At 40.2% G+C, this 60,948-nt stretch overlaps 1 protein-coding gene across 1 annotated transcript; it reads left to right on the top strand.

Moving 5' to 3' along the window:
• Positions 1–327: 327 nt before the first annotated feature.
• htra1b (HtrA serine peptidase 1b) lies at positions 328–50,510 on the top strand. Its single transcript, XM_060842037.1, has 9 exons — positions 328–975; positions 20,473–20,572; positions 22,858–23,062; positions 35,684–35,878; positions 35,985–36,017; positions 36,302–36,416; positions 41,019–41,076; positions 43,853–43,948; positions 47,639–50,510. The coding sequence occupies exons 1-9, from the start codon at positions 537–539 to the stop codon at positions 47,805–47,807; spliced, it is 1,410 nt and encodes a 469-aa protein (XP_060698020.1). The 5' UTR covers positions 328–536; the 3' UTR covers positions 47,808–50,510.
• Positions 50,511–60,948: the final 10,438 nt, after the last annotated feature.

The following is a 60,948-nucleotide window of genomic DNA, read 5'->3' as shown; positions in this document are numbered from 1 at the left end:
TGCTCTCTGTTATTGTTTCCGAACGTGCCGAATTTAAGAAAAATGGTGCTTTTTTAAAAAAAACCCATGATGTTATCCTCTTTGTAAAAGAGTGAGGGTTCCATTACTTTGGAGTGATTCGGATATTAGAGGCAGTCGAAAAGGGGATAGGCAACGAAGAGGTGAGCAGCAGAACCGAGCAACATTGTGCAGCATCTGGGTCTGGAAGAGGCGGTGATACAGGGGCGGGGGGGTTGGTGGTGGTAGGACTCATCGTTCAGAGCAGACCAATGAATGCGGCTGGATCTGCTTTGATTCATCGGGCTTTTTATAAAGGAGCCACTTCACTGTTATGAAATTGGAAGTTCGGATAAAGAGGACGGTGCTTTGTTTTGGGTCGGAAATAACTTTATTTGTATTGTTTACGAAACTTTAGAACTTATAGAAACTTTTTTCTGCCCTCCACATGGTGTGTTTTTGAGCAGTTGTTGATTTAGAAGGGATTAATAAGGAGCTGGTGTATTTTTTTGTATGACTTTTTGCAGTATTACTGGAAGATGCTGCTGTTCGTGTGTGCAGTGCTGGGGAGCAGTTGCTTCCTGCTGGGAGACAGTAGGATCACCAGGCGCTCCCCGAGCTGCCCCCAGTTCTGTGATGTCTCCAGCTGCCCGGAGGTGCCCTCTGACTGCTGGGCAGGGCTGGTGCTGGATGATTGCGGCTGCTGCCAGCTGTGCGGCGCCGCCGAGGGCGAGTCATGCGGCGGCCGCAGGGACGAGGCGAGGTGCGGGGAAGGGCTGCGCTGCTCGGTGCCGGTCGCGGCCAACCAGGCCAAGCGGCGGATCAAAGGCGTGTGTGTCTGCGACAACCGTGAGCCGGTGTGCGGCAGCGACGGCAGCACCTACCGGAATGTGTGTGAGCTGAAGGCGGTGAGCCGGAGGGCACAGGCACTAAACCAACCACCCGTCATCTTCATCCAGAGAGGAGCCTGCGGATTGGGTAAGAGTGCCTCTGAGATATGTACAATTGTGTTTCAAGTTGCTTCATCAGCACTTCTGAAAATTCCCAATGACTGCACTTATAGGCCGATAAATATATGCCCCCCTTGCGCTGTAGTCCATATCTTCAAGCATTAGTGACTATTATTGAAAGCATGAACTTTTCTTTCTTCACTTTTTTTGTTTATAATTAAGTTAGTGACTATGCATTTGGCTATAATTCCAGGAACCGGCGTAGGTCATATCAATATTCTTTTGTAATTTAATGCTATTATCTACATTTCTAAAATGCTGTCTAACTTGGTGTCACCAGCAAATTTGGATGTATGATTTACTGTGCTATTAGCTAAGTCATGAATAAATAATGTGAATAATTGATCTGTGTGGTTCACAAAAATAACTCCACAAAGAACTACAGATGTTGGCAATCCGAAACCAAAACAGAAATGATTGGAGAAACTCATGGGTCTGGCAGCTTCTGTGGACAGAAAGCTAAGTTCATGTTTCAGATTCGTCATGCATCAAGGTTTTTGTCCTTGTAGGATACCGCTGGTTATGTTCTGTCATCAGGAATCCTGATGAAAGGCTTTTTCCCAAAACATCAATTCTCCTGCTCCTTGGATGCTGCCTCACTGGCTGTGCTTTTCCAGCAGCACACACTTCAACTCTGATCTCCAGCATCTGCAGTCCTCACTTTCTCCACTGGTTGCATCCTGCCAATTTGAATATCTACACATTTTTGCTACTTTTTTAAATGCCTGCCACTCGACCAGTTTAGAGGCTTAGAATCATACAGCACGGAGTCCAACTAGCCCACACCGACCTTGTTCCCAAACTAAGCTCGTCCCATCTTAATATGTTTGGCCCATATTCCTGATTATATTATAGGGTATCCACATTGTTACTGTACCTGCATCCAACAATTCCTCTGGCAGTTCATTCCACCCACTAACCACTTGTCTCTTTTTTTTTAAAAGAAAAGTTGCCGCTCGTGTCCTCAAACTTTTCTCCTTTCACATTAAAGATATACCCCCAGTTTTGCATGCCCCCACCTTAGGGGAAAAAGAGCCTTGATTTTCACCTTATCTATACCCCCATGATTTTCTGAACCTCTCAAGTCACCTATCAACTTTCTACACTCCAGTGGAAAAAAAAGTCCCAGCCTGTTTTTCTAACTCGAATTTTCCATTCCCAGAAACATTCCGGTAAATCTTTTCTGAACCCTTGCCAGTTTAGTAATATCTTTCCTATAACAGGGCGACCAGAATGGTACACAGTACTTGAGAAGAGACCTCACTAATGTCCTGTACAACATGACATCCCAACTTCTATACTCAAAGGCTTGTGTAATGAAGCGATGTGTGCTAACCACCCTGACTAGTTGTGACTTAAATGCTGAAGAATTATGTACCTGAACCCCTGGCTGCTGCTGTTCTACAAAGCTACATTGGGCCCTACAATAAATTGTGTAAGTCCTGCCCTTGGTTTACTTTACTAAAAAGCAATGCCTTGCATTTATTCAAATTAAACTTCATCTGCTGCTCCTCAACCCATTAGCTCAATTGATCAAATCCTTGTAATCTGAGATAACCTTCTTCACTGTCCATTACATCACCAATTTTGCTGTCATCCACGAACTTACCAACCACATCTTCTAAATTCTCATCTAAATAATTTATATAAAAGACAAACAACAGGGATGGTAGTACCAGCCCCTGTGGAACAACACTGGTCACAGGCCTCCAGTCCAAAAAACAGCCCTCCACCACCACCACCACCTGTCTCCTACCGTAAAGCCAATTTTGTATCCAATTGGCAAGCTCATCCTGAATCCTATGTTTACCAGCCATATTATATACATCTATAAGTCTATATGTTTGTATAGGTGCCAAACCTGATATTTTATACGCTATTTAGACATATTTATTATGCTGTAGTCAATCTTATGTATGTAAATCATTGTACATCAAATCCCAATGTTCAAGTATCAGACTATTCCAAATGTGGAATTCCTTGTGGTCATTCAGTCTTTTTTTTCTTTCTTGAGTAAAGTCAGAATATTCGTTGAGTTAAATTAAATGTGGTAGAATTAAGTTGAATAGCCTGCATGTACGTAGTAGGGGGAGATGGAGGCAGTGATCTTCATTTCTAAGTTATTTAGATATTTTTGTTATACCTCATGATTATAAATCAATGAAGGGTTAGCATTCTTACTAAACTGTCTTCTTCACAAAATAGAATACATAAATGTTTTTCGATGGAAATGGGCCTACTGTTCCCAATGCCAGCCCAGTATAATGCATTAATTGAAGAATAAATGCTCAAATAGAAGTGCACAAATAAGTGCATGGTGAAATGTTAACGGCTTCCATCCAGATGAGTTCTTTGAACAAGAAAGAATCTAGAAAAGATATTAGTTTTTTTAACTGTAGAGAAAAGGTGGGGATCAAGGAGGAGGAGCAAATTGAACACATGGCAAAGATGCCCAATAGCAAAAGGCAAAGTGAATTCTAAATGTAATAACAAAGAGATATAGATGAAGAATAGGTGTTCATAGCAGAAAAAAATGTCAGCTCTTGAGAGCAAATTCATGCAAAAACACATGGGGCAGGGGAGTGGAATCAAAATGGAGAACAGAGTTCATGGGCTGAAGTTGTCAAACTTAATATTGTCCTATACAATGTATCTGAACAAAAAATGAGATGCAGCACCTCCAGCTTGCATTGGGCTTCACTGGAACATTGTATCAAACCTAGGACAGAATGGTGTAAGAGAGCAAGATCATGTACTTAAATGATGTGATCAGAAGGTCAGAGTCATTCTTGTGTCAGAGCAGATGTGTTTCCCAAACTGATTAATCAATCAGTTTGCATTTGAGCTTCAATATAGAGGTGAGCAGTGAATACAATGAACAAGATTGAAAAAAAGTACAAGTGAAATACTGCTTCACCTGGAAGGTATATTTTGGGCCTTGGACAGTGAGGAGGGAGGTGGTGAAGGGCCGAATGTCACACCTCCTGCAATTGCATGATAAGGTGCCAGTGAGGGGGTTGGCATTGATGGGTCACTGGGCCATAACATTGTGGAGGGTACAACCCCTGTGAAGTGTTGACCAGGTAGAGAAAAGGGTGATATTTTTGGTGGCACCCTGCTGGAGGTCGTGGAAATGGCAAATATTATGTTTCTCTTTGGATTGACTATCCATTGTATGCCCTGCATAAGGGACAAGCTAGTTAGGCATGAGGGAGAAAGAAATAGAAAGATATGCAAATAGTGTGAGATGATGTACAGTGGCAGTAGGCTCCCATTAAGCACAAACATCAGTGTAACACTATTGAACTAAATGGGCTGCTGAAGAAACTCAGCAGTTCCAGCATCCGTGGAAAGAAAAACAGAGTTAACATGTTTTATCCATTATGACTTTTTTTCAAAACTGAAGGGTTCAGTCTCTGAATATATAATACATATACAATCCTTAAATTGTCCAAGTCTTCTAACAGAACAGGCACTTCACTGTTAGCTGTTAGAAGTCCTTTCTAGATTTATTTTCTTTCTTCAAGAAAATCATTCCCATAGTGAATGCTCTTGCCAGTTTAACTTGTTTCTGATCACTATCATTGGGAATAGTGGTCCTTTCGGACTGACTGTCATTGAAGTCCCTTCGTCCTAATCAGCCACTTTGTAGTGAAGGACCAATTTCTCCAGTTGTATGCACATATCTGTAGTCATGGCAATATGTCTGTTCGGATATGTCACCACATACGATCAAGATGTCATAGCACCTTAGCACTGGCATTGTCATCACTATTTGATTGATTCTATTGAAATCTATTTCTTGTGCTGTTTTCCAGCACCACTGTGTGACCTTGGCAGGGAGTTTGCATGAAGGCTCATACCTCTGGTGATAAATTAGGTCCCTCACAATTGCAGCAGATTCTGATTGTGATTTGTGATGGCTCTTTCTCTTGTATCTTTTCATCCATAATTTATCAGATCATCCATAATAGCTTCCATTCCAAGAAGTACAATGACTCACTTTTGCTGTCTGAGTTGATATCCTTCTGGCCCAGAGGAAATGCCAAACAGCATACACAGCCATTTGTGTCTTCCAAATGGCATCCACAATGTAGTTTTACAAATTGCTGCTCTCCTCTAGCTTCAATTGTCAGTAGCATTCTTCACATTGAGGTAGTGTAGACCTTTGCCTTGCAAGTTGAGGCAATATTTCTTTAGTGGTTTAAAAACTTGTGCATGTATGCATACTCTGGGGCCTTAACTTTCCCAATATTGACTGGGAGTACGATAGTTCAAGTAGCTTAGATGGGTCAGTTTTTCTGCAATGTGTGCAGGAGGGTTTTCTAACACAGTATGTAGACAGACCAACAAGGGGAGATGCCATGTTGGATTTGGTACTGGGGAATGAACCTGGCCAGGTGTTAAATTTGGAGGTAGGTGAGCATTTTGGCAATAATGATCACAATTCAGTTATGTTTACAATAGCAATGGGCAGGGATAGGTATATACCACAGGGAAAGAGGTAGAAGTCTGGGCAAGGCAATTATGATGCAATTGGGCAAGATTTAGAATGCATAGGATGGGGAAGGAAACTGCAGGGGATGGACACACTTGAAATGTGGATCTTATTCAAGGAACAGTTATTGCAGCACCTTGATAAGTATCTACCTATCAGGTAGGGAGGTAGCTGTCGAGAGAGGGAGCCATGGTTTACTAAAGAAGTTGAAGCTCTTGTCAAGAGAAAGAAGACTCATGTGAAGATGAGGCATGAAGGCGCAGTTAGGGGGATTGAGAGTTATAAGTTAGTCAGAAAAGATCTAAAGTGAGGGCTAAGAAGAGCGAGGAGGGGACATGAGAAGTTCTTGGTGGGCAGGATCAAGGAAAACCCTAGAGTAAGATTAGGGCCAATCAAAGACAGTAGTGAAAGTTTTATGTGCGGAATCTGAGGACATAGGGAAGCTCTTAATGAATACTTTTTCATCAGTATTCACATTGTCCTTTTCCAATGTTAGTGAGGATATGGGCTACAAGATTAGATGGGATTGTGGTTACCAAAGAGGAGGTTTTAGCAACTTCGGAAGATCTGAAAATAGATAAGACCCCTGGGTCAGATGGGATTTATCCTTGGATTTTCTCGGAAGCCAGGGAGGAGATTGCAGAGCTTTGGCTTTGATCTTTTATGCCATCATTGTCGATAGGAGTAGTGCCAGAGGACTGGAGGATGGCAAATGTTGTTCTCTTGTTTAAGAAGGGGAGTCAGGACAACCCTGGTAATTATAGGCCATTGAGTCATACTTCGGTTGTGGGTAAGGTATTGGAAAAGGTTATAAGAGAGAGGATTTATAATCATCTGGAAAGGAATAATTTGATTAGGGATAGACAACCCAGTTTGCCTAACTAACCTTATCAAGTTCTTCAAGAAGGTGACCGAACAGGTGGATGAAGGTAAAGCAGATGATATGGTGTTTATGGACTTCAGTAAGGCATTTGGTAAGGTTCCACATAGTAGGCTATTGCACAAAATACGGAGTTTTCGAATTGAAGGTGATTTAATGGTTTGGATCAGAAATTGGCTAGCTGAAAGAAGACAGAGGGTGGTGGTTAATGGGAAATGTTCATCCTGGAGCTCTTAGAGTTACTAGTGGTGTGCCGCAAGGATCTGTTTTGGGGCCACTGCTGTTTGTCATTTTTATAAATGATTTAAATGTGGGTGTAGAAGGCTGGGTTAGCAAATTTGTGGATGATACGAAGGTAGGCAGAGCTGTGGATAGGGCCAAAGGATGTTGTGGGTTACAGAGAGAAATAAATAAGATGCAGAGCTGGGCTGAGAAGTGGCAAATGGAGTTTAATGCAGAAAATTGAGAGGTAGTTAACTTCAGAAGAAGTAACAGGAATGCAGAGTACTGGGCTAATGGTAAAATCTTGGCAGTGTGGATGAATAGAGAAATCTGTGTCCAGATGCATAAATCGCTGAAAGTTGCCACCAAGGTTCATAGGGTTGTTATTGGTGGGGGACTAGGTCAAGCTTCAGCTGGACAAGGCACTGGTAAGGCCGCACCTGGGGTATTGAGGTCAGTTGTGGACACAACATTATAGGAAGAATATAGAAGTTTCGGAAATGGTACAGCAAAGTTTTACTAGGATGTTGCCTGGTATGGAAGGAAGGTTTTATGAGGAAAGGCTGAGGAAATTGAGGCTGTTTTTGTTGGAGAGGAGGAGATTGCGAGGTGACTTAATTGAGACGTATAAGATAATCAGGGTTAGATACTGTGGATAGTGAGAGCCTTTTTCCTTGGATGGTGAAGGTTAACACAAGGGGACGCGGATTTAGGACAGATATCAGGGGTAGCTTCTTTATTAGGGACATGGAATGGCCTGCCTGCAACAGTAGTAGACTTGCTGATGTTAAGGGCATTTATATGGGCAATGGACATATGGATAATAATGGAACAGTGTAGGTTAGATGGGCATCAGATTAATTTCACAGGTTGGTGCAACACAGAGGGCCAAAGGGCCTGTACTGTGCTGTTTGTTCTGTTTTCCTGATTTTTTTTCTTTTTACTGCTGTAGGAGTTGTCTTTTTTTTGATGACTTGTCTCACAGGTTGGACTTGGGAGATGCTGGGTTGGTCTTATGTTTCATCTGTTTCAAGGTTATAATCACCAGGAAGGCAGCCAAGACCTGTAAAAAGCGTGGTAGCCAGCTTCAGAGGTCTGTTCAGCAGTCAACAGCTCAGCAGGCTGCAAAACACTTCAGGTCTCTTCTGGCACATCTAGGGTTGCTAGTTCAAACTTTAGACTTGGTTCAGTTGAGATGAGTGGATTTTGCTTAACATCTTCAATTTGAAATTCTATATCTCCATTCATCTCATTGCATTGGTCTCTCTGATTTATTTTACATCTTGGGATGAATATTATTCCATTGCAGCCTTAACTGTAACCTAAAGGCCTTCATTTCTGAGTCACTATCTGCAGTGACTTTACAAAGTTCAGTGAAACTCCTCATGTTGCATGAAGCATGGCATCTATCTGACACAAAATTCAATTGATGCTCTCCTTTCACAGTCATCATTCTACCAATCACAAACAGTTTATCAAACTTTAGACCTGACTGCATTAATGTGTTGTCAAAATGTGTGGCACTGGAAAAGCACCTGTCAGGCTGCATCCAAAAGGAGCAGGAGAGTCGATGTTTTGGGCATAAGCTCTTCATCAGGAATGTTGATGAAACATCAACTCTCCTGCTCCTCGAATGCTGCCTGACATGCTGCGCTTTTCCAGCACCACACTTTTTTGACTTTGATATTCAGCATCTGCAGGCCTAAATTTCTCCTGTGTCAATCTGTTGCCTGATGTAGAGAGACTAGTCAGGTTCGTCAACTTTCATCTCCCCAGTCGTCCTCTTTATAGGCATTCTTTGCTTCTCCCAAACTAAATACTTGTGTGCAAAGCAATTTGGCTGCTTCTCCTCTGCTGGATATGCATCCTTTTTGTTTTGTATGATGTCCTCCCCAATTTTTACATCCTCCCCTCTGGCTTCAATCTTTCTGCAGGTTTTCCAGCCAACATTTATTTCTTTGTTTTAGTTTGTTCTCATCTAGCCCAGTATATATTTAGATTAGATTACATACAGTGTGGAAACAGGCCCTTCGGCCCAACAAGTCCACCCCGACCCGCCGAAGCACACCCACCCAGACCCATTCCCCTACATTTACCCCGGCACCTAACACTACGGGCAATTTAGCATGGGCCAATTCACCTGTCCCGCACACTTTTGGACTGTGGGAGGAAACTGGAGCACCCGGAGGAAACCCACGCAGACACGGGGAGAATGTACAAACTCCACACAGACAGTCGCCTGAGGCGGGAATTGAACCCAGGTCCCTGGCGCTGTGAGGCAGCAGTGCTAACCACTGTGCATATGCAAAGTTTCATTGTTCTCCCAACAATGCACTGATGATTGACGATCTCTGATATATTTTGAAAGCTTTCTTGAGACTGTTTCTCCTCTCTTAGCAGATGTTCTCTCATAGAAGTTTCTTGGGCATAAGAGGTCCTGCTTATCTCCAAGCTTCTCTTCCATTGGGCCACATTCTCAGCATTCAGTTGGCTGTAGCAGTGTGGTCACATTCTGAGCAGTAGTCTTGTTCTTCCCTTAAGCTACTTTGAACAAAGAATGTTCATATATAACGTTAATATGTAGTTCAAATTGTCTTCAAACTCTGCTGTTTTTTTTCTGCTCCTCAATGAGATATAGGCTGCAAACAACTTGGATTCCTCCTTTCTCCAGCAATGATGACGAGATCATAGTTTTATCACTGAGAGTGGGCAATAAAAATCCTATCTCCTTTCACTTCTATAGCAGCAGGGAGTGCAAAATGCAGAAACTGCTGTTTTGTTTTAAATTACTTTCTTTCAATGACTGTCTTACAACTCTGAAAGTTTAGTGTTTTCAGTAGCCCCACTCTGTGACAGCATGTTCCAAGTGATATGTGTTGAATGGAAGCCAATGGTTCCATACATTATTTACAGTGTAGAGGTTATATTGACTGCAGCAAGCCCACCAGTACATGCAGGATACAATGATATTTCTCCAAATAGTGATTTTTTTTTTCCTTACCAGCTAGCATCATTTCCATTTTTAATGCATGGATCAGAAAGGGATTTTGGCTTTTATGGTCATTTTAAAAACAAAATCACTCATGGGATGTGGGTGTCACTGCAACTATTATTGCCCATCCATAGTTACCTTTGGGAAGGTGATGATGAGCTGCCTTCTTGAACAGTTGCTGTTCATTTGCTATAGGTAGGCCGCAATGACCTTAGAAGGAATTCCACAACACTGAAAGATAAATTTCCAAGTCAGGATGGTGTGTAGAGGGGAACTCACAGGAGATGGGATTCCAATATATCTGTTGATCTTCTGGATGGAAGTAGTCATAGGTTTGGACCCCACAATAATTATTCGAGAAGAATCTTTGGATGGACCTTCAGGGAAACTCAAGTTAATGGCCCTCCTATCCTGAAGGGACATTTGAATAATTTTAATATCTTTAGGTCCATTTCACTGGCATAAAATAAGTCTTAAATCTCATTAATTTCAGAATAGTCCATAGAACAGGGATCTCTTGAGTTTCTTTGGTCAGATGTCACCTGACTGCCTTTGTGATGAAGAAAATAGTTACTTGTTATTTGGTTCCTTTTTTTTAGTCATTTTAAGACAATTGCATAATCTTCTGGTAATTAAACTAGTCTGCTTTGGGGTTGAATTGCCTCTCACTTTCAGTGCGGATTTAGTGTTTACCCCAAAATAATATGCACACAGTGCAATCTTTTAAATTACTTTGACTTCCTCAAAATCAACTTTGGAAGTTCTGGAAATGCATTACAATGTTCTTCAGTACTTAATTTTTCAAGGAAATGAAAAGAAAGAACTCAAATGCAAATTTGTTGCATATCTAAAACGTTTTGCAGTTGTTTGCATAAGACCATAAGACATAGGAGTGGAAGTAAGGCCATTCGGCCCATCAAGTTCACTCCGCCATTTAATCATGGCTGATGGGCATTTCAACTCCATTTACCCGCATTCTCCCCGTAGCCCTTAATTCCTTGTGACATCGAGAATTTATCAATCTCTGCCTTAAAGACACTTAGCGTCCCAGCCTCCACTGCACTCCGCAACAATGAATTCCACAGGCCCACCACACTCTGGCTGAAGGAATGTCTCCGCACTTCTGTTCTGAATTGACTCCCTCTAATTCTAAGTCTGTGCCCACGAGTCCTAGTCTCTTCGCCTAACGGAAACAATTTCTTAACGTCCACCCTTTCCAAGCCATGTATTATCTTGTAAGTTTCTATTAGATCTCCCCTTAACCTTCTAAACTCCAGTGAGTGCAATCCAGGATCCTCAGCCGTTCCTCGTATATTAGACCTACCATTCCAGGGATCATCCGTGTGAATCTCCGCTGGACGCGCTCCAGTTATAGTATGTCCCTCCTGAGGTATGGGGCCCAAAATTGAACACAGTATTCCAAATCGGGCCTAACCAGAGCTTTATAAAGTGTCAGTAGCACATTGCTGCTTTTATATTCCAACCCTCTTGAGATAAATGACAACATTGCATTCGCTTTCTTAATCACAGATTCAACCTGCACGTTTACCTTTAGAGAATCCTCGACTAGCACTCCCAGATCCCTTTGTACTTTGGCTTTATGAATTTTCTCACTGTTTAGAAAGTAGTCCATGCTTGTATTCTTTTTTCCGAAGTGCAAGACCTCGCATTTGCTCACATTGGACTTCATCAACCGTTTCCTGGACCACTCTTCCAAACTGTCTAGATCTTTCTGCAGCCTCCCCACTTCCTCAGTATTACCTGTCTGTCCACCTAACTTCGTATAATCGTCAAACTTCGCTAGAATGCCCCCAGTCCCTTCATCCAGATCATTAATATATAACGTGAACAGCTGCGGCCCCAACACTGAACCCTGTGGGACACCGCTTGTCACCGGCTGCCATTCCGAAAAAGAACCTCTTATCCCAACTCTCTGCCTTCTGTCAGCCTCAATCCATGCCAGTAGCTCACCTCAAACACCATGGGCCCTCACATTACTCAGCAGCCTCCCGAGTGGCACCTTATCAAAGGCCTTTTGGAAGTCTAGATAGACCACATCCACTGGGTTTCCCTGGTCTTACCCACTTGTTACCTCTTCAAAGAATTCTAACAGGTTTGTCAGGCACGACCTCCCCTTACTAAATCCATGTTGACTTGTTGTAATCCGACCCTGCTCTTCCAAGAATTTAGAAACCTCGTCCTTAATGATGGATTCTAAAATTTTACCAACAACCGAGGTTTGCATATTTTGCAAGCAGCTTCATCATGAATTAACTTGGACAAAATACAAATTGAGCTATCATTTAGAAATTTATTTGCAATTTAAGATGGGGTTTTCAAAGAAAACAGAGCCACTGAAATATAAATACTGAACAAACAGGCTGTCTTAATGATCTTGAGGTTTTGGCAACATGTTTTGTGAGAATTTTCCATCTAGGTTGAAGTAGACATTCTAATCATAGAATGGAATTTCTTGCCCTAATTGACTGACTGTGGTGAATTACGCACTGAATCCCAACATTCTGGTCAAGTCCCTATCTTGAATGTTGCTGTTGGAGGCCCAAAATGCTTAATTTTCCCTTCAAATCTCCACCTGCTTGTCCTATGCCCAAAAAGAGGAACATTCCTGTTACCTTCTGACGTACTCTAATACTTTTATCAATATGTGGATGACTCCATCAAATTAGCTACAATCTTACATATGGACAATCCAGAATATTTAGCAAACTGACAACATGGAATTATTGAAACATTCATATATGACATCATTCCTGAGACCTCCAGTCACCATTATCATTCTAATTGACTGTCCATGATCATCATTTTCAATTCAAACCATAGCTGCAGAGATCAGACCTGTTTCACCATCCTTATGAAGCTCTAAGAGACTACACAGCAGATCCCATCCACTGAATATTTTGACCACTCCCCTTAATCTGATACAAACCTTGTGACTACAAGGATGCACTATCATTTTGCTTGTTGCTTAATATACATGTTAAGAAACATCAAAGCTAAGCAAAACCCTTACTGTATGCACCTACATATATACTGTACATATCTGGCAATATATGCAGGCAGCATGGTGGCTCAGTGGTTAGTACTGCTGCCTCACAGCGCCAGGGACCCAGGTTCGATTCCAGCCTCAGGTGACTGTCTGTGTGGAGTATTCACATTCTCCCTGTGTCTGCGTGGATTTCCTCCGGGTGCTCCGGTTTCCTCCCACAATCCAAAGATATGCAGGTCAGGTGAATTGACCATGCTCAATTGTCCATAGTGTTCGATGCATTAGTCGGGGTAAATATAGAGTAGGGGAATGGGTCTGGGTGGGTTACTCTTCAGAGGGTCGGTGTGGACTTGAGCCGAAGGGTCCATTGCCATATTGTAGGGAATCTAATCTAATCTTAACGAAGCATGCAAAGCTATTTAATCAATTAGTAAGCCATTTTTAAAAAATAAATTGTTCTTTAGGAACCTTAGACCTGTTTTGTAATCTTTTGTTGAAGGAATGTATTTTCCAAGGGAATCAAAACTGTTATTTGTGGGGCTTTCCAAAGCCTGCCTTCACACACATCTGATAAGCAGCCATGCAAAAACACAGAAAAAATGCCAATCATTTGGACAAATCAATGATAGCATGTCAATCTATGGGATCACCTCTGCTCATTATGTTCAGTGACATTGTAAGTTTGATCTAAACACATGGCCTATATTGTTGTTGCACCTAGTAGACAGAAAGAACTACTTTCCCAGTTTGAGTTAACTCCACAAAACAACCTGAGCATGCTCAGTGGTTAGCACTACTGTCACACAGCGCCAGGGACCTGGGTTCAGTTCCTGCCTTGAGCAGCTGTATGTGTGGAGTTTGCACGTTCTCCCCGTATCTGCGTGGGTTTCCTCTGTGTCCTCCAGTTTCCTTCCACAATCCAAAGATGTGCAGGTGAGGTGAATTGACCAAGCTAAATTGCCCGTAGTATTAGGTGCAAGGGTAAAAGTAAGGGAATGGGTCTGGGTGGGTTGCTCTATGGAGGGTCGGTGCAGACTTGTTGGGCTGAAGGGCCTGTTTCCACACTGTAGGGAATCTAAGAATCATACACTAAAGTTAAACCAAGAGTTGCAAATATTTGAGACGACCTGAAGAAGGGTCATTGCACTTGAAACATTAACTGTGTTTTCTCTCCACAGATGCTGCCCGACCTGCAGAGTTTCTCCAGCAATTTCTGTTTTTGTGTTTAAGCATGAAACACACTGACAGTTTTGATACATTGGACGATATCAGAACTATTTCAAGACTACAATCTAAGTTTTGGTAACTAGTACAAATTGAAAATGGGATTTCTGAGTGTGACTTAGTAGACTTGTCAAATGCTAAATGAATGAAAAATTTAATTGAGCAGTGTTCAAATTTATAATGACCACTTACTGCTAAGACTTGATAGAAAATGGTGAAGTGGAAAGGCTGTAACAGGCATTAAAAAAAAAACTTGATCCCTTCAATGACTGGCAGAGTGTTACTTGAAACATGTTTTGAAGTTATTAGTTGCTGATCTGTGTCATAGTGCTGTTTACCCAAACCTCATCCTTTCTTTTAAAACCCAACTTTAGGCAATGCTCCAGCACTTTCTCAGTATTTAATCTGAACGGCTACTTTGTTGTTAACGATCATAAGGAACCCTGTTTTACTCAACTCTTTAGGATGTTTAAGTACAATGATTTCAACGAATCACATTTTCAAGATCTTATCAGTACTTAGGCATAGTGAACATCTTGACTCAGCCCACAGATCATGTAGATAATGCAAGTTTGAGTAATGTGACTCAAACCAAATACTGCAAAGTTTAAGTAAATAAAAGTACATTGGCTTGGCTTTTCCTTACACAACAGTGATGAATGATTATTACAATTGAACACACCCATGACTTCACTACTTCAGAATATCTCACAAGCTGAAATCTAGAACTTGTTGGGGCATCTTAATCAGCCCCAAAGAAATCCACAATAAGAATTCTACAGTTCTGATGCTTAGTGGCAAAAACCATTCATCAGTGAATTTTGTCTGTTTGTACACATCTTACACAGATTGAGTCCAAACCGTGGGCATGTAGCAATCAGAGGTAACTATTGGCGAAGCATGACTAAACAGGAAAAAAGTTAATCCTGTTATCCAGAATATTAGTGTTGTTTCTGACATCGTCAGGGCTAAGAAGCTGGAGTGGACATATGGAGAGAGAGGAGGAGAGTGGGCATTTGGAGTAAGAGATGATGGGCTAGGGAGTTGGGACGTAGTAGCAAATGTGAGAGAATGAGTATTTGGTGGAATTTATTGGTATTAATCATGAATAGCAACTAAATAAATCTGCAAAAACAAAATGAATAGTTTATTAGAATGTATCTGTTGTGGGGAGGGGGGAATGTAAGACACTAAGAAATAGGAGTGGAAGTAAGGCCATTCGGCCCATCGAGTCCACTCTACCATTCAATCATGGCTGATGGGCATTTCAATGCCACTTACCCACACTCTCCCCATATCCTTAATTCCTTGCGAGATTAAGAACTTATCAATCTCTGCCTTGAAGATATTTAACGTCCCAGTCTCCATTGCACTCCGTGGCAGTGAATTCCACAGGCTCACCACTCTCTGGCTGAAGAAATGTCTCCTCATTTCCTTTTTAAATTAACCCCCTCTAATTCTAAGGCTGTGCCCACAAGTCCGAGTATCCCTGCCTGACGGAAACAACTTCCCATGCATTATCTTGTAAGTTTCTATTCGATCTCCCCTCAACCTCCTGAACTCTAACGAATACAATCTCAGGATCGTCATATGTTTATCGTATAGTAGGCCTACCATTCCAGGGATCATCTGTGTCAATCTCCGCTGGACATGCTGTAATGCCAGTATGTCTTTCCTGAAGTGAGGTGCCCAAAACTGGACACAGTATTTTAAGTGGGACCTAGCCAGAGCTTTATAAAGTCTCAGTAGCACATCACTGCTTTTACATTCCAACCCTCTTGAAATAAGTGACAACATTACATTTGCTTTCTTAACCATGGACTCAACCTGCAAGCTAACTTTAGAGAATCCTGTACTAGCGCTCCCAAATCCCTTTGTTCTTTAGCTTTATGAATTTTCTCACTGTTTAGAAAATAGCCCATGCCTGTATTTTTTTTTCCAAATTACAAGACCTACTATTTGCTCGCATTGAATTTCATCAGTCATTTCTTGGAACATTCTCCTAAACTGTCTAGGTCTTTCTGCAGCCTCCCACCTTCTCAGAACTACCTGCCTGTCCACGTAACTTTGTATCATCGGCGAACTTCACCAGAAGGTCCCCAGTCTCTTCTTCAAGATCATTAATATATAAAGTGAACAGCTGCGGCCCCAACACTGAACCCTGCAGGACACCACTTGTCACCAGCTGCCATTCTGAAAAAGAGTCTTTTATCTCAACTCTCTGCCTTCTGTCAGACGGCCAATCCTCAATCCATGCCAGTATCTCATCTCGAGCACCATGGACCTTTACCTTACTCAGCAGCCTCCTGTGAGGCACCTTATCAAAGGCCTTTTGGAAATCTAGGTAGATAATATCCACTGAGTTTCCACTGGTGTATCCTACTTGTTACCTCTTCAAAGAATTCTAACAGGTTTGTCAGGAATGACCTTGCTGACTTGTTCTAATTTGACTCTGCACTTCCAAGAATTTAGAAATCTTATTCCCTAACGACAGACTCTAGAATTTTATCTACAACTGAGGTTAGGCTAAATGGCCTATAATTTTCCATCTTTTGGCTTGATCCTTTCTTGAACAAGAGGGTTACAACAGTGACTTTCCAATCATTTGGGACTTGCCCTGACTCCAGTGATTTTTGAAAGATTACAACCAACGCCTCTGCTATTTCTTCAGCCACCTCCCTCAGAATTCTAGGATGTAGTGCATCCGGGCCAGGAGATTTAACAGTTTTTAGACTCTTTAGCTTTTCTAGCACTTTGTTTTGTTATGGCTACCATACTCAACTTAATTGTTGGGATATTACTCATGTCTTCCACTATGAAGACTGACACAAAGTATTTATTAAGTTCTTCAGCTGTTTCCTTGTCTCCCATCACTAACCTTCCTGTATCAATTTGGAATGGCCCAATCTCTACTTTTGCCTTTCGTTTGTTTCTTATGTATTGAAAGAAACACTTACTATCATTTCTAATATTACTGGTTAGTTTACCTTCATATTTGATCCTCTCCTTCCTTCCTTATTTCTCTCGGTTAACCTTGTGGTTTGTGGTTTGATTTGTGGTCTTCCCAATCTTTTGATTTCCCAGTGCTCCTGGCCACTTTATAGGCGCTCTCTTTTTCTGTGATACACTTCCTGAGTTCCTTTGTCAGCCATGGTTGCCGAATTCCACCCTCCCCACGTAATCTTTCTTTTCTTCGGGATGAACCTCTGTACTGTGTCCTCAATTACACCCAGAAACTCCTGTCATTGTTGCTCTACTGTCTTCTCCGCTAGGCTCTGCTTCTAGTTGATTTTCATCAGTTCCTCTCTCATGCCCCTGTAATTACCATTATTTAATTGTAACACCATTACATCTGATTTTGCCTTCTCTCTTTTGAACTGCAGACTGAACTTTACCATATTATGATCACTGCCTCCTAAGAGTTCCCTAACTTTAAGATCTTTCGTAAAGTCTGGCATGTTACATAGCACTAAGTCCAGAATAGCCTGCTCTCTTGTGGGTTTCATCACCCACTGTTTCAAAAAGCCATCCTGTAAGCATTCCATGAATTCCCTTTCTTTGGATCCACCGGTAACATAATTCACCCAGTCCATTTTCATATTGAAGTCTCCCACGATCACCGTGACCTTGCCTTACTAATATGTCCTTTCTATTTCCCAGTACACCTTGCACCCCTGGTTTTGACCACTGCTGGGAGGTCTGTACATAACTCCCATTATGGTTTTTTTGCCTTTATGCTTCCAGAACTCCACCTACAGGGACTCCACCATCTGACTCTATATCATTTAATGCCAGAGAATTAATTTCATTCTGAACTATCAGGGCAACCCCACCCCCTCTGCCCATCTCCCAGTCTTTTCGATAAGTTGCATGTCCTTGGATGTTTAACTGCCAGTCCTGAACCCCCTGCAACCATGTCTCTGTGATGCCAACCACATCATAATCATTTACGATAATTTGTGCTGTTAATTAATCTATTTTGTTTCAAATGCATCGAGCATTCAGGTAAAGCACCTGAATGCTAATTTTCTTATCTTCATGATTTCCATCGCCTCTACCTAAATTATCCTTCCTTTTTGCTTCATTCCTAGTCTGCCTTGAACTTAAATGCTGCACGCATGCTAACCTGCTGCTTTTCTTTCCACTTTACTCCATACTCCCTGTTGCTTTCCCTTTCTCTTTCCCCTCACTCACAAGTTTAAAGTCCTAGTGACCACCCTATTTATCCTTTTTGCCAGAACACTGGATCCAGATTGTCCCAGTTCCAAAACTGATGCCAACGTCCCATGAAATGTAATCCCTCTTTCCTACACCAATCTCTTACCAATGTGTTTACTTCCCTAATTTTCTTCTCACTATTACAATTAGCACGTGGCCGGGCAGTAATCCAGAGATTTGACCCTTGACGACCTATTCTTCAATTTCCTTCCTTCCCAGTGCTTGATACTCACCAAACAGGTCCTCCTTCCTAGCCTTGCCTATATTGTTTGTGTCAGCGTGGACCACAACAATTGGATCCTCCCCCTGCTGCTCAAATATTCTTTCAAACCGTTTGGAGATCTCCTGCACCCTAGCACCAGGCAGGCAACATACCATGCGGGACTCCCAATCTGGCTCGCCAAGGATACTATCTGTCTCCCTAATTATAAAATCCTCTATAACAACTACTTGTCTTTTTGCTCCCCCTCTTGAATGGCCTTCTGCACCATGGTGCTGTGGTCAGCTGGCTCATCCTGTCCACAGCCCTTTTCCTCATCCATTCAGGGAGCAAGAATCTCATACCTGTTGGACAAGGTTGAGGGCTGAGGCTTCTCCACTCCTGAGCTCAGAATCCCCTTGCCTGTCTCACTTACAGTCACACCCTGTTGTTCCTGATCACTGATTGAATTTCAATTACTTAATCTGCCGGGTGTGACTGCCTCCTGAAACAAAACGTCCAGGTAGCTCTCCCCCGTCCTGGATATGCCAGTGTTTGAAGCTCGGATTCCACATCATCAATTCTGATCCGAAGTTCTTCCAGCAACCAACACTTGCTGCAGATGTGGTCACTGCCATTTACAATGGGATCAGCCAGCTCCCACATCATACAGCTGCAGCACAATCACTATCTCTATTTAATTAATTAATTTCTACAATTTTGAATTAAATGATAGTTAGTGCTTCTCTATGGTCTTATTCAACTAAGCAACTAATAGTAAACTTTTAATGTGTTGGTTATAAGTCCACCCAGATGGTGGGATGTTATTGTTTGATTCATTGCGGTATCCCTGTTGCTGAGACTTCCATATATGATTTAAGGTAACAGAACTACACATTACTGAAGGAGTGATGTACTGTGGGAGAGATCCTTTTGTTTGGATGAGATATTCAACTGACACCCTTCTACAATAAATGCAAAACTCTGAATGCTGAGTTCTGATGAAATGTTTTGCCAGACTTCAAATGTTAACTGTATTCCTTATTCCATAGATACTGCTTGACCTGCTAAACTTCTCCAGCAATTTGTGTTTGTAACACTCGTCCATCCTCTTATCACGTAGAGGCACAATTGAAGAAGACTTGTGGACGTTGGTCTCCTTCCCTGATTTATGATTCATTCAGTCTGCTTTGCCTGTACCTGCTCTGTGAAAGAGTCATCTAATTAATCTTGCTCTTCGGCTTTCTCCTAATCCTGAAATGTTCTGCCTTTTTTAATATTTATCCAATTTCTCATTCAAAATTAATCTTGAATCTGCTTGTGCCACCCTTTTCTTGGTCTGCCATTGCAGGTAGTCATACATTATTGCAATAAAAACTTTATTCTCTTACTTTCATTTGCCAACTACCTTAAATCAGTCAGTCTGAACTCAATGTTAAACACCTATATTAAATCTCTTTTGAACCTTCTGTGCTCTAAGGAGAGCAATCCTTTTTTTTGTTTCTCAACATCAGAAGTTGCTCATTGTTAGTACCATTCTAGTGAATACCTCCTGCACCCTCACCAAGTATAGTGCCCAAACTGTCATCATGCCAACCGAGGTCTAACCAGTGCTTCAAAAAAGGGTTAATGCAATTTTTTTCTTCCTTTCTTTTGCTTTATTTTAACATTTTCGTTTTGGTTCTCAAATCCCTCCATGGCCTTGTCCCTCCCAATCTTTGTAATCTCTTGTAGCCTCTTGGCCCTCCCTAATTTTGGCTGTCTTCCAATTCTGTGTTCTTGAGCATCCCCAAATTTAAGTGCTCCACAACTGAGGGATTGCACCTTCAATTGCCAATGCCTAAAATTCTGGACATCCTTCCCATTTCTGTCCACCTTTCCACCTCAATTTCCTCCTTTAGGATACTCCTTAAAACTGACCTCTTTCTCCAGTATTTGGTTATTTGTCCAACTATATCCTCATGGTGTGGGTTTGAATTTTCTTTTATTTGCATGTGAAGCAATTTAGAATGTTATATTACTTTAACCTGTTGTGATGGGTAGGTATGTGGAACATGTCACCAGTCTGCTGCATTTAATTGCTTTAGAGAAATGGGTATTGTCATGTGGGAGTCCTGTTGTCAGTGAGTGAGAAACACTGGCATATTAACATCCAATTACGATGCTGAATGAATTAAAAGTTGCTATGTGTTGTCTAATTTTATTATTTAAATTTTTGCTTGCAGGTCAAAATGACCCAAACAGTCTTCGACATAAATATAATTTTATTGCTGATGTGGTAGACAAAATTGCTCCTGCCGTGGTTCACATTGAACTTTTCCGTAGGTATGTAGGCCCTTCTTTGAGTTGCTTCATGCACATGCTTTGTAAGTCAGTTTGTTGACAACATATGTACAGAAAATGTTAACTAGAGAAAAATATATAATGTCGTCTATTGAGAAAGCTGTCCTACGACTAAGTTGTTTTGAAGCTTGAAGATTTTTTTTCCCCTAAATTATGCTGCAACTATTACAGGTTAAATTGACACAGTTGACATTGTTATAGAGACTGCCAAGGAGGACTGGTGTTGGTTCTCACTACTTAGATGTCCAAACATATTTCTGTGACAAGTCCAATAACCATGCAACCCATATCATCTCTCCCAAAGTTTCTTTTCATTATGAATCTGTTTTTGTCTATACTTACGTTACCACAATCACATATTTCCATCTCTGGACCCAAGGCTATTCCAAATGGTAATCTGATGAAATAAATTGGAGTTATCAATGTAATAAGCAATCTTGATTTGCTATTTTCAATGACACATGCCAAAATCTACTATTTGCATGAAGTTTCAGCTAAACCCTTGTCAACAGTAGACATAGAGAGAATCTTTTCTTGCCCCCACCTTGCTGAGTTGTGCAAGGTCAACATAAATTTGATTAGTTATGTTGGTTTGGATATAGTAACTGTGTGATCAAGCAGCAATCAGTTGGTGTAACAAGGGAAATGGTGCCCTTTCTTGTCATTACTGCATATGCTACTCAACTTGCTTCATTGAGAAATGCAGAATCTTCTTGGCTATGTGGAGAGGTAAGTGTTTTTTAAAAATTGTGTTTGTGGTGTTGTAAAAAGCCTCTAATTATTTAAATCTATGGTTTTTCTTTTCAAATTAGGTCCTTAGCTTCAGCTTTAATTTTCAGAGCAATGCTCCCTGGATTTGTAGTTGCAGTGTTGTTAGCTTAACTGTGGTTCACTATGTGATAACATTGGACATGAGGGTGAGTGTCTCCATGTAAAGTTTGAGATGACCATTGGCATAAATATCAGCTTGACAAGCTGCCAGATTTGTATCATCTATTTCTACTTGTAACACTTTAGGTTTTTCTTTTGTTGTAGACTATTCTACCTTGTTAACTTCTTTGTGTGGCTAGGTGTTTGCTTGCTTTTCTGTAACTGTGACCTCGATGTTTGACTAACGAAACATTTATTTGAACAATGTGGTACCTATGAGGTTTCTTTGCTCCACACTGTCAATAAAGACTTTTTTTCTCTGGTGTCTGACCTACTCACTGTACTTGTTTCCCATGTCTGTGTTTGTTTTGTACCATGAGAATTGAAGCACTTGACTGATGCCTGGGTCACAGTTGATCTCCCCCTCTTAGAATTGTTCTGTATTGTTTCCAGGTTTCAGCTTCACTGATCATCTGAATGGCTTTTTCTAGAATTTTATTTTGGACGGTAACAAATCTGACAAACGCTCAATGTCAATTTTGACAACAATTGTGATCCTTGTGAATTCTGACTTCAAGTTGCAATAGTCTCACTTCATCACACATCCATACAGATCACAAATTAAATAAGAAATACTGTGCTATTTATAACGTTTCTATCTGATCTCACCAGGGATTTTAGATATCATGGAAACTCTGGTTTTTGTCCATTCACCACTGAATTCTGATTGGGAGCCACTCCCACAGATCACCACACAACACTGCCTTTTATTTGCTCTGGAGTTAGAAATTCTCCTGCTGTATTGTGTTTCTGACCAGGTCTGAAACACTCATGATTGAGTGCACAAAGTTATAAAACACAATCATGATTGAGTGGAGTATTCTTCCTCATTGAAGATTTCCATTGTAGAGTTGCTGAAGCTTAAGCTCTTCCCTGCCGCTGACTTTAGTGTGAGCATGCACCTTGAAGCTGAGTTTAAACATCTCGCACTGCTACCTACCAGAAGTGGTGCATGCAATCAGATGAAATCCACACCACTGTCTATCTACCATATTATACGGGCATGCCACTTCTCGATGCCGTATAAACCGCTGGTCATGATGAAGGTTGCTGCCATCATCCTCTAAGTAGAGGAAATTATAGGACCTGCATGGTCTGGTGAGGACCAGGAAGACCTCTTGGAAAAAGAAGAGTCTCTTGTAGTGACCAAGATTTGGTTGTTGCATGTTAGCCACTACTGCCAGGTTGAGAGTGTCACATTTAACACCACTTTTCTTAAGTTCTGTATGTTTACTGACAGTGGGTGTGTGCAGAGACTTGGCTAAGTTTTCAGTCCATGTAAAAGAAAAGATACAGAGCACTTCTAATAGAAGTTCTGTTTAATTCATTTATTTTAGGGCAACTTATTCCAACCGTGAACTGTCTGTTGCAAGTGGCTCTGGCTTCATTGTCTCTGAAGATGGATTGATCGTGACTAATGCACATGTGGTTACAAATAAGCATAGAGTGAAAGTGGAGCTAAAGAGCGGAGCCACATACAATGCCAAAATAAAGGACATAGATGAAAAAGCAGATCTTGCTTTAATTAAAATAGACCCTCCGGTAAGATGTTTTGTTCTATGACACCTTAGTTAACATGCTATGTAATAATAAATATTATTTATTAGCTATTAGAGAAATGTGACCCAAGACCACAACATATCCTAATAGTATCATAGGATCCTTAATATGCACCTGAATAATTGCAATTTAGATGGTAGCTAAATTTAATAACTTATTCAGGAATACACCCTGAACAATGAAACCTCTCCGAATTGCTTTGATTGGAAATGGCTTAAAGTAATTGCACAATTTTCAAAATAATTTAATGATTTAATCTGCTGACTCAACTGTGCCTAATTGACTTGATCTCTTTATTGAGAAATAACAAAATTGGTGTTTCAACATTTTGTGGGTACAGTATTTTGTAAATTTGCAATTTGATCTTGATGACCAGAATTCTGCTTGGATGTATAGATACACTATATAAAGGCCAACTTAAGACATGGTTCATATTTTTCATTTTTTATTCAGTCCTCTTATCATGTATACTTTTAACATACAAGGAAAAGGAACTAACACATGTCCACTAACGTTGGGCTGCTGACTTGGCTGTCTTGGAAGAACCACAATCAGTTTTCCACACAGACTGATGGGTTCTTGCAAGTCCCAAATAGTTGGTTCGTTGATGAAATTCAAACATGTATTTGCTAGCTAATTCATTTAAAACTTTTAAACTGATCTTGTTTACAAATATTAATGGAAATTTATTATGTAACAGGAATGATGAACATTCTCCTGTTGATTGAAATTGTAAAAATGAATTTTCAGGGTAGCACTAAAAGTAGGAATTTAAATATCAGAAATTCATTAATTTGTCATTTTGTAGAATACTAACATTAGTGATGTACATTTGTTTGAAAATGTGATGCCTTGAAATGACTGCTTATTGCTTGCTTGAGCAGAATGTGAGAGTTCTAAAATAGGTTATTTATGAGTCAAAATTGGATTTGAGATTTGGCTTTGTATTATTTGGCTTTCTATTTTCAGGGACAAGAATAATCCTCACATCTTGGTTAACACTGTGTTACTTCATGCTTAAGTATGAAATAAGAATATTGGATAGATTTTTTTCTAAACTTCTGTTTGGTGACCTTAAATTAAAAGTAACGGAGACCATAGTGAAATTGCTTGTCAGCAGAATAAATCAGCAGTACATCTGGAGCTTGACTCAATCCAGCGTTGCACCAACAGCCAGTCTAAAAGTACTTGACAGCTGTTGAAGTAAATTTTGGGGCTGGCCAAAACATTTACTGTTCGGCTACTCCTACTTGTCATTGAACAGAGATTGAGCTGAAACAGGGTGCTGTTTCCCACCTCCAATATGTTTATTGGCGATGTAACCTCACAGATGTTCTTTCATTAAAAACCCCACAATTATACTTTTTCAGAAGTGTGCACTTGTTGAGTAATTATTTCTGCATAATGATGTGGAGACCTATCCTTCCTTCTGTTTTTCTATATCTGTTACCAAGCTGTATTTTAAATCATGTTTGAAATGTCTTTCTGACTTTTAAGATTCGTTTACATTTTAATTTGTACAACAGCTGTGGATTGTAAGCAAGTTGATGAACTGTGTAGGAATCTCTGCTCCCATGTTGAAATGCTGCATTGGCTGATGTTTCTGCATCTTGATGTTAACCTCCTCCTTTCTCCCAACAATTTCCCTAAATTGGTTGAACTTGCTACACTTTTTAATGCTTCCCATACCACTTCTGTAATCATTTGATCTCTTCTCACTCTTCAGTGTCATGATTGATTGTACTTATTGTAGTTTTTTTAACCCATTTGTAAGATGTTGGCATCAGACTGACTGGCATTTATTCCCCATTTCTAATTACCTTTTGAGAAGATGGTGATGAGCTTCCTTCTTAAACCAGTGCAGGACTTTGGGTGTAGATACACCCGCAGTCCTATTAGGAAGGAGTTTTGATCATCTCTGACATTTCCTATTCCCCATCTTAGCCTATTACAGGTCAATGTATGTCACTTCCTACTTGTGCTTCTTTCCTTGTTCCTCCTCAAATATTGTTTGTTTCAAAACTGAGGGATGTTAGAGGAATGCTTTCAAAGGTCATATCATTTGCATTTTGTAATCAAATACTATTTGACCAACTGGTCTCTGTAGCATTTTCTGTTTTTTTTGTGACATCTATGCAGCTTTGGAGAAACTTAATCATTGTAATCTCTTTAACCTTATTTTTTTTCCCCAGTTAGCCCAGCCTTTTGCCGTAAATCAGTTACCAACTTTTATCTGATAAAAATTTATTTTTATGATCCAATTGAATTTAATGTCTCAGTCACTGGTTTTGGTAATGCATTCGGGGTGGGGGGAGGGGAATATGACAAATATAAATAACTACCACAGGTCCCTGTTAGTTTGTGGGCATGTTAACTTGATGCATGCATTTGTTAACTTTTCACTTCTCATTCTTAAGTAGCCACCTGAAGGTTAGAGGCTCAGAGCTGAATTAAGTTGGAACTCAATTATTATTTGGGAACTTTACTGGAAGATTGATTTTAATCATTGAAGAAATGCAACTTAAAAACTGATGACATGCTTAACAGATTATAAACTGTTTAAGGACAGTGAGTTTTTTTGTTTAATGTAATCTCATAATGTAATATACTTTATTCGCAATATAGCCTGGGCTAATGTAGGGTTATTATTTATTACAATTAAAAATATGCATGAGCAATTTCCTCCATTTTCTACAATAAAGATAAAGTCACTGTAGTCCCAGAAGACCACAGGGCTGCACACTCATTAGAAAGAGAGCTGATTAGTGGTGACTTTAACCTCAGGGTCACCAGGCCTCTAGTGAGATGGGGTTGAGAAGGTGGGACCTTCACGGTAACCTCAGTGCAGGAATTGAACCCATGCTGTTGGTGTAGCTGCAGTGCAAACCAGTCAACTAAGTTAACTAACAGTCTTCTCCTACAATAAGCAAAAGGTAATAGCAAAATACTGAAGGTAGGAAATAAAAACTGAGCCCATTGTGAAGCACTCAAGACTGACAGCGTCTGTTGGGAGAAAACCAATATTTCAAATCAATGGCATTAATCAGACCTGAAGTGTAAGGTGATAATACGGTCAGCACTACAACCTTGCAGTAGGCCTTATCTTTCAGGGGAAGTGACTAGCTGTGAAAAATGACAGGATACAGTAAACGCCAAATCAGAAAGTAATTTGGGTCCACCTACGTCTCCCTTAATCACTATTAAATTACAACAGATTTGTCATTGACTTATTTACAAGAAATTTATCTAGAAACTCTGCAAAATAAAACAAGTTTGATCGTGTATGTCTTTTAAGCAAATTGTTTTGCATGAAATCACAAAGCCTGACTCCAACCTCGCATACCACACTCTGATCATGTTCAAGGACAGGTCCAGGCAATTGCAGCCTTTAAGCAGCTAAATAATGACAATGTTGTCACGATAGAGTCTCTGTGTATGAGAGTGAGAAATTTAAGTAGGATGTGAATTCAAAAGTAGTCTTCTCTACTCCAGGAGTCATAGAATACACTCAGCATTTGATTTTCAATAAATGACGATTTTTTTTGGGCGTGGAAACTGTATGTTTAGTGCTCTATGTTTTGTCTGTTAAGTTGATTAAATTGGTACTTTGGAACTTTTCGAATTCACTTCTAGACACCATGGTGACTCAGTGGTTAGCACTGTTGCCTCTCAGCACTAGGGACCCAGGTTTGAATTCAGCCTCAGGTGACTGTCCATGTGGAGTTTGCAAATTCTCCCTGTGTCCCACAATTCAAAGATGTGCAGGTTTGTTGAATTGGCCATGCTAAATTGCCCACAGTGTTCAGGGATGTGTAGGTTAGGTGCATTTAGTCAGGGGTAAATATAGAATAATAGTTTAGGGGAATGGGTTTGGGTAGGTTACTTATTGGAGGGTTGGTGTGGACTTGTTGGGAGGAGGGACCAAAGTGACCAGCCAGTACCACAGCATGGCAGCCACCAGCTGGTTTATGACCAGCACTCGACTCCTGTAAGATATAAATTCTGTGTCTTATGATCCTGCTCTACAGTTACCTGATAAAGGAGCAGCTCTCCAACAGCTAGTGTTTCCAAATAAACCTAATGGACTATAACCCAGTGTTGTATGATTTCCAACTTTGTCCACCCCAGTACCTTCACAAGGCACATCTTTGGACTGAGAGGAAACCCACACAGACACAGAGAGAATGTGCAAACTCCACACAGATGGTCACCCGAGGCTGGAATCGAAGCCAGGTCCCTCACGCTGTGAGGTAGCAGTGCTAACCACTGAGCCACTGTGCCACTGTGCCACCCCTGCAAGGTGCATTTATTAACATGAAGCATTTTAATTGTTCAATGGTTTAATTGATGTGCAGGGACATCACTGGTTTCATGCCTCTACCTGATTTAAGTATGCCATGGGAAGGCTTGGGGGCATCTTGTTACTAATTGAAGTCTGTAAGTGGGCAACTAATACCCAACCAAAGACCTCCCCTCGCCACTGCAGAGCTTCAATAAGCAGCAGACACCATGTGGAAACCCAAAAAGCAAACTGTGTTGTTTGCTTGTGGACTTCTGGCGAGTGTGAGTTTCCTTGCTGTGCTTGATTTGAGAGACCTGATGTTAGAAAGGAGGTGGTTTGTTGAGGATCTGCTAGACCATGACGTGTCTTCAAAGCACCCATGATGTGAGTCTTTTCTGTGGCTACAATGCTGGCAGAGCCACTGCTCCCCCTGGAGGCACTGCCTGCAATGCAGAGCAGCCAAGCTATTGATTGGCTGGAAGCTCCCAGAGAACTGGGTTTTGTGCTCCCTCGTCCCACATCTTGGGGAAGATCCAGTACATGATAGGCAGCCTAGGAATCAGGCTTTCTTCAAAGGACCTGGAGGTGGGAGATGTACTCATTACCTGTATTAAATTATGCACGTAGCCATACAACTGCATTTGATTCATGATGCATTAGATGCATAAATATCTTTATTACTGGCATGTGATACAGGTAGTATCGTCATCACTGCTAGTATTACTTTTGATTATATTTCATTATAAAGCTACGCCTGAGCGAGTCAATTATTTAAATTCACATTTTCAGGGTTGTGCTCAGTTACCCTCCAAACTCAGGAAGAGTTTTGCTACACTCACATATGACTGCATGTGAGAGGAATCTGATCTTTCTATTTTCTCTTGTAATTCTTGAATTAGTGATTTATTTGCTTACTTTGAACAGTCAGATCACCCAATTAAAGTTAAGTTTCTCTTTTTTTTTAACCATTTCAGCATATCCAGTGCTGTCCATATTTTATTCATATCTGAAATGAAGAATTCAGGATACTTTAATGAAGTTACATGCCTGATGACTGGTGATTTTTTTTTAAAAAGCAAAGTTTCTATTTTACTATGACTTTGCATCCTCTAAACAGATGTCCACTTTTGTTCATGGCCAACTAGGGAATACATTTATGTTGCTACATTTGAGCTGGATTCTCCATTTTCTTCATCAGCGAATCTGCAGCAGCATAGGGGAGTTTTGTTTAGTTTGGCTAGCCAGCTGTCTATCAGTTCAAGTTTACGGAGTAATTTACCTGCATTCCAGTTCCCCTGCTGCTCTGTATATTTGCCAGATTTTTCACAAGCGTTGACTAAGAAGTTGTTTCATTGCATAGCCAGTTATCAAGATTCTGATATAAAATAACAGAAAATAAGATTAAATTTAAAGATTATATTATCTTCAGTTTCTCACTTAGCTTGCATGTGCAAAGCCAAAACTGTCGTATTGCCAACTCTTAATGGCCCAGTGAATACAGCTGGGTACAAGTTAATTATACATTGCTGGGGTTTGCTAAGATTGGCTGTAAGTAAAGCTAAATGTTGATAGAATTCATTAATTCTAGGCACCTTTTTTTTAGATTCCCTACAGTGTGGAAACAGGCCCTTCGGCCCAACAAGTCCACACCAACTTCTGAAGAGCAACCCACCCAGACCCATTCCCCCACATTCACCCCTGACTAATACACCTAATACTAGGGGCAATTTAGCATGGCCAATTCATCTAACCTGCACACCTTTGGTATGTGGGAGGAAACCAGAGGACCTGGAGGAAACCCACGCAGACATAGGGAGAATGGGCAAATGTCTGTGTGGAGTTTGCACAAGGCTGGAATCAAACCTGGGTCCCTGGCACTGTGAGGTAGCAGTGCTAACCACTGAGCCATTTGTTAATGAGTTCCAGTTTGCTGCATTTATACATCCCTTCAGCAATGTAAAGGCAGCTTCAAGCTTCTGGCGTGATGGTCAACTAACTATATTCTATTGCCTTGGCTTTACTTAGAGCTCTGCAATCTCTCAACATTGAGAAGATATACTTAATTTCTTATGAAAATATTTTCCCACAATATATTCCAGCTGCCACATCTTCACCAATTTGTTAAACCTATCTTTTTGTACCATCCTTTATTATTTTCTTCACAACCTAATTTTCTATCTATTTCTTTGTCATCCATAAGTTTGGGAATTATTCCTCTATCCCTTCCATATAAGTCATTGACAAATTGTGAACGGTTGAGCTTCCAGGTACTGATTCTTTCTGGCACACCACTTGTTGCATCTTGCCTGAAAATGACTCCTTTTATGTCTACTCTTGGCTTGCTAACTGAAAGCATATGTTCTATTCATGCCGAAATGCTAGTCACTAGAGCATGAGCTTTTATTTTCTTCATATTTCATCTGGCACTTTATCCATTGTTTTCTTGAAATCTTAGTACAATGCATGCACTAGTTACCCATTGTCCACAGCACATGTTGCTTCCTCAACGATTTGATCAGGCAGCATCTGTGGAAAGAAAGCAGAGTGAACATGTTGGGTCCAGTGACCCTCCTTCAGAACAGGATATAATCCTGTCCCATCCATCAGATGTGGTGGCATATTGTTATAGATGAGTAGGGAGCTGCCCGAAGAGTCCTCAACAGTTACCCTGGACCCTGTGAAGTTTCATGGTTTCAGGTCTGCAGCGGATGATGAGGCACATATCTACACTACCTCATCTTCATCAGTCTACCTGCGGCAGATGCATCTGTCCATTCAACAGATCAGATCTAAGCTCAGCAGTCTGCCACATCCAGTTATGAATAGTGATGGCCAACTAAACAACTCACTAGAGGAGAAGTCTCCAAATCCACATCTTTAATGACTAGCTAACACTTCAGTGCAAAAAATAAGGCTGAAGCACGCAACAATCAAGGCTAATTTGGGTACTTTCAGTACCAAGGTAGCGTATTGGTGTGTTTAATAGTTCTGTGCTAATTTCTCAATATCCTCCATGCTGGATTGTTTCCCTGTCACCTCTCCTTACTTTCCTGTTCCTCAGTTGCAGGATGGCATGAGGTACTGAAATAGGAAGTGAATCAAACTGAAAAAAATCTATGTAGTTACACCACTAAATTAGAATAAAATTATCAAGACAAACAGCAAGGACTCGTGAGAGGACACCACTATTGCAATTTTGCAACAGACGATTAGCACAGTTAGAGAAATTTAAACAATTTGTAAAGTTTAAAATGCTATCAAATTAGCAAAGTGATAGTAAAACCCAAAGCTAGTTTTAGGATGGCAGATCATTTGTTTAGCTGTTATTCCTCATTATGGCTATGAAGATAAACCGTAGGTTTCATGATGTTCTAACTTTTTAACTCACTGCGTTTCATTGGAACATACAGACTCGGGGGAATGATTTCACTTCTCCATTTGTTAACTTTAGGAATTTTTTAAAAATCCCTGCATGCAGACGTTGGTAGTTTTATTAAGTCAACTGATGGAAGAATCCTTTCCCCATGATGTTGGATTTGCAAAAATGCACTGAGAGACTTTAGCTGTAGTAGCGAGTTAGATCACTGAGAGCATCATGAAGGACCAATTTGAAGACTAAACTAGGAAAAGCAACAGTACTTTCCTTTAGAAAAGGAGCCTCACCCCAGGCCACAGATTTTTGAATGTATCCATCATTGGTATGCTTTACATTTTGCATTTTTAAAATGCTGTGTCTCAGCTTGTCAGCTCAGTTGATACTTGTATAACCCCAGGTGTCAGTGGTAGGAAATAATTAATTCACTTTTTTTCTGGTGGAAGTTTACCAAATCAGTTTAGTCAGCTGTGGAATCATACCCTTCCTATTCATATACCCAACCAGATGCCTGTTAAATGTTGTAATTATACCCAACTCCTCTGGTAGCTTATTCCATACAAGCACTACCCTCTGTCTTCAATCTTTTGCCCGTCAGCTTAAGCCTATGTTCTCTATTTTTGGATTCCCCAACCCTCAGAGAAAAACCTTGGCTATTCAACCTATCCATGCCCTTCATGATTTTATAAACATCTACAAACTCATCCATCAGTTTCAGATGCAGCAGTGGGAAACCAGCCCCAGCCTATTCAGCCCCTCCATATAGCTCAAACCCTTCAGACCTGGCAACATCCTTGTAAACCTTTTCTGCACCTTTCTCAAGTTTAACAACATCCTTCCTATAGAAGGGCGACCAAAATTGTACACCGTATTCCAAAATTGACCTCACCAATGTCCTGTACAACTGAAATGTGACACCTCAATACCTATAGTCAGTGTCATGACCAATGAAGGCAAGCATGCCAAAGGCTCTCTTCACCATGCGGTTTACCTACGACTCCACTTTCAAGGAACTATGCGCACTCCTAGGTCTTTGTTTGGCAACACTTCTCAAGGCCCTTCCATTAACTGTATAACTCCTGCCCTGGTTACCTTACCAAAATGCAACACCTCACATTTATCTAAATTAAACTTCATCTGCCACTCCTCTGTACATTGATCAAATGGGCTAAAGTCCCGTTGTACTCTGAGATAACTTTCTTCGCTATCCACTGCACCACTTGTTTTGGTGTAATCTGCAAACTTACTAATGATATCTCCTGTATTGACATCCAAATAATTTATACAAATGATGAAAAGCAGTGGACTCAGTACTAATTGTTGGGGCACACCACTGACCACAGGCCTTCAGTTGAAAAACCATCCCTCCACCACCACCATGCTCTGTCTCCAACCTTCAAGTCAATTTTGTATCCAATTGGCTAGTTTCATCCGGATTCCATGTGATCTAACCTTCGTAATCACTCTACTATGTGGAACCTTGTCAAACACCCTAACGAAGTCCATATAGACTGCCTTCATCAATCTTCTTTGTCCCCTCTTTAACAAAACTCAATCATGTTAATGAGATACAATTTCCCATGCACTACCCCTGATCAGTCCTTGCATTCCAAATGCATGTAAATCCTGTCTCTCAGAATCCTTCTAACAACTTACCCACCACTGGCCTATATTTCCCTGGCTTTTACTTACAGCCTTTTCTAAATAATGGCAAAACATTAGTCAAAGTCCAGTCTTCCAGCACCTTGCCTGTAGCTATTAATGATTCAAATATCTCAGCAGGGGGCCCGGTTATGTATTGATCTTTCCAAAATCAAGTGAACAAAATGTAAAACACTTCAATTTGGATGTTTTGTTTGGCCTTGTGGGTATTGTGGTAGTGTCACTGATCTAGTAGTCCAGAGGTCTAGGCTAATGCTTTTGAGGTATGGCAGTTGGTGGAATTTAAATTGAATACCTAAATAGAGTCATAGAGTCCTACGGCACAGAGTCAAGTCCTTCGGACCAAACTGGTCAATGACGACCAAAATGTCATTCCACTCTAACCCTAATTCCCTACACTTGGCCCATGTCCTCCTAAACCTTTTCTATCAGTGTATTTATCCAAATGCCATTTGAATGTTGTTCGTGTACCTGCCTCAACCACTTCTGCTGGCAGCTCATTCTGTATGTATATCACCCGTTTTTTTTAAGAAAGTTACCCCTCAGGTTCCCTTTTAGTCTTTCCCCTCTAACTTTAAATTGATGCCATCTAGTCCTTGACACTCCAACTGTGGGGGAAAAATACTGAGTTTGTTCACCCTATCCATGCCTCTCATGATCTTATACACCTCTATAAGGTTTCCCCCCCCCCCCCCCCCACCCCACCCACAGTCTCCTATGCTCTGAAGAAAAATATCCTAGCATAACCAATGTCTCCCTATAACTCAGACCATTCAGTCCAGACAACATCCTTGTTAGTTTCTTCTGTACTATTTCCAGTTTAAAAACATCCTCACAATAACAAGGTGACCAAAACTGAACACAATACTTCAAGTACGGCCTCACCAACATCCTGTATAACTGCAACATAACTTTCCAACATCTATACTCAGTGCCCTGACTGATGAAGGCCAGTGTGCCTAAAGCCACCTTCACTGTCCTGTCTACCTGTGACTCCACTTTCAGGGAACTATGAACCTGAATTCCAAGATCCCTCTGTTCTACAACACACCTTAAGGCACGACCATTCATCATGAAACTCCTGTCTCGATTTGACTTTCCAAAATGCATGATCTCACACTTAGCTATTTTAAACTCCATTTGCCATTTCTTGGCCCACTTCCCCAGCTGATCAAGGTCTTGCTGCAATTTCTGATAGCCTTCCTCACTGTCCACGATACTGCCTACTTTTGTGTCATCAGCAAACTTGCTAATCATGCCCATTCCGTCAAACTCTTCTCAAGTGACACGCCCACCACAGATGTTCAGCTTACTGGTCTACAGTTCCTCGGCTTTTCTTTGCAGCCCTTAGTGAATAATGGCACAACATTTGCTACCGTCCAGTCTTCCAAGGCTTCACCCATGGCTAACAATGATGCAAAAATATCAGCCTGGCTCTCCCACAATTTCTTCTCTAGACACTCTTGCAGTGTTCTTGGATATATCCAGTCAGGGCCAGAAGATTTATCCACTTCCATACATTCTAATGCATCCAACACCACCTCTACTGTGATTTGGCCCTGAAATATCACCACTAACTTCGCCAGGTTCCCAAGTATTCTGGTCTTTCTCCATGGTAAACACAGAGATATTCATTGAGAACCTTGTCCATCTCATGCGGTTCTACACATACATGTCTGCTTTGGCCCTTGAGGGAGTCCTATTCTCTCTCCAGTTATTCTTTTTCCTAGTGGAACATCGATGACTACAAAAGCATCTGATTTATTAAATGCCCTTGGTCAGTCTGACGTGACTTTAGACCCACAGCAATGTGGTTTATTCTGAACTGTTCTCTGAAATTAGTTTAACAAGCCTACTAGTTTCAAGGGCAATGAAGGAGGGCCAACATATACCAGTTACAGTAATATGCATTTCTCATGAAAGAATACATTTGTAAAAATATTCCCCACCTTAGGCCTACTACCCCTTCACTATTCTTGGGAAAAATGGCAGAGGAAAGAACTGCATTCTACCTTTTGATATTTGTATGCTGAGCATTAATAGTTGAGCAGAGCTTTCAGTTTAAATGATTCATAGAACATAGAAAAGTACAGCACAGAACAGACCCTTTGACCCACGACGTTGTGCCGAGCTAATGTAATATATAATAATCTATGCATCCCTCAACTCACTGCTATCCATGTGCATGTCCAACAGTCACTTAAGTGTCCCTAATGACTCTGCTTCCACCACCACTGCTGGCATCACATTCCATTCACGACTCTCTGCAAAAAGAACCTACCTCTGATGTCTCCTCTATACCTTTCTCCTAATATCTTCAAACTATGACCACTTGTACCAGTCAGTCCTGCCCTGGGGAAAAGTCTCTGGCTATTGACTCTATCTGTTCCCCTCATTATCTTGTATACCTCGATCAGGTCTCCCCTCTTCCTCCTTCTCTCCAGAGAGAAAAGTCTGAGCTTGTTCAACCTTTCTTCATAAGGCAAGCCCTCCAGTCCAGGCAGCATCCTGGTAAATCTTCTTTGCACCCTCTCCAAAGCCTCTGTATCTTTCCTGTAGTAGGGCAATCAGAACTGGACACAATATTCCAAGTGTGATCTCACCAGGGACTTGTAGAGCTGTAGCAAAATCTTGTGGCTCTTAAACTCAATCCCCCTGTTAATGAAAGCCAAAACACCATATGCTTTCTTAACAACCCTATCCACTTGAGTGGCAACTTTGAGGGATTTATGTACTTGCACATTCAGATCCCTCTGGTCCTCCATACTGCCAAGAATCCTGTCTTTAATCCTATATTCAGCATTCGAGTTTGACCTTCCAAAATGCATCACTTCACATTTCTCCAGGTTGAACTCCATCTGCCATTTCTCAGCCCAGCTCTGCATCCAGTCTATGTCGCACTGCAGCCTGCAATAGCCCTCAATACTATCGACAGCACCTCCAACCTTTGTGTCATCTGCAAATTTGCTAACCCACCCCTCAGCCTCCTCATCCAAGTCACTTTTTCACCTCTTAATTTTTCTGCTTAAATTATAGGGCCTCAGCCCTGCCCTGAACATGAAGATAGGAGCATGCATCCCACCAGTCTGTGGTGTGGCACAGAATATTTAGCGAACTTTGTCATCAATTACCCCACCTATTTTGTGGTTTTTGGAGAATGTGAGAGAGATTTAAACATGATTTTTTAATTAGTCATAATTAATCATGTTTCTCTTAATGGCTTACAGTATTTACATCACAGTGTAACCAAGCAACTGCCATAACAGTTTTGCTATCTTGTTGCTAGGGTAAATTGCCAGTGCTGCTGCTAGGTCGCTCTACAGACTTGAGACCTGGTGAATTTGTGGTTGCCATTGGAAGCCCTTTTTCCCTGCAAAATACAGTGACCACAGGAATAGTGAGCACAACGCAGCGAGGAGGAAAGGAACTGGGCCTTCGGAATTCCGATATCGATTACATTCAGACGGATGCAATTATCAATGTATGTTTGACACAGATGCACATTTATGTGGGGGGACAAGAATTAACTCAAACTTTTGCTATAATCCATATCTTAACTTGAAAATTATTTCTCTTCTATTCCATAGTATGGAAACTCGGGGGGGCCATTGGTGAATTTGGTAAGAGTTTTTTTTTCTGATTTGTGTGATGACAGCCTAAGTTTCATTAAGCTTTATTACATTTTCCTCTTTATAGTTGTACATTAATCTTTCAAAGAAGCTTTCAAAATAGTTGTTGGGATTTTAACCTAACCTTGCATTGACACTGAGATAGAAATGTACATGACCACTTCACATTTCTCAATTTCTTTGCACTCTGTGTGGATTTCTGTCTAATGCAAATATGTTTCTATATTCTGACAAAGTAATTGGTTAATTGCATGTCTGTATGTTGTTTCATTTAGGATGGTGAAGTTGTTGGAATTAATACCTTGAAGGTGACTGCTGGAATATCATTTGCAATTCCATCAGACAAAATTCGACAGTTTTTAGTTGAATCTTATGACCGACAAGCGAAAGGTATACTCAGATTTTTTGCTCTTTTTAATAAATTTATTTTAATGTGCTGTGACATTTCAAAATTTTCTCCTGGATTTTTGGAAGTTACAAAATCTGAAATCAATATAGTTAAAGCATCCGTTTGTGGTGAGATCATGTCCTGGCACTCTGTGCTGAGAAGTGTTTGGCAGTTGAGATTTCCCAAAAGGAGAATTCTCCTGAAGCAGAATTGGAAATCAGGATGAGCATGTATTGCTCTTGCCCATCAACTAATTGCAAACTGCCGTTGATAGCATCTGGGACTGCTCACTGCTTATTCAAGAGGACAAAGGAGGGTACCGGTATGGGACAATGAAGAAACCATACCAAAGCTTTGGTGAATGTTAAGGTAGTTCCAGAAAATACAAATCGGTTCTCAAATAGAAAACTTTCTGAATACTCAATCGGTTATCATATTGGTTGGTCCTTCCGTGCAGTCTGAATTCATATCCAGCCTGGATTGATGGGCTTAAAGTAATTTCTTTCTGTCCCTTGGATATTTTGGCTCATGCAGTGGGTCTGGCCAGTCACACACACATTCCTAGCGTGCACAGGACTGCTCATACTTGAGCAGCTGAGATGGAAAAATTTAACCCTTTCTAAAGGAAAATGTGATTACAGTTTGACAAAGAAGAAAATGCAGATAGATGGTCAGATGCCAGGGATGTGGAAATCATTTTGGATTACTCTGTTAAAGAGTTGGTTACAAATGTGTTTCGTTGTAGCGGAGCCCTTATTCCGATACAGCTACAACATTGGCATCTGCCTGACAATATGGGAAATTATACGGTTGTGTCCTGTGCAAAGAGTGGGGCAAATCAACTCAGCCAATTACTGTCCTATCAGCCTTCACTCTATTTTCAGCAAAGTGATAGCACTGTCGATGACCCCAGCTATCAACTGGAAATTTCTCAACAATAACCTGCTCATTGATGCTCACACTGGGCCAGTCACCTTCTGACCTCTTCATAGGTTTGTTTCAAAGATGGACAAAGGAGCAAATCACATTCTGAAAAGGTGGTGGAGGCATAGTACTTGAATACTTTTTAAGGCTGAGGTAGAAAGATTCTTGTTAACTAAGAAGTGAAAGCAGATTTGAGGTTACAATCAGATCAGCCATTATCTTGTTGAATGGCAGACTACCTTGTTTGTTTACATTTATGTGCTACAAATCAGACAAGCTACTGCAAGCAGTTGAGCTTTTGAAGAATTGTTAGCTTGGATTTCCTCTCCTTACATTTTCTCTCTGCCTCTGATATGCACTTATTTCCAGAGGAAGCTATATCTTTCTTCTGAAATACTGTGTCTAACTCTGGTCTCCCAGTTATAAGGAGGGTATTATTAAGTTGGAGAGGGTTCAAGAGATTTATCAGGATGTTGCCGGATATGGAAGATTTGAGTTATAAAGATAGGCTGAGATTTATTTCACTGAAGCGTAGGAGATTGAGTGGTGACCTGATCGAGGTGTATAAGAAAAACGGTATCGATAAAGTTGATGGTAGTTGTCTTTTCTCTAGGATGGGGCATTTCAAGACTTGGAGGATGCTGTTTTTAAGGTGAGAGGAGAGAGATTTAAAAAAGACATGATATGAGAGGAAATTCTTTCCACAGAAGGTGGTTCGCATGTGGAATGAACTTCCTGAGGAAGTGATGAATGTGGATACAATTACAATGTTTAAACGACCCTTGGGTAAGTGCATGAATAGGAAAGAGTTGGAAGGATATGAGCCAGACTAGGCAGGTGGGACGAGTTTAGTTTGGGATTATGTTTGGCATGGACTGATTGGACCAAAGGATCTGTTTCTGTGCTGTGTGATTTTACGTGTTTGTAGAGGTGCAGCAATCGTGGGGAGTTTTCTCCTAGGATTCCATACAGATATTAAAGCTCCTAAATGAAGCTTTCAGTGTGTCCTTGTGGTAATGAGCACTCGCCACAGGCTTGAATACCCAGTACAAGTTTTCTTTTGGTGAGTGAGTGTCAGGCATTCTGACTAACAGGCAGCCCAACTTTGTTGTAATGGTCACAAACTGGTCTGGATTTTTTGGTAGGCCAACTCAGGCGAGTATCTTGTTGCCTGGTATTTTGCCCTGCCATCTGAATTACAGAAACCTCTGAAGGCAGCTCACATAAAGCTATTAGAGCTTCTTGACCTGGCATTCATGCGCAGTCCATGGTCAATATACAAAGAACAAAGTTGGCAGGTTATTGCCGTCTAGGCTCTTGGGTTTGGTCGGTAGATGTACTCTTGTTCCTTCTCTGACCGATGTTGGAAGGTTGCATGTGTCTCATCCACAGAGAGCCCTGAGGCATTGAGCTACTGAGATGAGTGAACTTAGCCACTGTTGATGGGTTCTGGTCATGGATTGAAACCTTGGGTTTGACATAAGGCTTTCTGGAGCAGGCTGGTACGTTAACTTCAGTTCTCCTTGTGCTGATTGTAAAGCTAAAGTATTCGCTTCCATTGGAGAACAAATTTATGCTACATTGCACATCCAGCTCTGAACCAGCAGTTAGTACAGTCATTTTTAATTGAAAATCACCAAGTATGACCTTGAAAACTATGCTGGAATCATCTCAAATTTCTAATACTGTGTTTGTGAAGTGACAGTTGTAACCATTAGTCTGTTTTGTAGGCTTCGAGAATCTGTGACAATTAGGTAGTGGTGTTAATCATGTGAAGGAGGTAAGGACATAAGGTAACAAATGGCAAGGAAGCAATAATAATGGAACAGAAACGGAGACAGCAGTAATGTGAAGGAAACTTGGACAATAATAGTGCAACTTGGAAATGGGAGTTGGAAGTGTGCAATTAGCATTATGTATAGTACATCAATGTGAAAAGGAGCTATCAATTACCATTTCAGAATCCCAATTTACAAAGGTGGCTTACAGCCAAAATCAAGGACTGGGGGTGGGGTTGGTGTGGGGTGCACTAGGTTCTCAAACAAATATGGAGCTCTCATTAAAATCCACAATTGAAAAGAAAAAAAGACAAATGAAGAAGAGAAACTTCATGCACTCTCTGGATCAAAACAGTCTCGTATTTAAAATACTGTCAGGAAAAAGGTGAATCAAAATCTTGACATTTGTGTTTTAGTGGATAATGGAGAATTTTGTAGAAGGGCCCATAAATCCCACTGTACGTTTTCTTTAGATTGTCCCAGTTGTGACTCACTGCACTAAGTGTTGCAAAGATAGTTCACCATTCTTCAGGTTGAATAAGTAGATGGCTTCTAGAATTATAATTACTTTAAGACATTAATATGTACTGATATTATTTATCCCTTGCAAATGCTGACAGGCACTATATTTCTTTTGGTGCAATTGTTTGAAAATTGGATTCATATGAGAGAATACTGTTAATTTCAAGCTAGAGCTTATGTTAATGTCAAGAACCAAAACATGAGCCCACTTTTAATGGCATTATGTTATCCATTGCCAATTTTCAAAAATGTCTTCAATTAAGTTTGATTCCAAATGGCCCAGACTTCTAGCCATTATATAGATGAATTGAAAGAATGGACAAGACTTAAGTGGAGGTTCTGTCTATCTGCAATGATTTGAAGTTACTTTTTGCAAGGTTTGTAGCTCAGGTTGAGGTTTACGGTGTAGGTTTGCTCGCTGAGCTGTAGCTTTGATATCCAGACGTTTAATTACCTGGCTAGGTAACATCATCAGTGGCAACCTTCCAAGTGAAGCGATGCTGTTGTCTCTTACTTTCTATTTCTATGTTTGCTCTGAATGGGATTCCTGGGGTTTGTGGTGATGTCATTTCCTATTCCTTTTCTGAGGGTTTGATAGATGGTATCGAGATCTATGTGTTTGTTTATGGCGTTGTGGTTGGAGTGCCAGGCCTCGAGGAATTCTCTGGCATGTCTTTGCTTAGCCTGTCCAAGGATAGATGTGTTGCCCCAGTCGAATTGGTGGGTTTTTTTATCTGTGTGTAGGGCTATGAGGGAGAGAGGGTAGTGTCTTTTTGTGGCTAGCTGGTGTTCGTGTATCCTGGTGGCTGACTTTCTTTATGTTTGAAGTTACTGCCAGATGTTCATTAATAACATGAACAAATTGCTCTCTTTTTCATAACTGCAATATTGTCACTTAAAACAAGAAATCTGCAAAGCAATCTCTTTGCAATCAATAGCCTGTTAAGAGAGCCCTGTAGTGTAACTCCAAGATGTGTTTTGACTCTCATCTTTTAATTAATGCAGGTCTTAAACAGTACAAAGATATATTTTTTTCCCTGCTAACCTCAAACGTTGGCACCTTTGGGCTGGAACATTTTTGGGAAACAGTTGCACAGTTCCTTTCCCAATTATGCACTAATAATTTTGTGTCAGGATTCTTTCATTTGCTCTATGTAACAACATTATAAGAGTGTTTGAGAATTTCCATTGCTAAATGTCTCTGGTGAAATTATAAGGTTAAAGGAATAAAACTTATTTTTTGATGGCCCAATAATATTCTAATAGATACATTGAAAATCTAGGTAGACAACGATCATGTAAAATGTGTTCATAAATCTAATGTTTACCAGAGGAATATTCCTTTCCATGTAAATTTGTTTTGTTATGTTGTTTTTTCAGGGCAGGTTCCAATAAAAAAGAGGTATCTAGGAGTTAGGATGATTACACTTACCCCTAGGTGAGTAAGCCTGGAAGATTTTTTTGCATGAAGCTAGAGCTGTAAAATAAGCTAGTTTTTAAAGCTTACAATTTGTATTGGAGGTTTGTAATATGAATCCTAAACTATTTTGTCCTGTTTCTGTTTCATTGTAAACAATCACCCTTCTGGAATATGCAGCTGTAAGCCACTTACCCTCTTAACGGTTAATATGATATGAATACTTAGCATTGATTGACTATTATCTGTTGGGTTGGCAAAATTGTAAGCTTGTCACTATTGGGTCAAATAGCCATTCAGCACTCCAGTAGAGACTGACACCGAAGTCTACTACTTTGGTTGAGCATTGATTTTTAGTTGCTTCACCTTGTGCTATAAATAGTTATCATATGTTATGCCTAACGTGACTGCAATTAACCACTAAGCATTAAGATGTGATAAATGCTTGCTGCTGAATGAATATAACTTTAAAAACTATGAAATTGGCTTAACTGTTCATTTGCTCCTAAGCTACATTACTGCAATGTTTTATATTGGAGGCTCAGAAGAAACACAAATCTGGTAATGCAATATAAAATGGATCAAAATTTATAAAGCTGGTCACTTTGGGAATTACCAATAGATCTTGAGTGTACTGGTGACATTGATTTGTTAAGATAGTTTGTCCTCTGAAAAGGATTTTCAGTCATAGCTATACGACGAGATTATATAGGACCATACAAATGTACTTAGCAAATCCTGATTCTTTTAGGATCTAGTCAGTTTATTAAGATCGTGGAAAAAAGAAAATTACTGATTTATCTTAATATAGTTGTATATTTTCATGGATTGTAATGGGTATTTCATATTATGCAGGACTTTTCGTATTTACATGCCGATCCCTGATGGTGATATTTGAGAGGTGGGCTTGCAGCATGATAGAAATGACAAGACAGTGCATGGAAGTAAACAGAAGGATGAGAAGTTTATATTGTACTGGGGACTGACAGTTAATGTAGGACAAACACGGTGGACTAATAGAATTTATTGCAGAATTGGATGTGGAAAACAAGAGTTTTGGATGAAATTTAGGGATGGTGGAGATATCTGATTCAACCGTTGGGAAAACAAAATCAACCCTTGTTTTTAAATTGTTCTGGATTTTCCAATAACGAGAAACGTCCTCTCCATACCTACCCTATCAAGACCTTGTATGTTTCAATTAAGTCACTTCTTACTGACTAAATTCCCAGCAGATAGAAGCCCAATCTGTCTGACCTTTCCTGATAAGACAGTCCACTCAATCAAGGGAATTAGTTTGGCAAACATCTGAACTGCTTCCAATGCGTTCCCTCCCTTAAGTAAGGTGATCAGTACTGTACACAGTACTCCAGATGTGGTGTCACTAATACCCTGTACAACTGGAGCACAACTTGCCTCCTTTTGTATTCACTTCCCCTCACAATAGATAGTAGTATTTTATTGGCTTTTCTAATTACGTTCTGACCCTGCATCCTGGACTTTGATTCATGGGGAACTACGGGAAGAAAGGGCTATGGGGGTGGGAGAGGGGATGAAAAGGTATCTGAAGTGGGGAAGGGGCATCTGGGGATGGGATGGGGGGAGAAGCAACCCAGGGAGGATGGGTGAACAAAGACTACAAGGAGAATGGGGACTCTCAAAGTGGGAGGCTGCGCAAAGGTTGAGGACACAGTGAGGCTGTAGTGGGATGTGGGGGAAGAAGGAAGCTGCAAGAGGGCAAAGGGAGGCTGCAGTTGAGACAATTTTAAAACCTGTATCAAAGGAACTCTCGGCTAACAAGGAGCCAGTGAAATCTGAAATCTCAAGTCGTAAATTTCTTACAAATTAATGTAGAATCTCAAGCTTAATGCATATGCTCAGGAGTTAATTTTATGAAGAAAAATGGGTGCTGTTGTAATGAACACTGTGTTAATTGTTAAATTTAAACCTGAACTTGAGATATGAGATGCATTGAAAGTTGTTGCAACTACTGGTTAAAATCTTCTAGCTTTGCACAGGAGCACTTTATAGCTCAAATGGGGATGTCCACCAGAGATACTAGTAGGGTGGTAGAATTAGGGTGTTTCTTTTTGTGCAAGCTGACCGTATGCTTCCCGACTCAGGCGACTGACTGTGTGGAGTTTGCACGTTCTCCCCGTGTCTGCGTGGGTTTCCTCCGGGTGCTCCGGTTTCCTCCCACAGTCCAAAGATGTGCGGGTCAGATGAATTGGCCATGCTAAATTGCCCGTAGTGTTAGGTAAGAGGTAAATGTAGGGGTATGGGTGGGTTGCGCATCGGCGGGTCGGTGTGGACTTGTTGGGCCGAAGGGCCTGTTTCCACACTGTAAGTAATCTGATCTAATCTAATCTAATCTATGCCTAAAGATGACAGTACCACAGGGAAAAGTGTAGCTGAAGAGCAATGGGGCAAGGATGGATTTGGAAGCATCAGTATGGGAATGAGAAAAATCTTCAATTTAGTTGAATCAAGCGACAAAATTAGAGAAATAAATGTGGCAGACCAATCAAAATTAATGTTAGGTTGATAGCAAGTGCAGAATCATTTGCATGATATTCAATGGTTTTTTTTTACTTAAATTTATGAAACAAATTGACTCAGATTGTTACCACAATAACTTCAAACATAGTAGTGATCCATCTCGGCATCGGGATTCAGTATCCCATCATGGGAAGATAGTCTTGCTTTGACCAAAAAGTAAAATTGCTAAGTTAGAGAGATTTGGTACAGCTTTCGATTTGAATTTGTCTAGTTTTTCAGAGTCTTAGTTGTTTTTCAGCCTTGCAAAGGAACTGAAAGAGCGTCAGAAGGATTTTCCTGATGTTAATGCTGGAGCCTACATCATTGAGGTCCTTCCACGAACACCAGCTTCCAGGTAAGTGAAGGAAATAACTTCCGTTTGTTTTTAAATATGCCTTGTACGTCTAAGCTCTCATCCGAATCCTTCGAGAAAACTATTTGGTATGAAAACCATTGAATTGCATTGACTTTTACTCCATAATGATGGGCATTACATTGAAATGCCCAACGTTCCTTAATTTTAAAAATTAAAGCAAATCCAAGTTTGAAATTATTATTTAAAAATCTAATTTTTATGCCAATGTTATTTGGAGGCTTTAGAACAGAGAGGCTTTCAGATTGAGGTATGATATTCTACATAAGAGGCCAGGAGAAGGATGATACAATGTACATTCCCAGATCTAAAATCCTGCAACTGTTCTTGAAAGACTGAATCCCCCTTAAAGTGAAATTTCAGGGATTTCCAAAGGCTTTAAGCAGTAATAATTAACCTGTGGTAACAGTAAATATTACTCTACTGTATTCTTCCCTGATTGCTGCTGCTGCTTCTGACAAAAACCAGAGCTTCTGGATTTTTTTTTACTCAGTCTCCTGTCCAGTTGTATATCTGATGAATATGCTGTCGGATGGATTCCATCATCCCAATCAATGGTTTGTAAAGGAATTCACCTGTGATAAGTCAAGTTACTTCAAAATGAAGTAGATGGTGCTAAATTTAATGGAACTGTTTAAAACTAGGTAAATATGAACAAAGGTTTTAGTGTTGAAATGCCAACAAATTATCTTGTTGTCTTCTATGAATTGTTGAAACTTAGGCTTCTACTGAAATATATTTCATTTTGTGTGTGAGGGAGTATGTAGGTGTTTGATATTGGTATAATGTCTATTCTGGTGACCCAATCTTATGTATGCCATTATACATTATAATTAAAAATAAGACACAGGAGCAGAAATTAGGCCATTCAGCCCATTGAGTCTGGTCCACCATTCAATCATGGCTTATAAGTTTCTCACCCCCATTCTCCTGCTTTCTCCACATAACCCTTGATCCTGCTGATACTCGGGAACCTGTTTATTTCCATCTTGAAAATACTTAATGACTTGGCCTCCAGAGCCTTCTGGAGCAATTAATTCATCCATAGTTTCACCACTGTCTGGCTAAATAGCAGGTCAGGACTATGCTTTTTTTTTTAAAATTCATGCATGGGATAAGGGCATTACTGGCCAGGCTAACATTTATTGCCTATCCTTAATTGCCTAGAGGGCAGTTAAGATTCAGCCACATTGCTTTGGGTCTGGAGTCATGTATAGGCCAGATCAGGTACAGGCAGCAGTTTCCTTCCCGAAAGGACACGTGAACCAAATGGGTTTATCTGACAATCTACAATGGATTCCATGAGTCACCATTAGACCTATAATTCCAGATTATTTTTAATTGATTTCAAATTCCACCATCCGCTATGGCAAGATTCGAACCTGGGTCCCCAGAGCATTATCTGACTCTCTGAATTGTCAATCCAGCAATAATACCGTTAGGCCTTCACCTTCCCATCTGAACTGTTCTTTGGGGCTACACTATTTAGAACCCTTTTATGAACTGAGGTCACTCAGAATCCAAATTATCACAGTCCACACTCTGCACCCAGAATTTGCCTGCTGCCAAAATACACAGTGATTATGGGGCTGTGAAATTGTTTGATTCCAGTTTTGCAAGCTGAGGTTGGAAATTTTCTTCTAAATGATATAATGAATACCTTTTTCAAATTAGCCAAACATTAGTGCATTTGGAGGGTCGCAATCTGAGGATATGGGGTAGGCCAGTTAGGACTGAGATGAGAAAAGTCTTCACCCAGAGAGTGTTGAGTCTGTGGAATTCTCTGCCACATAAAGCAGTTGATGGCAAAACATTGAAAGTTTCAAGGTAGGAGTTAGATACAATTCTTAGGGTTAAAATGATCAAAGGGTTCAGGTAAAAGTAAGAACAGTGTACTGAAATGGATCATTGGCCATAATCTTATTGAAAGGCAGAGCAGGCTCAGAGGACTGAATGGCCTACTTCCGTTCCTATTTTCTATATCTAGGCTTCTGTTAAGCAAGCAATCTTTCTCCAGATTAGACATTTCCCACAGTTATTTTCAGTATTTTATGCATTTGTGTTCAAGAAGATCTTTATGAAATATTTCTTAGTATAATTTAAAATTTAAGATTAAACAGCTACTTGAAAATAAGTACAGCCAACAAAAAAATAAATAAGGGAAGTAGAGCAAAATGTTTATTAGCAACTACCTAGTTAGTTCCCAACTCCTGTAATTTCGAATGGAACATTCTTAGGACCTTTTTATATTTGGAGCTATCTTGTCGAAATACCACTAGTACTCAAGTCATCTAATTGTCCCTTTCCAGTTTTTCTTGGACAATCGATGAGATACAGTTTATTTGAGTAAACATGAACAGAGCCAGTGCATTCACCAGCCAAGTCGATATGCTCCCTATGTGAATGCATGCCAAGGAGCTAACTAGAAGTGGAAAAGGAAGGGAAGGTACCATCTTAAGACCCTAGTTTCGCCATCTCCAAAGTTTGTCCCCCTGTGTCATCCAATAATATTGATAGTAATGTCTACTTGAGACATGAGTAATTGCAGAATGTCACAATCTTATTCTGTTTTGTACAAGGTTTTTTCATTTTCAATGTTTACCAGCTGACTTAGTGCATGTTAACAGGAAGAGACTACCCAGGAATTTGAGTGAAAGATAGTTCCAAAAAGAGTAGCAGCTTTTGAGAGTTTTTAATGCAACTGGAAGGAAATTGTTGTGTTCCTGCTGATGTGGCGAGATCCAAAACAAGTGGTCATAAATATTTATTTTGACGAAAAGTCATGTTGGACTTGAAATGTTCACTGTTTCACTGTCACTACAGATGCTACCAGAACTGTTGATTCTCCAGACCTTTAGTTGTTAGAGCAGAAGAATAGTTCACAATGTTGATAGAAAACTGTGACAGTAAGAAAGTAATAGACAGAGAGGGTGTCTTTTAACTTAGAATTCATTATAAGATCACCACAATTCTCGGGACACCACAGCAACTGGTGTTAATATATAAGCTTTAATCTCGTGGAAGACTACATGACTTTTCAGAACAGAAATGTTTATGGTGCTGCTGAGTTTTTCTGGCATTTCCCTATTATTGAGAAGTTTTTAAAGTGTTTTGAATTGTTTAAGTTACAGTTGAAAACCATGCTGAAAGCTGTAGAAACCTTGAGGACAGATGAGCTAAGATGGGTCAGAGAAGCAGAGAATGTCAACAGTGTGGAAAGAGGCCAATCAGTTCATAGAGGCTGAACTGACTCTCTGCAGAGCATTCCAACACCCCCACCCCCCTTCAAGTCCCTGTAACCCCTCAGTTAGCCTGATTAATCCACCTAGCTTGCACATCCCTGAACACTTCTGGCAATTTAAATTGGCCAATCCGTGTAACCTGGACTGTGGGAGGAAACTGGAGCACCCGGTGAAAATCCATGCAGATCAGGTGCGAACATACAAACTCCACTTTTGAAAAATATAACCATCAACTATTGTTGATGGCTGATGATGGTTGCCATCCTCGTGCATATTTGTCTTTGCCAGTGGAATGAGGAACAGGAAGAAGTTTTGTGTGGTGTAAGCAGATACAAAAACATATTTGGAGAGCAGTAAAATGACACTGAGTCTGTCTGTGTATGTCCAGTGAATCCAGAATAATGAGCCATTCTCTTATTTTCCTTCCCAGGGGTGGCCTGAAGGACAATGATGTGATTATTAGTATTAATAAACAATTGGTGACTTCATCCAGTGACGTCAGTGAAGCCATTAAAAAGGATCCAAACCTGTCAATAGTAGTTCGCCGAAGCAATGAGGATGTGATAATAAATGTTGTGACTGAAGAAATTGAACCATGAAGTGAGCTGGATCTCCTTGCTAATATGACCAAAAACAGCAAAGAATCTGAATCTACATAATAGCTTGTCAACCTGTTGATATTTCTATTGCACAGCACCAGGAGATAGCTGCAGTGTAGATATATTTTTGTCTAGGGTTACAAGCTCAGATAATCCTGAAGCTATTGAAAATTAACATCTGTTTCCTCCTGGCATTTTTTTTGATTTATCCTCATTTTTTTCCAGCTTCATTGCGTTGTATTCTACTTTTATTGAAATGTCAATGCAAACAAATTCACTTGCAGGAACTTTTATTTCATTATGTTGGGGATTATACATTATTGCTATTGGTACCAAATCTGCTATAATGCAGTTGTGTGAAACTGTGTGGGGATGTGGCAGGTTTTAAATGTTGACACAATTTTTTTTTTGCCTTTTATTGGAATATCAGAATGCAGTAACCTGGCTGCCCACAATACAGATAGCTTGTGAAATAATTTTGGGAATGTTCATCAATGTATTGTTCTCACCCCTCTTGTGACTACCTCCCTCCTGTTCGCTCCCTACCCATACCCACCCTCTTTTGTTTGCTCCAGATCTGACATTTTCTTAAGTTTCAGATATAAAGAAGCCAATTTACTTCAGAGAGCTAATGAAGCCAGTTTTAGCCATTTCTACCATAGGGGCTTGAGAATGAACTTGCCTCTGATTTTCGCTCCCTGTTTAAAATAACACTTTTCCTGTTCCCACAGGTATTTGTGGGTTACATCAGACTTCTCCCAATGTTGTGCATAGATTATGTTCAGAGGGTGGGAAGGCTGGTAGATTGGGCATCCAAAAGTCCTTGTTCATTCACTCATTGATTTTTATCTGTAGAATCATCCAGTCATGGAGGTGGGAAGACAACTTAATTAGGCAGAATCCTAATTCCAGAATCATTCTTCTATCCCACCTCTGTATGAATTATGTTCTGGGGGGAAAAGGCCCAAAGTCAACTTATTGTTGGATCTGCTCCCACCTTGGCTACAGTAATCTCAACTCCAAGTGGGCAGAATAAGAGTTAGACCACCTGGCTGGTAAACTCATACAGAGAGACCTTCAGTTAGCAGGAATGGAATGCTAATTTGTGCACAGTTGTGCCATTGGATACAGAACAAGTCCATGAAGAGCTACCCTGCCTGCCCCTATACCCCCTCTCATGGCCCCCATCCTCAGAAACCCCCTCTAATCCCAAAAGGGAAACACTCGCGCGAGACGTCGGTCCTTGTGATGTTGAGTGTCACCCCAAGACGCACACTTTGGTGACACTGTGTGGAGTGCGGGAGCTGCTAGCCCCTGATTGGCTAACACTTGCTGGGCAGGATATCAGCTTCAGAAGAGTTAATAGACAATAGTTGCAGGCATAGGCTATTCTGCCCTTCGAGCCTGCACCACCATTCAGTATGGTAATGGCTGATCATCCTTAATCAGTATCCTGTTCCTGCCTTATCTCCATAACCCTTGATTCCACTATCCTTGAGAGTTCTATCCAACTCTTTCTTAAATGAAACCAGAGACTAGGCCTCCACTGCCCTCTGGGCAGAGCATTCCACACAGCCACCACTCTCTGGGTGAAGAAGTTTCTCCTCATCTCTGTTCTAAATGGTCTACCCCGTATTTTTAAGCTGTGTCCTCTGGTTCGGCACTCACCCATCAGCAGAAACATGTTTCCTGCCTCCAGACTATCCAATCCTTTAATAATCTTATATGTCTCAATCAGATCCCCTCTCGGTCTTCTGAACTCAAGGATATACAAGTCCAGTCGCTCCAGTCTTTCACCTTAAGGTAGTCTTGCCATTCTAGGAATTGACCTCATGAACCTAGATAATGATAATCTAGAGACCCAGGTAATGTTCTGGGGACCCATGTTCAAATTCTGCCATGGCAGAATTCAATAAAACAAAATTAAAGCCCCCTGGAATTAAGAGTTTAACTATAACCGTGAAACCAGTTTAGGGAAGGAAACAGTCATCCTTACCTGGATTGGCCTACATGTGATTCCAGACCCACAGGAATGTGGTTGTCTCTTAACTTAGATCAACATGCATTGTCTATTCCTATCTAGCAATGCCCTCGTCCTGTGAATGAATAAAAAAAGATCAGTCAAGGTTTGTGACCACCTTTTCACAAAGCAAGCGCAATACCGAAACTGGAAAATCCCAGCCTATGCCGTACTTCTGCTGGAGTAGCCAGTAAGTAGTATACTGCTTGCACCTAGTTAATGAAAACTTCAGTTGAATTTAATGCATAGATTGGAAGGAGGACTGAGGGCTAAGAAGTAAGGCCAAGGCCAGGAATAACTGAGAATGACTGACTAGTTATTAAATACTTTAAAAGAAAACACTTTTCTCTGCCCTGCTCCCAAAATTCATCTCAAAAATGTATGCAACACTGGAAGAACAGGTACTAATCCTTTGCCACATTTTGTCCAGAACAGTGCTGAAACTGTTCTTCCTTGCTGGTACTACAGGTGACTGAATCTGAGTATATCTGAAAAATGTACACAGATATGAATTGCATGTAACTTAATGTCAACAGGTTCTGCACAAGAAACGTTCTCAAGTTGTACTGGTAGCAGATCAGGGCAACACTGTCTGATTTAAAAACATGCTACTGCCTCCTGACCTATCTGGATTATGGGTCATCTGGTTTTAGGGTCATGCTAAATGTATTGCCAATAAAGATCTTTACTGTTTATTCATTGAATAACTTTTTTCCTGCTTCCATGTTCATTGTAGAAAGCTGTTTGTCATTTACACTTGGCTCTGGGGCTGGAATTCAATACTCTCCCAAAAAAAAATCAATCAAGTAGCTGCCTCCTCTTCCTGCATCTCTTCATCCATCATTTCCACATTTGTTTTTCCAATATATGCACCAATGGCTTCATATTACCCTACTACTGTTTCCTAACTGCTCCTACGGCCAGCTGAAGGGACACCTGGGCTGCCATTGACCTTATTGCTCTGCTGTAGCTTCTAAACTACTTTACAGGAGACAGCACCTTTATAAATAGTTGTGGACCACAGGCAGATAACTCTCAGGTTCCAGCAAGAAAATGTGGAATTAAAAGCTTCCCATTAGTCTTCAGAAACTATTCACTCAAATCCTGTTCCCAGACTCTGTCAAATTCTAAATCCTTCAGGCACACTCATGAGAGTTCTATTTAAACTTACCATTTAAGGATGTCTTTAAGATTAATGTTGAGAAAGGAGCATGCAGCCTCTGTGGTTTGGTTTTCAGATTACATTCCAACAGTATAACAAGTTCTGGCCTCTCGTTTAGAATCATAGAGAAAATATTTATTTGAAATATTTTTCAGATTTTATGATTTATCCCCACAGTTACAGTCTGGGTCCTTCAATGGACTCCATCTCTACCTGCTTCCCAGCAGCTAGTCTGTTCTCAATATTTACGATGAGCTTTCACTGTATCCTATCTCGGACTGGGATATGGATACTCTCAACCAGTGATACACTGCTTGTTGTCTTGTTTAACTGGGCAAAGGTGCCAGATTCTTAATCCCATTCCTGTCATGGCAGCAGGACATGTCCCAGCCCCCCTTTATGCTGTTTTACCTTGGCAGGTCTGCTTCTGTTTGCATTGTTTCACATTCTGAAAAGGTTGGTATGTATTGTAGGTGACAACTTCTACTTATTTCCTGGATTTCTTTCTTGTTACTGCTTTGTTACTACATAAAAGAAATTCTGTTCCTGAATGAATGCCTTGTACAGTTGTAGCAAGGTTTTCCTACTTTCACTTTTCATTCCCCTTGCAATAAATGCCAACATTCCATTTTCCTTCCTAACAGATATTGGAATATTACTTGTTTCTCGTGCAATTTGAAGTGTTCATGGGGGTAGATTTTGTTGTTGTGGAGAAATGTCGCATATGTGACAGTGAGTCATCAGCCCATTTACCATTTCTTTTGGTTGCACACACTATATTTGGGCAGGGAACAACTGAAGCTAACACTTGAGAATGATGTGTGAAACTGTCCTGAAAAAGTGGACAGATACCCATGTAAAAGAAATATGAGGGAGTGTGTTTTTACCTTTTAAATATAGCTCATTAAATAGCATTCCCATCCATGAAAGTTGCAGGAGCGATAGACTAATTAGTTAGCTACAGTTCACCACTTCAATCATGAGAGGTTTCACTTTTTTTTTTAAGTACAGGAGAAATATGGATAGGCTCAGGTGACGCAAGCTAAAATTATGGTAATTTCTGAAGAACTTTAACAAAAGACAGCAATCAAAGTCCTTTGAGGTCTTGAGCCTGCTCCACCATCCAATAAGCTTATGGCTGATCTGGTACCTCATAATGCTTAATTTCTTGTTGATGAAAAATCTATCTAACTCAGCTTTGGATGTATTCAATTACCCAGCTTGCACTGCTCTCTGCAGAAGAGGCTAAAAGTCACAAAGCGGGAAAAAGAAATCCTACTAATTGACTACAGTTCAGCCTTCAACACTGTTATCCCCGTGAGACTTATTACTAAACTTAGTATCTCGGACTAAGCCCCAGTCTCTGCAACTGGACCCTCAGTTTCCTGACCCACAGGCCACAATCAATGAAAATTAGGGATAATATTTCATCCTCACTATCACTCAACACTGGAGCCCTGCCAGGAGCACATATTCCGCTCCCTACTGTACTCACTGTATTCCCGTGACTGTGTTGTCAAATATCAGACTAATGCCATTTAGAAGTTCGCTGATGACACCAACATAGTTGGTCGAATCTCACATGGCAACAAAACAGACAAAGACGGGAGGTGGAAGACCTGGAAAAATGATGCACTGAGAACAACCTAGCTCTCGATACCGGCAAAACCAAGGAACTCATTATTGACTTTCGGCGGGATGTTACTCATGCCCCCCTATGCATTAACAGTATAGAGGTGGAATGAGTGTAAAGTGTCAAACTCCTGAAAGTGGTCATCAACAACATGCTTTCTTGGACTGTTCATGTGGATGCACTCTGTCTGGATGTATCTCTACCTGGTATGGCAAGTGTACCATTCAAGATTGGAGATGGTTACAGAGAGTGATGAACTCAGCCCAGACACTCTCAAAGGCCAACCTCCCATCTATAGAATCCATCTACCAGGCCCGCAGTCAAGGAAAGGCCGCCTACGTTCTTAAAGATCCATCCCACCCTGGCAATGCTTTACTACAACCACCAGGGAGATGGTTCAGAAGCCTGAGCACATGCACCAGCCGGTTTCACAACACTTTCTACCCTATTGTTGTTGGAATACTGAATAGACTCTCAAACACTTAGCATTCACCTGTACCTGTATTTTTGTTTTTGCTGCTGTTTACCTATTATTTACTTATCTATGCTATTTAACTATATGATTTGCCTGTATTGCTAGCAAAACAAAGCTTTTCACTGTGCGTCAGTACATGTGACAATAAATTCAATTCATTCATTCACTGTGCTTATCTAAATCTTAAAATGGAGGTCCCTTACTTTTAAATTGATAATCTCTAGTCCTAAATTTTATATGGTGAGAAACATCTGCTTACCATCTACCCTGTCAAACCCCCTCCAGATTTAATCTGTTTCAACAAGTTCTTCTAAATTGTACTGAGAATCTGTTCAACATCCTCAAGTTTTCTTCATAAAATAATTTTATCAGCCCTGGAATTGTTCAGTGAACCTTTTCTGAACCGTTTACAGTTCAAGTATATTGGTTCTCAAGTAAGCAAGTTGAGACAATGATCTCACAAATGCCTTGCACTGTAGTAGTAAGACTTCCCCACATTCATATTTCATTCCTATTGCAATAAATGCGAACATTCAATTTGAATTCCTAATTATTTGTGCCTGTAATCTAAGTTTTATTCATTTATGAAGATAGCAGATTCCTCTGTACAGTAGCATTTTGTAGACAGTCTCTCTATTAAATGGTCAATTTGTACTGGTATTTTTCCTACCAAAATGGACAACTTCACATATTCACACATAACATTCAATCTGCCAATGTTTTGCTAATTCACTTAACCTATCTATATCCCTTTGCATATTCAGTCTCCTTCACAACATGTTTTCCTACATTCCTACATCAGAAAATTTGGCCATTAGCGCAGATTGTAATTGGCTACAACTCCAGCATTACTTCCTGTGGTACTCCTGTGTGCTAATCTGAAAGTGACCCACTTATTGAGACTGAGATTCATGTTAGCTAGCAAATCCTCTGTCTACATTCGTATATTGTCTCAACATTGTGTGTTCATGGCTCGCATTGTAATGTCTTAGGTGGTATGGTGACAGAAGTGTGATTTGAATGGATTTAAAAATAGTGGCATGTGGATTTGGTGTATTCCAATGAAGCTATTTAATACTAACAAGATAGTCTTTCTAGAGCTATGATTTTAAACCAGTTTCTGGCAGAGAGCAGATAATTGAAAGACTCCTGGGGTGTTAATAGAAGTTTGTTTGTGTTATGGGATTTGTGATAGAGAAAAAACTTTAATCCATCAGCTTTGCAGAATGATCTAGCTTCTGGATCCAGTTCAAAAGAGTCTCGCTGAAGTCAGACGTAAAAATAGTTTGTCACAGAAAATGCATTTATATAGAGCAGTTAAGGAAACAAGTTACCTCATTGTAAGGGTTTCATTTTCTAAAAAACTTCCAGACCTGGAGAGCTTGATTAAAAATCTACATTGGTCATTCAAAACTGAGACTGTCAAAGATCTTGGTTGTGTGAGTGAAAGAAAAAGGCTTCACAGCTCACAGGGCGAGAACTGAAAAGTCCATGTATGGATTCCAAAAGGAAGGAAAATTTTTCTGGACTTTTTTGGATTAATTGTAAACTGAAGATGTTTGAGAATAGATGGGATTTTGATTTTCTAAGTATTTGAAATCTATTGAACTGTGTTATGTGTAGATAACTTGCTTTGTGTATTTAATTTTTATCTTTTTAATTTTATTTTCTTTTATCTCTATATATGGGTGCTGACTAACTTTAAATGTATTTTCAATAATGTCTTTTTTCAGTTTTCATCACTTATAATCCCAGTTGATATTACGACTACACAAGTCAAATCCCAGACTAAGATCTGGTTTAGTACATAAATAAAAATAAATCAATAAACACGCTGGTCATTTACTGAAACATAGGTTCCAGATTTTCTTTAACAATGACTGAGAAGTTTATTACAAAAAAAAAGTCAACTAAAGCACAAAAAGTCCAATCCACTTTGCAAAACCACAAAGTTAGAGTTTCAAATCCTAAGAAAATGTTCTTCTCTATCAAGTTTTTGGGTTTGACTTAAGTACTTTTTACCAAGTTCTGTCCTTACGTGAATATTAACCAAACTGAAAGCTTGGACTTTCCCAGTTCTTTGCTAATCTACTGATTGCTAACTATCACTCATAGTCTGGAATTTTCACAAGCTAAACTTTTGTATCAAAATGGTGGAGTTTTACCCGCACTATCCTATTATCTTTTGAGGAGAGAAACTATATTTGCTTCTGTATTTGTCAGGTCTCCTGCAAAACTGTCCCCCAAACGATTTGAGCTTTAGTTTTCTTTCTAAACTAAAATCAATCTTTAACTATTCCAAATCAAAAGCAAACTATTGCCTGTGCTCCATGTTGCCAATCTCATGGTAAAAATGAGCAATTTTCCATTAACCCAAGTGGTGGTTATAATGATTTGTTTCTGACACTTATTGGATTAGGTCATATTCCAAAGGACTTTCCAATCTTGTTTTTATTTAAAACCTGACCAAAAATAACCAACATTCACATTCCAATAGTCTGCAATCCATACTTTATATGTTTCACCACATCAGGAAATAATTTTATTAATGATTTAGATTTCCTTGTAACATGTACTCAATTACAGTGAAAAGTGTTTAATGTCACCACACATGGTGCCATCTTAGGTATAAAGGTACCTAGGTACAAAAAACTCAGGTACAAAGTAGTGAAAGAAACAAAGTTTAAAAAATTAAGCATTACAGACCTTCATTGAATATAAAGAAATAAAGTATTACTTAACATTAAAGTCCTGTTTAATATAAGCTAGAAAAATAATGAAATAAAAATAAAGGTTCAACAGTAATTGCTGGGGCCCTCACATACACTGCTTAGCTCGCTCTCTGGATGGAGTCAGCTGCCTGTTCTGGCTGTGACTGCAGATACCAGGGGACCTCCCTCTCTGCTTGATCTTCCCATGTCAGGCCACGATGCTATTGCTGCTGCTGCTGCCTCCAGAACATTTTGATGTTCTTATTGTGATTGTGTTATGCCTGTATAAACAAAGGAAGACAATTTAATGATTTCATGAATGATTTAATGCTTTTTAAAGGAAGGCACTAAGAAGATGTCAGGTGGTTCAGAGTCAACAGAAGAGATGGGAAATTGGAAAGCTATTCAAGTACTCTCACACACATTCAGAAACTTGCTCACTTGGATATGAAATGCAGATCGGAACAGTGAAAATCATTTGAATTCTTGGAAAAGAGACACTGAAAATGTTTTATTTTTTTCTAAATGTTTTCCAATATTGTATTTCTCATTTCCGTGATGAATAACCTACAAAATAACATGTGGATATTACATTGGGCACTGCAGCTGAAAAAACATGCCCTGATGAATTTGAATTGGCAGTAGGTTATTTAATACATTTGCCTTGCACGTAGAATGAGTAAGTTTATTGAATCCATTACATTGTTCTTTCTAACAATGTATTGGTGATGGGTTCATGAGGCCCAACCTTAATTGACTTTTCATAATATGAATTCAGCTATCTTTCACACTTTTTTTTGCTAAATAAGATCTCTTGTTGCTGGCGTCAGCCTTGGCTGAGTGGTAGCAGTCTCTGAGTCAGATAGTTGTGGATTTGAGTCCCATTCCAGAAACTTGAATGTATAATCGAGGTTTGGCACACACGTCAAATACTAAAGCAATGTTGCAACGTCGGGGTGTCATCATTCAGTGGAGGCCCATCTGTCCTGTTAAATAAAAAGTCTCATTGTGTTATTCAAGGAACAGCAGTGAAGTTCTCCTCAGTGTTCTGCACAATACTCACCCTACAACTCAAGCGGAAGACAAATGATCTGCCATATCTTTGTTGCAGTTTGTGGGTCTTGCTTTGCAATATTTGAATGCCATGTTTTCTACATTATAACAGTAACTGCACTTATGGAGTGCATAACTGGATATAAAATGCTTTGAGCTTCCAGAGAATGTGAAAAGCTCTGTGTGTACTTTCATCCCTTTCCTGAAAAGCTAATAAAAACTGAAAGGACTGCAGCTGTTGTAAGTTAGAAACAAAAACAGAAATTGCTGGAAAAACTCAGCAGGTCTGGCAGCACCTGCACAACTGCTGTGCTGAGGAAGCCATGATGTGGAGGTGCTGGTGTTGGACTGGGGTGGACAAAGTTAAAAGTCACACAACACCAGGTTATAGTCCAACAGGTTTGTTTGGAAGTACTAGCTTTCGGAGCGACACTCCTTCATCAAGTAGCTAGTACTTGCAAATAAATCTGCTGGACTATAACCTGGTGTTCTGAGGAGGGGGTCACTCGACCCAAAACATTCTCTGATTTCTCTCCTTAAAAGCTAATTTCAACATTTGTAATATGCCAAGAGCCCTCTGATTCCTTGCTCACCTGACGATTCTTCCTGCACAATTTCTGCAACTAGTATGTTGGCTCACTTCCCGATTCCCAGGTGCATGATCTGGAATCACTAAAAAGTAAGAGTTTTTTTTCAATTTTCTCATCTAGAGATATTGAAGCCAATGTAAATGTTTCAGTCTTGAGGTAATTTGTTGCACACCTTGAACTAAATCTACAAACCCTTGGATTTTACAAATAAATACCACACCACCAGCTGCTAAGTCTAAGAAAGCCCCACAGTCATAAATATTTTGCAAGTTTCATATTGCAAGTTTTTTATTTGTAAAATCCAAGGGTTTGTAGATTTAGTTGAAGGTGTGCAACAAATTACCTCATGACGTTAATGTTTCAGCAACTAATGTTGGGCTGTACGTTTTACATTTGCTCTCCCTAATTCCAAGAAATCATTTAACTTAGTTGTATTTCCCACAGTAGAACAATGTACAAAAATGCTGTGTAATCTGCAGTACACCAAGTAATTCCTTTGTGTGTTTATGATATAATCTTTATGTCAAAATATTTCCCATACACTAAAATTTTAAAATTATACTTTGAGTTCTGTGTATAGTCTGGTCTCTAAGATGTGGGGAAGTTATGTAAGCTTGGGTGACAGCTCATAGAATACCACAAGATTGATCTCAAGGATTGGCGGACTGAGTTAATAGAAATAGATTGCATGAACTTAGGCGTTTTCAGCTTGAAAATAGGCCACTGACAGCACGTATCTGGACAATTGTACTAAATGGTAAACAAGATGTAGTAGAAAGAGGACATTTTAAAAGCTGTTTTAAAATAGTTCATGACATTGTGGCAATAAAGCATAGGAAAACAATTAATTCAGGCCTGATTTCCAGCGCAGGAACCATAATATGTAACTATCCTTTCACTTGTCATGTTCAAGACAACTCGGCACAAACACCATGTTGTCTCCTCATTTCAATAATTTCAGTCTGCAGTTAAGTTCAAAACTCTCTTGTCTGATCCACACTTTGACAGCATGCGTGAACAACACATCTTTTAACATCATTCGGACTGTCTGCTCCTCGTTGTAAAGGAAATGCATTATATAGAAATTTTTTAAAAATTCTTTTATGGGATAATGGTATCATTGATATCGGCAACGTGTTATCTGTCCCTAATTGCCCTTGGGGAAGTGGTTGTGAGTTATGTAAGGAGGTAATGATTAGATAACCATCTTTAGGTTTTGGTCGAGGGTTAAATATCATCTAGAACTAGTACAGGTCCATATGATGTAGATAAACCCACAGTATAATTGGGAAGAGACTTTCAGGATTTTGGTCCGGTGACAGTGAAGGAACAGTGATATATTTCCAAGTTAAGATGGTGTGGGGTTTGGGAGTGAACTTGCGGGTGTTAGTGATGATACAATGTATTTGCTGCCTTTTTCTCTCCAGATGGTAGAGGTTTGGGTTTCGAAGGTGCAATCGAAGGAGGCTTTGTACATTTCTACAGTGCTTGTGGAAGTACACATTTGCTGCCATTGTACATCAGCAGTGGAGTGAGTGAACATTAACGGTAGTGGAGGGAGTGCTAATTCTGTGGATTTCTTCATCTGGGCGGCCCTGAGCTTCTTGAATGATGTTGATGCTGCATCAGGAAAGTGGAGAATATTCTGTCATATACCTGACTATACCTTGCAAATGGTAGAGAGAGACAGGAGATAAATTACTCACCTCAGGATTCTCAGCCTCTGATCTTGTAGCCCCAGAATTTGTATAGCTGGTCAATTATGCTTGGTAATCCCCATACTGTTGATATTGGGAGACTCAGTGATGGATATGATATTGATAATTAAGAATAGATAATTAGGTTCCCTCCTGTTGGAGATGGTCATTTCATTTTGAAGATGGCACTTTATGGCATGAATTTTACTTGTCACTTATCAGCTCAAGCCTGAATGAATGTTGTTCAGGTCTTGCTGTATGTGGAGACAAAAGTGCTTCAGTTTCTGAAGAATCATGAATGACATTGAACATTGTGCAATTATCAGCAAACATCTCCACCTCTGACTTAATTATAGATGAAAGGTCAGGACACAACTCTGAAAAAACTCCTGCAGTGATGTGCTGGACTAACCTGTGACTGGAGGTATTGGCTAAAAGGGGGGGGGGGGGGGGGAAACAGACTAACTATAGTAACAGGTAAAAGAAAGTGCTTTCAGATTTTCTAGTGCTTTACAGAAGATCAAGGGGAGGAAGTCACTTTCTGCCAAGAAGGAGGAGGTTCTTAAAACAGATCTGAGAAAAGAATAGGACAAACTGGTTTCAGAAAGGATTGGCCCTAGCAACTTGGCACCTGTGCCACAATAATTCTAACAGCCTCACATTTATGATTAAGGGAAGTTGAAGGATATTCAGTGAAATCTCCAACTCACTTAAATCAACTGGCAAACTCTCACACCACTAAATACATTGATACACTATCAGACCCATCAGCACTTTCTGTCACTTGCAATTTGAGCCTAGAATTCAGATATGTTAGTTTGTTCTTCAACATCTTCAACCACACCCCTACTACATATGCACCCCACAGCATCCCAACACTGTGTTATACGATCACCGATACTCTTCCTTCAAGACAAATTGACACTTAACAGCAAGGAGAAGAGCAAAGCTGGAGGAGGATGGGACTGGAGTAGATGCCAACCAATATCTTGGTACAACTGTGGAAGCTCAGATGAAGACCAAGATCCCTGTTTATTGCCAAGCAGGCTCAGTGTTACAATTGTGGTTGCAGATATCAGTGCTCAAGAAGGAAGTAGGGTCTTCTGGTAGTTCAGTAATCCTGTCCTTCAACAGAATATTAGGTTTATCAATGTTTCAGGGTATGTACCTGCTGTGCCTCTTTCAGGATGACAGCATTCAAGTTCCCACAACGGCCATTCTGCCAGTGGTCTTGTTATCTGTCATCCACCCAATCCAGATTGTACCACACATAACGAGGTGGTGAAGTCTATAGCTGGGACTTGAAGGCCCATAGTTGCTCAAGGGGACTCTGAAAAGCCATGTGCAGTGTCTCTCAGTGGAAAGCAGCCTTCTACCAGCCATGTTGCAGCCTCTGTGGTAGCACTATGTAGGTGCACTGGGCCTGGCAAAGGCATCTACAAAACAGATACAAAGGCAAGTACAGGGGAACTGTTCAGTTTTGTGTGTATTATTGAGTGAGATTAACTTGGAGATGTTTTCGTTGGTGGCGTTTACTTCATGATCTTTGCCAACAGAACACTGTGATATATGTAGCAGATGAGTTGAAAGGTAGGGACTGTGAAGTAATAGTAATGGTGGGATGATATCTCAAGGGAGGTAGAGTCCCAGTAGCCAGGCAGCCTATCTAGAGGCAAGGGGTCTCTGAAATCTCTTCCTTCTCTTCCTTTTCTTCCTCCTCTTCTTTCTCCCTGAAGTTATCTCAGAAAGCTTTCTGGCAAGGATCTGCATCCTCATAATAGACATTTTATAGACAATGTA

The sequence above is a fragment of the Hemiscyllium ocellatum genome, chromosome 22, assembly GCF_020745735.1.
Source record: "Hemiscyllium ocellatum isolate sHemOce1 chromosome 22, sHemOce1.pat.X.cur, whole genome shotgun sequence".
Lineage (NCBI taxonomy): Eukaryota > Metazoa > Chordata > Chondrichthyes > Orectolobiformes > Hemiscylliidae > Hemiscyllium > Hemiscyllium ocellatum.
The sequence above is the reverse complement of the archived record's forward strand: the minus strand, read 5'-3'. Positions and strand labels throughout refer to the sequence as shown.

Bases quoted from the DNA above. Each gene is read 5' to 3' on its own strand.
- htra1b (XM_060842037.1), top strand. From the start codon at position 537: ATGCTGCTGTTCGTGTGTGCAGTGCTGGGGAGCAGTTGCTTCCTGCTG. The intron at 23,063-35,683 runs GTAAGATGTTTT...TCTTGTTGCTAG, and splicing joins TAATTAAAATAGACCCTCCG to GGTAAATTGCCAGTGCTGCT. The intron at 35,879-35,984 runs GTATGTTTGACA...TCTATTCCATAG, and splicing joins AGACGGATGCAATTATCAAT to TATGGAAACTCGGGGGGGCC.